At 43.6% G+C, this 53,890-nt stretch overlaps 1 protein-coding gene across 1 annotated transcript; it reads left to right on the top strand.

The window, feature by feature from the left end:
• The first annotated feature begins 29,283 nt into the window (after window positions 1–29,283).
• Window positions 29,284–52,718, top strand: LOC129167891 (ectonucleotide pyrophosphatase/phosphodiesterase family member 7-like). The gene is made up of 7 exons (XM_054752571.1): window positions 29,284–29,560; window positions 31,204–31,349; window positions 39,666–40,298; window positions 46,482–46,728; window positions 47,157–47,280; window positions 48,865–48,917; window positions 52,372–52,718. Exons 1-7 carry the CDS (start codon window positions 29,284–29,286, stop codon window positions 52,716–52,718), a joined length of 1,827 nt encoding a protein of 608 aa, XP_054608546.1.
• Window positions 52,719–53,890: the final 1,172 nt, after the last annotated feature.

Here is a 53,890-nt window from a genome sequence, read left to right as displayed (position 1 = left end):
CGGTGTGTCCAGTTGTCCCGGCTCCTGCTGCATGCCCAGCTGTGGAAGAGAGAGCGAGAGTGAGAGTACAGGACGCAGCAGCAGATGACCGTAACATGATGTCCATTATTGCCATGTCAAATAACAACACTAACAACAATAAATACACAAATGTTTTTAAGTCATAACGGCATGGTGTTTTCATGCAATGCTAAATCTTTATTGGCTTGCTTGGCATGTTTATTAATAACATATAACATATGATTTCATTTCACCAATTAAAATGTGCGTCACCTTTTGCCATGTCATCAAAAAGTGCGTAGGCCAGCTACAAAGGTGCCGTGGGGGTGCGCACATTCTCACGTCACACGTTTTTATAGATCATATTTTGCGTGAAAAACGGCGTACACAATTTTTTGGCCCTGTTTTGTGCATACGCAAGCTTTATAGATGAGGCCACTGTTCTTGATGTAAAACAACAATGCCTCATCAAGAATTATTGCAGCAGTAGCAACGTAATAAGAAATGGCATAACCCTTTTCTGCAGATACTGTACCTTTTGACTGTTCTGATGGTTCTCGATGCTGTGAATTTGAGTCTAAAATCTCAATCTGTTGTTCTGTTTGTAGTTCTGTATGTAAGAATCCAAGGCCTCATCAAGAATTACAGCAGCCGTAGCAACATCAGTGACAAGAAAAAGGTGCAATACCTTCTGTCTGAGCGGCTCTTTTCTTGAGTGGTTGACGTTTTGAAAAGTAGAATAGGGCCCTCTTCTGTCCTGCTGCGGGTCCAGCACTTTCTTTAGAGAATAGCCTTAAAACCTTCCGGATTCAAATTGCCATTTTGGTTTAATTAATCTACTGTGAATTATTTTACTTTTACCGTAACTACATCATTTGAAGATTTAGGACCACCACTGGAAATACAAGTTGGGCTTTTTGAGTCTCACTTTAATATTATTTTGTATATGTACTAGCTGTACTATTGTACAATTTGTCAATGACTTATTCAATCAGTCAAAAACAAATTAATCTACACATCATCATCCACGGTCATCGTTTTCCACAGTATTGTGGAGTGTCATTGACTTATAGAATATGTAACTTAAACTTACGATGTCACTAGCTTTCAAACAACATGCAGTGTTGAAGTCGTCTTATCAGTAGTTCAAGTAGTAAGCTGATACTCACATGTGGTCTGTGTCGGAAGAAGATGATTTTCCATCGGAAAAAATATGCAAAATAAGAAGCATGTTGCAGTATTGACTGCTTCATTTGGTTGAAACATAGCTTAAATGTCCCTGCGGTTTCCGCTCCATCCTCGTAAGCTAGCTGACATGTGTAACTACCGTATTTTCACGACCATAAGGCGCACTTAAAAGTCTTAAATTTTGTCCAAAATATAATGCGGAGCACCGTATGTGTGTACCGAGTTCCAAAATCTGTTGCTGTGTGACTTATGAGTGCTCCACTCGACTGACTGGGAGCCTGCCGACACGCTGCTTGTATAGAGGAAAGGGACGTGGACGTGACTGAGGCACGCCCCAGTAGTTATATAAGTATATTTTATGAAATGGCGCCATCTATCCATCCGGGCAAGAACTACCGTGGCGCAGCAACATCCAGCTGATTACAAGGAAAGGTGGCCATTTTCCGCTCCTACTGCAGTAAAAACATTGCAGACAACTACTACCCAACTACATCACCAACATGGACGACGTGCCGCTCACTTTCCACATCACACACAACAGGGCACGAGAAGTGTTGTGCTTGGTTGCCATGGTAATGGACAGAAACTGCTACCTATGGTGGTTTTTAAGAGGAAGAAAAGTTTCCATCTGGACGAATGAAAGGGGCTGGAAGAACGACGAGAAAATGATGTGACGTGTACGGAAAGAGACCGGATGTTTTTTTCACACGCGTCACAAGTGCAGCAAATGAACTTGGAGCTTAACATCATTCCGGGAGGCTTGACGAAGAAACTCCAACCGCTGGACATCGGTGTAAACACGGCGTTTAAAGTGAAGCTGCGAGTGTCGTGGGAGCGATAGATGACAGCTAGCGAACACAGCTTCACTAACACTGGGAGGCAGCGCCGTGCGAGTTTCGCCACTATTTGTGAATGGATGTAAACACGGCATTTAAAGTGAAGTTGCGAGCGGCGTGGGAGCGATGAATGACAGCTAGCGAACACAGCTTCACTAATGGATTGTTGATGCTTGGGCTAACGTGTATGATGCACTGTTGTTCGAGCTTTCACAAAAGCCAGCATCATTTCTGAGGCACCACACGGCAACGAGACTGACTGACAATGACAACAGGTGTTTGATGGAGAACTTGCCCCGCTGTTCAGTTGAGATACAAAAGATGAGGACTTTGATGGATTTGTGGATGAGGATTAATAAAAAATAACGTGAGTACATTGTTAAATACTTCAATCAAGTACAACCAAACTCAGTTTTGCTCTCGCTGGCTTTTTAAAAACCTACAATAGCATGCATGCTAGCATATTGTAGCGTCGCTGGGAGCACTTCCTGTTCCCCAGCGTGCTTTGCGGTAGTATTTTGGTGCAAATGCTCTTAAAGTTACATGTTTGAGCTACATAGCTGTTGTTCTGCAAAAGTAGCGGTAGTGTCTTGTCTGTTTTTGTGTTGCTGTGTGATGTTTTTAGTTGTGCACCATGACTGTGACTGTTGTGTTGAGTGATGACCATCCTGATTTCAAGTTGGTTTAATTAAACTGAATGCGAGGTCTGCTCTAAAATGATCTAAAGAAATAAAGTGTTGTCGCTTCCTCACTGACTTCTGAGCGACACCATACCGTGCATACCGCCGCCCTATAATACGGTGCGCCTTGTGTATGTGTTAAATACAAAAATAGCATCTGTAACTGAGACTGTGCCTTTTAATACGGTGCACTTTATGGTCGTGAAAATACGGTAGCTCAAAGACAACTCCTCATGGTGGGTATGATTTGACAAGAACAGGCCGTTTTTGCTGTAGTTCATCCAATCAAATGTAGCTAAGACAAGTGTTTTGCTGAATTTATAGAAATGTGTGAGAAATGGGAGGTGTGGCGTGAGTGCATGTAAAAAGCGTCATTTGTGTGACTGCCCTGGATTCTTTGAGACTCCTTGTGTGTGTGTGTGGGTGTGTGTGTGTGTGTGTGTGTGTGTGTGTGTGTGTGTCAGCGCAATGGACATGTACACATCTTCAAGACAGCCATGCGTGACAGCCGCGAATGCCAGTCATCTTATTCGTCCAGAACTGAAGTGCCTTACAATTTTTATGCAGTTTCATTTTTAACTGTGAAAATTTGACATTTTTTTGTTCAATCTGTTCTGCTTTATTTTTTGGGTTGAAAAGAATGTCATCTTGAGGCCGTTGGAAACAGTCCATTTTTAAATGTGCAAATGTCAAAAGCAAGTCAGAGACCAGCATGTCATATTGGTTTGATAAATCAAAATACTAATGAGACAAACTCTGAGCCATTCCAACGGTACACGTATCATTCCTGTGCCGCTAAAACTCACTGAACGCAAATATTATTGATACATCTTTGTTTTTCTTGCTGTGTTGTGGTCTCTTTCTTTGCTCCCTCATCCATCTCATCCAGCCCCCACAGTAAAGGGTCATGGGATTTTGTGGGTGGCATCTGTAAATATAATACCATCTCCCTTGGCATACAATGTAGGCATACAAACACACACACACACATTATATCCTAACACACACACACACACGCAGAATATGCATATGCCCCCACACACAAACAAGTACATACTCTTATCTGGCTCAAGGGCCCCAACAAAAAGAGACAGTTTAACAAGTACAATACTTTGTTAAAGCAAGTTAAAACAAACAAGACCCAATTAGACCTAATTAAACTATCCATCCATCTTCTATGCCGCTTATCCTTACTAGGGTCGCAGGTATGCTGGAGCCTATCCCAGCTGACCTCAGGCGAAGGCAGGGTACACCCTGGACTGGTCGGCAGCCAATCACAGGGCACATATAGACAAACAACCAATTACACTCACATTCATACATATGGACAATTTAGAGTCACCAGTTAACCTAACATACATGTTTTTGGAATGTGGGAGGAAACTGGAGTACCCGGAGAAAGCCCACACACGCACAGGAAAACATGCAAACTCCACACAGAGATGCCCAATTGAGGTTCGAACCCAGATCTTCCCGATCTCCTGACAGTGTGGCCAACATGCTAACCACTAGGTCACCCACCGTGCAGCCCTAATTAAACCAAACTAAATTATAGAAAAGAGGTAAAAGAATTTTTACCTATTTGGAGATTTTGGACACAGCTGCACCTTACAAGTGCACTTCCTCTAAACCCAAACCCGACTCCTGGCCGAATGATGACACACGTGCTCTCAGGCAGCGCTGCAGGCAGGCTGAGCCCAGATGGAAGAAGGACAGACTACATGTGTCATTGGGCATTTTGAGGGACAGTCTAATGGACTATCAGAGGGCTGTAAAAGACACCAATCCTGGATATCTGTCTGATATTATTGTGAACAGTAGTAACTGTCCTCGGGTTTTATTTAGGACAATTACTGTAACTCTGTACTAAACCCCCTACTGCACTGTCGCAGGTCTCAAGTACTACTTATGACAATTTTCTCAAGTTTTTTGTTCATAAGGTGGCAGCTGTCAAACAGAACGTTTTGTCCAGTAGGAGTGTATGTATCAGTTGACACACCCCTGAATGCTCGGTTGTGTTTGAGAGGTTTGAGCAGGTCTCTCTGACAGAACTCACTGAAATTGTTAACAAGATGTCTAATTCTTATTGTTGTTTGGATGTTATTCCTCCTAAGGTGCTGAAGGATGTTTTTAACACTTTTGGGCCGTGTCGTCTGTATTTTATTAACAGTTGTCTTAGTTCAGGGGTGGTTCCAATTGTTTTTAAACATGCAATGGCCAGACCACTTATTAAAAAACCTAGCCGTGATCCAACTGTTTTATCTGATTTTATACCTGTTTCTAACATTTTTCATTTTTATCCAAGGTTTTAGAAAAGATTGTTTTTATTCAGTTGCAGTCATTTTTACAAAACAATATTATTTTATAAACTTTTCAGTCTGGTTTTAGATTGCGACACAGCACTACTTAAAGTTCAGAATGACATTCTTTCATCACTCGACTCCAATTTGACACTCTGGACCACTCTATACTTACAGCGTTTGGCTCAGACCGTTGGCCTTCGTGTGTCTGTTTATCAGTGTTCAAGTCATATTTGACTGACAGGACTTTTGCTGTAACAATTAATGGTTTTGTGTCTTCCACTGCTCCACTGTCCTCTGGTGTGCCACAGGGATCCATTCTTGGACCAGTACTGTTTCTTTATATTTGTTGCCCCCCACTTCAGTTATTATAGTGCAATCTTTTCTTTCATTTTTATGCCAACAGCTTCCAACTCTACTTACCAGTTGTTACAAGCAATTCTAACTCACTGGATCCCATTTTTAACTGCGTTGGGGACATCAAGAAATGGCTCTCACATGATTTGTTTACATTTAAATGAGTCCAAAACTGAATGCATTGTATTTGGATCAAATTTGCTCACTGGTGCCCCCATTCTAAATCTGTGATTAATAATCTGGGTGTGAAGTTTGACAGCTACCTGAATTTTGACAAACAGATTGGTTCAGTCGTTGGAGATAGTTCTTTCCAGCTCTGCTGTCTGGGTAAAGTTTTGGAACGTCTTACCTACTGGATTATGGACCATCACAGACTTACATTTGTTTAAGGCAAAACTTAAGACTCATTTGTTCCGAACTGCATTTGACACATAAGAGCATTGTGACACTTTTATTTATTTTGTATTCTTTTGATACATTTTATTTATTGTTTTATTATATTCCTCTTGTGTTATTTTGCAGTTTTTCTTGCACTTTTGTTCAGCTACAACTGATGTAAGGGGCTATATAAATAAAGTTTGATTGATTGATTGATGTGTGTGTTGAAGGGTATAGAATATAAGGTTAAAGAAACAGAGTCAAACCAAGGTAAATGGAGAGAAGGACCTACAGGATGTCGTCAGTCTGGAAGAAGGAGTGAGTGATTAGTTTGTCTTAAATAACCCCAGAAGTCATGGGTGCCACCAGTGCTCCAGGTCACCTAATCAGTTAACTGCAAACTAAAAGAGACAAGTAAGAAAGAGCATCCAATGGTGTCCAGGACATTTGTGACTAAAGCCTTGTTTACACACACATTTTGTCCCCGCAGTGGTGCGCAATTTTGCATGCCAATGCCAATTGCATGCCAATTGCGTGGTGGGAAGTATGTGTGAACTGTGAGGGGCTGCATACTAGTGTGCAAAGAAAATTTTGAAATGTTCAAAATTTGTGGAACACATAATTTACGTGAACCAGTTCTGAACGCAGCCAGAATGCACTGCAACCTATGCCTAAATAATGCGGGCAGTGCGCATCAAAGCGTGTCTCAGTGTGTCTCATTCACATGAATGGCTTAACTTTTCCACCACCTTTTCAAGCAAGTCGGGGAGAATTATCAAGTAATTTCCGGAGCCTCTTGGATCTTCCTTGTGAATGTCCCTGCCTCTTTTTTTTCTTTTTTATGCCTCTTTCCTGCTCTTTGCGCATTCTGTTTCTGCAGCTGCGAGATAATAAAGACCTTCTTTTCTGCATGAGCTTCTTCTGTAGAGTCCAACAATTTGTAGGTCCCTTACAAACAGAGGAATTAATGAAGGTAGGGGAGATGTTGCATAGACACGGCGGGACCAAATACTGCCACGACTGCTTGACGGATGGGGGAAGTGGTGGTGACATTTGTGAACAATGCGCGTCGCGCCCATTATTGTCGTACACTAGACGTTGTGCGGAAGCATGGTCATTTCGTGCCAATACACACACATACATACAGTATATATGTATATACAGTACACTGTATATATGCTCTGATTGAGCGGCCACCAATCAATATCGGCCGATTTCCATAAAAAAAACATGTGAACGGTGTATGCAGATAAACGCCTTTCAAAGCCACTCAAAAACCAATCAGCATGCGGCAGAAAATCCTACATGTCTGCTGTGTCACGTAGGGTTGCCAACAAAAGAAAGCCTCTCATTTTGAGCTTGACACAGGCTACGCCAATCAATGTCAGTGTGTTTGATCACTCCCTTATCAAACCTTTTTCCATTCGACTATTCTTGCATCTTTGTTTACACGCTTTGTACTTTGGCAGCTAGCGTTATTCGACTAGCTTCTGGTCTTCGGACTCCAAATGTGACTTTTTACCACAGTGACATTTTATTTTTAAAACAAACAAATAATGCGGTTAGTTCGGAGCTCATTTGTGTCCCACAGGGAAACCACAGGTGTATACGTTCATGGGGTACATACTAACTTTGGTAATGGTAATGTAATGGTTTAACTCATCTCGAAAATGCACACAAATTACAGTGGCGCTCGTCACATCACGCAATTCACAATTCTGCATGTCCAAGAAGGAGTAGGAAGAAGTAAAGCTTATTCAAATCGTACCCCTCAGAAGTTTCACATCAGTTGCAATACAATTGTTCAATGTACAACCAACTTTATCATGGTAAGAAATTGATAATAGCTGATGAAATAGTTGTCAGAGACCCAGTTTGATGGTGAGTGAGTACAGACATTGTACATACCGAAAATGAAGAGTTTGAAGTCAATGCAAGACTGGTTAGACATACTGTAGCATTGTATGTGCACAGTGGTTCAGGTGTCTTCTTCCTTGTACTTTATAAACATCAACTGCTTGTACTGTTTCTTGAAATCGCTCATTTTAGTGCATTGTTTGAGTTCCTTACTTAATCCGTTCCACAACTTTATTCCACACACAGAAAAACTGAACGTTTTTAGTGTTGTCTGTGCATATAAGTGTTTTAGGTTTAATTTGTCCCTAAGATCATATTTCTCCATCTGTTGAGAAGAATCGTTTTACGTTTTTGGGTAACATGTTTTTGTTTGCTTTATGCATCATTTTAGCTGTTTGATAGTTTACCAGCTCAGCAAATTTTAATACCATCTGTTTAGTATAGTTAATTCCTCTGTGAGTTCCTGTGTGCTATCTCCACAGCAGAATGCGGTTGCATCGTCTGCAAATAATACCAATTTCAAGTCCTTTGCGACTTTACAGATGTCGTTTATATATAGATTAAACAGTTTTGGTCCCAGTATTGACCCTTGGGGTACACCGCACGATACCTTCAAGCTCGCAGATGTATATTCTCCTAACTTCACATATTGCCTCCTGTCACTTGACTTTTTCAAGTCTCCCAGAACAACTTTACTCTATTTTTGTTATTACACTATTTGTTTCTTGTCTTCAAAACATTATTTGTTCGTGGTTGTTTAATGACCATAAACACATAGTGTGTCCAGCCTTATGATGGTGATACTATCACAGGGGTTTCCTATCTCACTAGATGATTTTGAGTAGCTCACCAAAGGGTCAAAGAATATTTGCTTCAACTCTTAGTAGTATTTTATTAGAACTGTTCAATTCAGACTTTATGCCTTTTATATAATGACAAATGAGCACAAAATAGCATAAAGACAATGTTTGAGTGGAGATGTGCTTGTTAAATAAAGGAGTGTACAATTGAAATGTTGCCAGTCATAAATAAAACACAAATAGTGATAAAAGTTGGACACTCCTGCAACCTGGACACTGAGTTTACAGTATACTGTTTTAAGTCGAGCAGGACAGATTTCTAATAAAGATATTAATTTGTATTATTTGATTTTGTTAATTTTGTTATCTTGAGCTAAAAAACTATTATTGAACATTTTATTTTCCATATATTCTTATCACTCCAACACATGCATCAAATTAAATTCAGGTTTGTGTCAAATAGTACTAAAATTGTTTCACACAAATGAAGGCAAAAAAAGACAATCCGTCCAAAAGTTGATTTTTTAATAATTGGAATTGTCTAATGGCGCGTCTGGCCAATACCACTCATCAGAAATTTAAAAAAAATTATATATATATATATATACTCTTCAATTTGAGAGTCCAGGGCTAACAAAAAACAATCCCCATAAAAACTGGAGACGGAACAAAAAAACAATCCTCCAGAACCAGGATGTAAAACAATACCAAAAAGGGAAACACAAAGGCTCACCAGAAAACAGGCAGCGTGAGCACACCTCTCTATGATAACTACACAGGCCACACTAGGTAATAAACATGCAAATACACACCAAATGGCTGAGCACACAGCAAACAGCACAAATAACATGCAGAACTTTTGGTTTGGTCTCTCACACGCACACGCACACACACACGCACACGCACACACACACGCATACACAGCAATGGTTGAGAGAGCAGGTCAGAGGGAAGAAAGCTGCTTGCTGTCTGTCTCGTTTCTGCCAGATCCACCTGATTGTCAATCACCCACACCTGGGATGCACCTCCCAGGCATGTCACCACTATGCAAAGGGGAGAAAAAAAAACACACACACACACTACAGGACCTAACAGGGAGGTACAGAGCTAATGTGACCGTTTACAGCTGTCGCTACGACCAAAAACCTCCACAAGCTCACTTCGAAGTAGACAGCTTTCCCACCAAAATGATTTGTTCTCGGTCTGGCATCCAACATGTTGCTTCAGTCTATGTTTACTACGACACCGGAAGCTAAAGAGCTGTTGTTGTGCCAAGAAAACACTGCCCCTAGAGTTTCATGAAGAATTGCATGTCCGTTAGCCAACTAACATCATAACACCACACAGGTGTTGGCCGTTAGCTCACACGGCATTGGTTAGCTAACGCAGCGCATGTGTTAGCTAACACAGATGGGGAAAAAAATATATATATATTCATTTATTTATTTAATAATACATATAATTATATTTCAATCAAGTATTTTAAAACAACTTGCTAACATAGTTTCACATAAGTCTTTTGAAGCCACTTGCTATTTTTAATTCCAAATTACACCAGGAGCCTCGAGTTATTTTACATTGACTTCTACAACAATATAAAACTTGAAAGACTGTCGTGCCGACTATATCCCGAACATTCCCAGAGGAAAAGAACATTCAAAAAAACATCTCAAAAATATTTTAAATACTTCTTCTAGACAACTTTGAGATCTGTGTGACACTGAACTGAGACGAAGGTTTATTTCTCCTGTCTCATTTTTTTTCTCGCAGGATCACATCGTTGTCAACCTTTGAAGAAAAAGAGATTTGCTGTTTGAATCAATCTTTTGTAAGGCCAGGCCACCTTAGAGCACCACCAAATTTGAATATGAAATTATAAATAAATATAATCCCGAGGCAGTTGTCCTATACATATAGAAACCTTGGAAGTTGACAGGAAGGCAGTGTGCCATAATGCATACATAGCAGTCTGAACTGTCAGTATGCAGAGAGAGAGAGAGAGAGAGCGAGTGAGAGGCAGCGAGCAAGATGGACAGGTTAATAAATGGACAGAGACAAATACAGATTGATGATCTACTGACCATGACTGACATGGAGAGAGGTAGCCCAACCATGTAGGGTTCTAGGACTTGTCAAGGGTAACAAACCTCTCTACCAAACATCAAGTATGGAGAGTATTTGGTAGTCATCTGCTTATTGGTTCTGAGATCAAACATCACTGCATCCAGATAGTCATCCCAAGTATCTGGATGTTCACCGACAACTTTGCCCAAGGACCTGAGAAAATAGGTGATTTTAAACCACTGATATTCATCACTGAGACAAAAATAGAAAAGTGAAAAAATATATTTTTCCATGTAACTTGGAAAGCGACACCCTAAAACACGTACGTACATCCATTCATCTTCTCCTGAGGTCAGGTCGTGGCGGCAGCAGCTTAAGCACGGAAGCCTAGACTTCCCTTCCCTCTTCCTTTTTGAAGAAAACCAAAATGAAGACTTTGGAGTGGCCTAGTCAGTCCTGACCTGAATCCTATTGAGATGCTGTGGCATGACTTTAAAAAGGCGGTTCATTATGGAAAACCCTCCAATGTGGCTGAATGACAACAATTCTGCAAAGATGAGTGGGCCAAAATTCCTCTATAGCGCTGTAAGAGACTCATTGCAAGTTAGCGCAGTTCATAGAGGGCCATGTAGGTTTGATTTGTTTTCTCTTTCATTTAAAAACTGAATTTTGTGTTCAATTGTGTTGTCATTGACTAAAACATTTCAGTGTGACAAACATGCACAAAAAGAACTCAAGTCGGGGGCAAACACTTTTTCACATCTCTGTAGATGCAGACACATAGAGACACAACTGATCCACATAGGGGAGCGGTACCACCCCTGCAAGGGTAGGATACGAGATCAGGATAGTACAGAAACCTTACAAATAAGGTGGAGTTGAAAACAGAGCACCACCCAACTCTTTTTCTCCTCCCAACCTGCCACACCTTGGACGTGTTGGACTTTGAACAGATGGGCATTTTTTGTTGAAGAGCTGCAGTTTTCTTTTCTCCTTTTTGTAAAATAAATTTCTTGTACAGCCTAAAAAGTGGCTCTGGTGGTGTCTTGGGACTTGAGGGAGTTGGTCTTCAACTTCATGTTGAGCCCTGGTGTTTCCCCAGCTGGAACGTAACAGGGACTTACTAGTTTGAGGCTTCTTCCTTCTTCTATGGGATGTACTGAAGTACAGCACTGGGCTTTATAACATCTTGTGACAATAGCTTCACTAAAGATTGAAAATATAGAAGAGTGTCCAACTGATCTCTTCTCTGGATAACGGAACTCGTCTGTTTCATATTGAAAATCATGGTTTTTATATGAAAAAATGTGTTTAAAAAATACGCTAAAAAAGAAAAAACAGGTGCTACATGATACTACTGGGTAGAACTTCAAATATAAAGGGATTTGGAGGATCTAGATCACATGACCTGGAAGATAATGAAAAAATCCTCATTTTCTATATTCAAAATGAAAATGTCAAAAAATCCGTGAGTTAGCCCGCATGACAGTGTGTTTAGTTTCCCCCTTAGTTACCGGTTTCCATGCCTTTTTATTTTGTATTACTTCCATTTTTGCTCCGTCCTGGCTTGTCCTTGTTTTACCTTTCTGTTCTCACGCACCTTCTGCCAATTTGGGGTTGAAAAATTGATATAAAATCCAATTAATAATAAGATTAGAAAATAATGGACGTGTGAATACTTTTAGGGAAGGGCTAATTGTCTGACACGATAGATGTTGGTCTTTTGATTTTGAAAATGTTACATTTTTAACAAACTCTCAACACAATAACTTATTGAGTCCCCAAGTGTAAACCTCAAGCGTTCACTTCAGGCATGTGTGGCATAAGTTATACATTTTTCACCTGTTAAAACATATATTAAGCTTTTGAAAGAAAGAGGGTGAGAACGGAAAATAATAGTTTGTGTGTAGATGCAGAGGAGAGCAAAAGAAATGAACAAGATGAATTTCAGTACTACTACAGTAATTTCAGTACTACTAAGTCAATTCCAAGTGAATGGGTTAACTTGATCTGATCATATTTACTGTGGAGCAATGAAGTGTGCGTGAGATAAATCAAGACTTCTTCACATCACATCTTAATTGCTGATTTTTAAAACAACACATATTACAAACCCATACAGCAATTCTATACAGTCATATGTCCATTCTCGGCGGGTTCATTTCACCTGGGGATTAGCGGTGATTACAAGCTCAGTGGAGCAGGGTGCTGCAGTAGAATGGCCAAAGGAAAGATCGATTTCTCTTTTAACCCACTTAATTTCACGCGGGCTATTTAAACTGGCAGGGCAGAGAGACATTAGATTGCATTAGCTGGGTATGGATTTTTGCCTTGTGAGATGAGCGAGAACAAAAGGGAGGGAGGTTACAAGGCCTGATGCCGTTTAGACTCTCCACACACGTACCCACGTAATCAGAAAGCATTATCTTCTATGGATTATTCAGTATTTTCCCAGATAATGTTGTTTTCATCTCTACTAAAAGTCTTAACTGGTTATTGATACTCACTAACGGAGGGGAATGTGATGACGGGGGAGCACAGCAGGGGCAATGTCACTTTTCCTGCTCTACATATACACAATTATGAATACAGATATCAGGTTATGAAGACAGGAAATTGATAAGTTCCATATTATGTGAATACGGTGCATGTGTTCAGGGAGAGAAAAAACGCTGGACAATTTTAGCTTACAGTGCAGTGGTGCCTTGGTTAGTGTCATTAATCCAAAATGGGCTCTAACCAAGGTAAGTTTTCCCATAGAAAATAATGTAAATCCAATTAATCTGTTCCAGCGCCAAGGGTCCATTGTTTGGCCACTTGATTTCTTACATGTGTGTGCTTTACAGGCTCCTGTAGTAAAGTGTGAACTCAGTATCGCAAGATTTATTCTTGGGGATGTGATCCAAGATGGCTGCGTAAACAAACCAAGCACAAATACAACCGTTTGTTACCAACACAAACCAAGGCAAAATCTTTGCATAAATTTAGAATGTTAGCCAAAAAAAATGTATTATAGCCTAAGGCACACCTGTGCAACAATCATACTGTCCAATCAGCACCTTGATATGTCACACCTGTGAGGTGGATGGATTATCTCGGCAAAAGAGAAGCGCTCACTCACACAGATTAAGACAGATTTGTGAACAATATTTGAGAGAAATAAGCCTTTTGTACACATACAAAAAAGTTTTAGATGTTTGAACACAACAGTGTTTGCTCCTATTCTTCTGCACAGACCTGTCTATTGTTAAATAAAGTTAAAATACAGTACATGAGCTCATGTTGACACATATACACAAGTCTTCATCCTGGCCGGAGTTTTCCACAAGCTGCTTTTTTATTAACAAAATCTACGTTTGCATGTGGATAAAAGGACAAAATGCACAGAGAAGCACGACTTTGTGTAAACATACACCCAAGTTACTTGTTTTGCCTGAATGGAATTGATGGTTTTACGCTTCAAGTTGTAATGGTTTAGTTTATTTCCAAACAAAGAACATCACATTTGCACATGTCTGAAAATAGTCTATGTACCATTTTCTAATAGTAAAAAAAAAGGATAAATGGATGTGAAATAGTTTTCAGTAGGGTTGTCATGAGACAAGACAAGATTTTAACATTACTTTTAAGAGAAGTACAATGAAAAATATGGCAATACAGTATATTGCAATCTACTAATATAAATTCTGTGTTGCACTCTTCTGCACTCTGTCTGTATGCTAGCAGCTCTGCCTATGACTGATAAAAGGGCTCATGCCGTTGTTCTATGGAACAAACGTGCCAAGGTGCTAAAACCAATGCACACAGTGAATCCTCTTTCTGCCTGTTTGGAGACTTATTACCTACTTAAGGGGATTATTATTACCTAACAAGTGAATCATCTCACCGCTTTTACTGTAATTGATAAGAACAATAAGCAACATTTAATATAGTTTAACGTTTTAACACTCATATCTTTGTGATGAAAACCAAGGACACTAGACTTAAACAGGACTGCTGACTCCAACGCAAATAAATAGAACAGAGTGAAGCAGAAAGTCCACCATGATGGTGAGCAAGAGAGGTGGGTGGGGCTAGGCGGACAACATTGTACAATTGGCCATTGAATTTGTTTTTGTTTTTTAAACCCTTTTCCCGCAGATGCCGTCTGATGGTTATTGCGCTGCAGTCGGCACCAGTCAAAGACCGCCTGTGTCTTGATGGACAGCCAGTCGATTTTTTTGGGTACTACCACTTGACTTTTTTGTTCCAAAGGATCGTTCAAAAATGTAGAATGACTATCTTACTGCGCGCAACCTCAGCAGCAATGGCTCGCTGCGAGAGGCCTTACTTATGCAGCTCGACAACGTTCAAAAAGAGAAAGCTTCTTAGCTTTAGCCATCAGGAGGGCATGACAGTGTGAATGCCTGACAGAAAATGAACATTTTTAGCAGATTTTGGCTTTTATAGCCTGTGGTCTTAAAATTTTGATCTTGTGATTAACAACCTATTTCAGTTTAATTGTTGTTTTCAATAAATTACTTTTTCAAAGTGCTTTTTGTGTCACTCCCCCTTCTTGTTTTTGCATATTGTAGCTCTACTTAAAACCTCATTAAGATCCAAATGTGCAAAATGCAAATTCTAGCAATTTTTCAACTGTCTTAAGATTTTGATCAGGAGTGTATGTATATGTGTGTATATGTATGTATGTATGGATAATCCATCTATGCAGTATAACCAATTATACTGCAGAAATTACACCTACAAGTATTCAATAAAAAACTGAGCAGTAGTATTAAATAAACTTTTTTGTCAGGCTCTGAGGAGTGGTGTGATTGGGACACAGGACGAGTCCAACAGTTCAAGAAGAACTGGACCAACAAATCTGGGCATGAGTTTCTTAGATTCCACTGCCAGGGGAAGGTCCCGGGAAGACAACCACACCTTCTGTCCCGGTTTATAGTCCGGGGCAGCAGTTTGATGGCAATTGGCTAGCTTCTGATTGCGCCGTGCAGTGTGGGTCAGGGCAGCCTGCGTGTTGCGCCAAACACGGTGGACACGGTGGCGATGGATGCACCGAAGGAACGGTGCATCCAGGTTCCTTGGAGGGAAAAACTGAGGGTGAAAGCCATAGACCACATGAAAAGGGGACATGCCTGTGGAGGAACACACCAGAGTGTTATGAGCATATTTCACCCACGGAAGGAAGAGGGACCAAGAAGTGGGGTCTTGGTGACACACACACCGAAGGAAGGCCTCCAGGTCTTGGTAGACGCATTCTGTCTGTCCATTGGATTGGGGGTGGTACCCCGAAGAGAGACTGGCCGTGGCCCCCAAAGTCTTGCAGAATGCCTTCCAGGTGGAGGAGAAAAATTGCGGGCCCCTGTGAGATACCACGTCACAGGGGATGCCATGGGGGCGGACCACATGCTGGACTAGGAGCTTGGCGGTCTGAAGGGCAAATGGGAGCTTGCGGAGAGGAATGAAGTGTGTAAATTTGGAAAACCTGTCCACAATGGAAAGTACGGCCGTGAAGCTTCTCGAGGCAGGGAGTCCCGTCCAATAAAATATCTGACCAAGGGCAGAACGGGATGGGGAGTGGCCACAGAAAACCAGCCGGGGGCCCTGTGGGAGGACTTGCCTCTGGCACAAACGGAACAGGCCACCACGAAGATCTTGGAATCCGCGTGAAGAGTGGGCCACCAAAGACGTTCGGAAATCAGGAAAGCAGTCCGCCTAGCTCCGGGGTGACAGGCGACCTTGGAGCCGTGGGCCCGCGTCAATACCTCAGAACGGAGGGCATGTGGAACGAATAATTGCCCACCTCTGGATGTCGCCAGGGAACCAGGCATGAGGAAGGATGGTCCGGGGCAGGGGTCCTCCACAGGTGGTGCAAACATCCGGGACAGCGCATCCGGCTTCCCATTGCGAGACCCAGGGCGGTAAGTGAGGGTGAAATTGAACCTTGTCAGCGACAGCGACCACAATGCCTGGCGAAGGTTGAGGCGTTGGGCGGTGTAGAAAGTGAAAGGATGGGATGCTCCTTCCAACCAGTGCCTCCAGTCCTGAAGGGCCAGAACTACCACCAACAGCTCCCTATTGCCAACATCATAATTGCGCTCAGCGGCCGACAGACGCCTGGAGAAAAAGGCGCAGGGGTGCAGCCTCTGGTCGGAGCTGGAGCACTGGGAGAGCACGGCCCAGACTCTTGTGTCAGACACGTCAACCTCGACAACAAAAGGGAGATGAGAACCGGGGGGAGGATAAAAAACTCCTAAGGCGCCGCAAGGCCAGGTCAGCCTCGGGCGTCCAGAAAAATGTAACTTTAGAGGATGTGAGCTTGTTCAGAAGTTTGGCAACTTTACTAAAATTACGAATAGCGCCAGTAAAAGTTAGCAAACCCAGGGAACCTCTGCAAAAGTTTCCTGGATGTAGGAGTGGGCCATTCGACCACTGCTTGGACCTTAGCAGGGTCTGGTCTGATTGGCCCCTTCTCCACCATAAAGCCCAAAAGGGTACTGTCAGGGAAATCGTTACAAATAACAAAGACAAGTACTGGACTGTATAACTACTCAGAGGAACATGTTTGCTCCTCCAGACTGTCAAAGTTCCGCCGTCCGCGCCCACTTTTTATTAAGTAGGAAGTAAAGTCACACAAAGAAATGGAAAATTACTGGAACAGGGTGAGGAGGGGGTCAGCTACGTGAGTAAGGTGAGGAGGGTGAGGAGGGGGTCAGCTACTGGAGTAAGATGAGGAGGGGGTGCTGACCCATAACCTATGACCTTGGCCATGTGCACAGCACATGGGCCAGCACATCTTATCACAAGGGAACTGCTTTGGTGTTTTAGCACATTTTCATAACTGCACAAGATAGCTCTAACAAAGACTTCTTTCACAGGTACCGAAGAAGCATGAAAAGAACATTTTTGAGCTTTAACAAACAACTGGTTCTCTAATAATCTTTGAAGCACGAGCTGAACGTGAAGACGGTGAAGATGTAAGGCAGGCGAAAAAATGAGAATGTCATCCAAGTGGACAAAAACAAACCAACCTAAAATCCGCAAAGAACATCATTGATAAGACACTGAAATACAGCAGGCACATTAGTGAGGCCAAAAGGCATGACGCAGTACTCAAAATGGCCTAGGGATGAGCTAAAAGCCGTTTTCCAGTCGTCTCCCTCTCACACTCTAATGAGGTGATACGCGCTGCGAAAGTCCAATTTGGTGACTATATCCGTGCCATGCAGAGAAGTGAATGTCACGTCGAGGACAGGGAGGGGATATTTATTGCGAATGGTAATCATATTGAGCGTGCGAAAGTCAATACATCCATCTTTCTTCTTAACAAAGAAAAAAACCCTCTGCCAAAGGGGATGAAGAAGGTCTAATGTGTCCTGCTGCCAGAGAGGAGGAAATGTACTCCTTGAGGGATCTCTGTTCGGATTGCAAAATGTTGTACAGCGCACCCGGTAACAGGTCAATGGCACAATCATACGGGTGCTGGGGGGGAAGTGTCATATTGCGATCTTTACGGAAGACCTCACTAAGGGAGTGATATTCCTTGGGCACCAGCGAGAGGTTGGGCGGAACGGGTGAGGAAGGCTTGGAGAGAGAGACAGGAGGAGAGGCGGAGCGCAGGCAGTGTGAATGGCAAAATGTGCTCCAATTAGTGAACTTGAGTGTGGGACAGTCAATGCCTAGGCTGTGGCGTTGAAGCTAGGGGAGACCTAATACGACGGGAGCAGAACGTGAAGAGAGACAGAGAGAGAGAAGTGGTGCGTGTCTGGTGCATATTAGCGAGGAGGCGTCCGTCAAGAGAACGGACATTTTTACACTTGTCAACAGGCTCAACAGTGATTCTAAATTGCTCCACAAGCCTCCTGTCAATTAAATTGTCGTCAGCACCAGAGTCCACCAGAGCACAAATGAGGTGACCTCCTCCCTCCCTTCAGAACAACATAGCCTCGATTTGGAGACGTCCCACGGTAAACTTGATGGCAGGGCGGGGAGGTGAAGTCTGTCCGTCCGAAGTGGAGCTCCTGGCTGGATACGATCACCGTGGCCGTGGACGGTTGGAGCAGCGGGAGATGGAGCAGTCCGCCGCTCCACAGTACCAGCACAGTCGAAGAAACATACAACGCCTCCTCTCCGTGGCCGACAGCCGGTTGGCTCCCAGCTGCATAGGCACCACCTCCTCCACAAACTTTGTCAAGGGTCCAGACGAGTGAGGGGAAGGAGGCGGCAGAAGCAGAAGCATCTCCTGGCGGCGTGGTGAAGATGGCGCAGTCAAGAGAAGAGGAAACGCCCCCCGCTGCCGGGTGCACTCCCGCATGCAATTATCCAGTCGGATGGAGAGGGAGATGAGCTCCTTGAGCGTGCTGGTCTCATCACGAGCGGCCAGTTTGTCTTGCATACGGGAGCTGAGGCTGGCCAAGAACACGCATCGCAGGGCTTTCACACCCGAGCCGCTTTCCACTACCAGGATGCAGAAAGATATGGAGTGGTTCGCCATTGAACCCGAGCCCTGGCGCAAGGACAAGAGACTGGTAAGGAGTTCCGGCTTACTCTCACACAACACCATAGCCCACTTGGCGGGCCGACCTGACAGAAAGCCCACAATATATGCCACCTTGGCAGAGTCTGAAGAAAAGTTCTGAGGCTGCTGGTTAAAGACCAAAAGGCAGTGGAGCAGAAAGAGTCTGCACCCACCAAAGTCCCCTGCATACCTGCTTGTTTGCGGTCAATTGGGTTCCTGTGGAAGTAGTTGGAAGACGGAAAAGTTGGCGAGCCTGAAGGCAGCGGGGAAGGCGCCTCTGGTGCAGCCGCAAATGTCGGCCCTGTCACGCGGGCATGCATGTCCCTTACCAGTAGGGAGGTCCTCCAAGGTCTGCTTGTGGCGACTGAGCACTTGGCCCTGTGTCTTGAGGGCAAACTGAAAATGCTCCTATTCTGCGGGATCCATAATCTGGCTGGATTATTCTGTTAGGCTCTGAGGAGTGGTGTAATTGGGTCCCAGGATGCAGACACAGGACGAGTCCAACAGTTCAAGAATAATTTAATGAAAAACATAGGTAAGGCAAAAACAGGAACTCAGGGTGACAGTGCAGAACTAAGAAGGGCACCGTGGGGAAAACAAGAGCTGCAAACAAAAAGATAACTGGAACTACCCAGTGAGCTGGACGGATTACTGGACTGCAGGGCGGCCTAGCTGGTTGGAATGGCGAGGCGAGCTGCAGCAGAAGGACACATGGTAACACATGGTAACACATGGTGTGGACACATGGAGAATAATCCAGCACTGGTTGGCTGCAGGTGAGGAGACTAAAAAGGTACTAATGAGAAACAGCTGCCCATCTCAGAAGGTGTCAGTATTTGAACAAGCCAACAGAGGAGGAGTGAGCAAACATCAAACATAAATGGAAAAAGCACAAACTACAACAGGCGACTGAGCAGTGTCACCGAAGAAAGAGCGTGACATTTTTTTTTCTTTATTTTAATTTCTTTCCTTGGTGTTACCAATGCTTAACAAGTAACATACAAAATAATAAATCATAAAAATTCTAATTAATAAAATAATTTCCTAAAAATAGATACAAATTTATTTTTAAAAATAAAAAAAAATGTTTTCTTCCTTACAGTGTTACTAAGGCTGAACAAGCAACATTATTATTATATATTTTTCAGTATGTATATATATATATATATATATATATACACTGCTCAAAAAAATTAAAGGAACACTTGGAAAACACATCAGATCTAAAAAATCAAAGAGGGAAATCAAAGACACCACAAAAATGAAAGTGAAAAAATGATTTGCAGTGATGCCCTGGTGATGCAGTGATGCCCTGATCCAGATCTGGGAGGAGATCCCACAGGACACCATCCGTGGTCTCATTAGGAGCATGCCCCGACGTTGTCAGGCATGCGTACAAGCACGTGGGGGCCACACAAACTACTGAGAATCATTTTGAGTTGCTACAATGACATTTTAGCTAAATGGACCAGTCTGCGGGCCGCACGGTGGTCTAGTGGTTAGCACGTTGGCCAATACAGGAACAGCCTGGAGATCGGGAAGACCTGGGTTCGATTCTCCCCTGTGTGGAGTTTGCGCGTGGGTTTTCTCCCACATTCCATTGAGGTTAGTTGGCGACTCTAAGTTGTCCATAGGTATGAATGTGAGTGTGAATGGTTGTTTGTCTATATGTGCCCTGCGATTGGCTGGCGACTAGTCCAGGGTGTCGCCCGAAGTCAGCATGCCCCCGTGACCCTAATGAGGATGAAGCGGTATAGAAAATGGATGGATTTTTTCACTTTCATTTTGGGGGTGTCTTTGATTTCCCCCCTCTATAGGGTGATCATTTTCATTTCTATCAAATTATGTGGCATCATTTTGTTACTAATACATCACCCACTTATTATCAGGAAAGATATTCAAGATCATTTTTCCCCCAGTTTAGATCTGATGTGTTTTCCAAGTGTTCCCTTAGTTTTTTTTTTTAGCAGTATATATATATATATATAATAACAAAATAAGATAATATAATTAAATAATAAATAAAATACACATTTTAATAAATACATTTCTAAACCAAAAATGACTGCAATTTTCTTACATACAACTACTGCATGAACTTGATGCATGAACACAATGAACTCATGAAATCTTTCAAATAAAACATTATGGAAACATCAACATGAAAGTGCAAGTATTTGAAGCTCAAATGTTAACGTAAACAACATAAGTAAGAACTGTGAAATTAATGACATAGTTCTATGTATGTGAATTTTCTGCACTTCCTTTTGACTGTAAGTTCACAAAGTTCTCTGTTCTTAAATTTCTTAAATTTATTTCAGTAATTGTTAATACATTTGATAGCCTATAGCCTAAATAATCATCATCACTGACTTGTCATTAATTCAACTAATCACCTATAGAAACAAATTAGGTTAAAGCTGTATTGGGAAAACACTTTTAAGTCCACTGTCCACTGTCCTGTTTATTTACAACAACCAGTGTTATAAATATACAACATTTTTATGACACATACCTGTCTTTGTTTTTGGGGGAACTTGAAAAATGACAAATCTGGTCTTCTGGACCATCTGTTAGAGTAATTAATGGCTGAGCAGTGTGCTGAAGACATGTTTACAATGCAATATTTCTGGATTCTGCTCACCATCATGGCGGCTAAACCCGCGCAGCGCATACAACGGAAGTGGCGGAATCGGCAGTTCCGTTTAAGTCTAGTGTCCTTGATGTAAAGCGTCACTTGGAGCTGCATCTCGAGAACCTCCATGGCTGACGCTGACAGTGCTGCTGCTGGAACCAAGAGCATCTGGCTCTTGCTGTCTTGTTGTTGTTTTGTTTATTGGCAGATTTTTCGTATTTTCAAAACAACAACGCTGTGTATGGAATGGATGCTATGCTACTGTGGCGCCATTTAGTGGTTCACGGTCAAATTACACCTTGAAACTTTTTTTTTACCTCTACTTGGAAGGGAAATGCTTAGTATTCATGAAAAAGCATTATAAGATATCAGGATCATAGTATATTGAAAAATAGGTGTGAAATGGGAGCGAATAAATTAGTGTGTAGTTAATTTATATCTCCTGTTTGGAATAACTTTGCAAATGCATGATGCAATTTTAAAAATCATCAGCTTGTTCAAAAATAAAATAATTGTGTAATAAATTCACCAATATAAAATTCACAACAAATTGTCTTTCATTCATTCATTCATTCATGCAAATTGCCACCATAATTGCAGAAAAACCAAAAAGCAAGGTTTACAGTAGCTGCTTAAGTGCATCTATTCCGCACAATTTGAATTCATTATCTGAATAACTCCATTGCTTTATGAAAGTAGAGGTCCAGTGCTTTTCTTGTGATAAGCATGTCATTAACATAATTTTTGTGACTGTGTCATAGCTGCTCCAAGAAACAAGACTTTGATACAAAGCAGAGTGGGGGTTTGTTTACATGGGGTGTCTTAGAATAGTCGACTATTGAATGATTCGATTCGGAGGGGTCTGATTCGACTATCAACCGCTTATCCTAATTGGTACGGCTGTTATGCTGGAGCCTATTCCAAGCTGTGAGGTGGGGTACACCCTGGACTGGTTGCCAGCCAGTAGCAGGGCACATATAGACAATCCTTCACACTCACATTCATACCTATGGACAATTTAGGGTCGCCAATTAACCTAGCATTCATGGGAGGAAAACTGAGTACCCGGAGAAAACCCACGTACGCACGGGGAGAACATGCAAACTTCACACAGAGATTTGAACTCAAGTCTTCCCGATCTCCTGACTGTGTGGCCAACATGCTAACCACTGGGCCACCACAATTATTGGTGTGTTTCATGCTCCCTTTCAGTTGTTACATTTTTAAGAGTTGTTATGATCATTTTCATTAGTAAATATACACTCCTGATCAAAATTTACTTTAGCACTGTTGGATCTTAAAGAGGTTCTAAGTAGAGCTTCAAAATGCAAAAAGAAGAAATGGGAGTGAAACAAAACATTTATTGAGTATGCAATTTACTGCAAACAAGCATTAAAGTGAAATACACTGTCCATTAGCTGACCAAAAGTGCAAGACCACAGCCTTTAAAAGCCAAAATTTTGGCAAAAATGTGGATTCTGTTGTGGACTCGAATCCCAAGACTCGAGAGCAGGATTGTTAAAAAGGACTATTTATTACAAGGCAGGAGTAATAAATGGCAAAAGTAAAAAATACAAACACAGGAAATCACCCGGAATGCACACGGGGCAAAATAGATAACTAAACTAAGAGAGCTGCTGAAAATGGACGGTTGGCAACAATCTGGCGCCGAATGGATGTCTGCTTGTGGCTAAAGAAGGGTGCCAGATGAGCTGCAGGTGCGTCAATTAGAGCCCCAGGAGGTGAAGAGGGTGTGCTGCAACAAAAGAACAGAAGAGGGCAGCAGAGCAGCAAGCTAATCCTTACAGTATCCCCTCCTCATATAATGCATCCCCTGACGGCAAACCTGGCTTATTGGGGTGGGATGAGTGGAATTCCCTGATGAGGGATGGGTCAAGGATGCAGGAGCGGGCAACCCAGGAGCGCTCCTCGGGTCCATATCCCTCCCAGTCCACCAGGTACTGCACCCCCCTCCCTCTCTTTCTCACATCTAAGATGGCTCTCACCGTATAAGCTGGCTGACCATAGATGATGCGCGGCGGAGGAGGAGCCTCGGCCGGAGGACACAGCTGGCTGGTGTTTACTGGCTTGAGATGAGACAAGTGGAAGACGGGATGTATCCTCAGTGATGGAGGGAGCTTCAGCCTGACGGAGGACTTGTTAATGATCAAGTCCACTACATATGGTCCCATGAATCTTGGAGCCATTTTTCTGGATGTCCCAGCCAGAGGTAGGGCCCGGGATGATAGCCAGACCTCCCGGCCCGGACGGTAAGCAGGTGCCGGGATGCGGTGTCGGTCTGCCATCTGTTTGTTGCACTCCGCTGTGTGGGAAAGGGCAGCGCGGGTCTCTCGCCAGATGCGTTGAGCCCGCCGGAGGTGAACTGCGGGAATGGTGACCTCGGCCTCCTGGGAGGGGAACAGTGGCGGTTGGTAGCCAAAGGCAGACTTGAAGGGGGACATACCTGTGGCCGAGCTGACAAGGGTGTTGTGGGCATACTCGACCCAGGGGAGGTGTGCCGACCAGGAGGAGGGATGCCGGTGGCACACGCAACGAAGTGCTGCCTCCATGTCTTGGTTTGCCGCTCTGTCTGGCCATTGGACTGCGGGTGGTACCCTGATGTAAGGCTGACCCTGCCACCCAGAGCCCTGCAGAAGCTCCTCCAAACACGGGAGGAAAACTGGGGGCCCCTGTCAGATACAATGTCCACTGGGATGCCATGGAGGCGGAACACATGCCTGACGAGGAGGCGGGCGGTCTCAAGGGAGGAGGGCAGCTTCGGTAGGGCGACAAGGTGGATTATTTTAGAGAACCGATCAACGATGTTTAGGACGGTGTTACCAGAAGAGGGAGGTAACCCCGTAACGAAGTCCAAGGCGATGTGGAGGTTGGTGGGAGGACTTGTTCCTGGCACAGACAGAGCAGGCTGCAACGTACTCCTTCACACTCGCGGACATGGATGGCCACCAGAACCTCTGAGCCACCAGGAATAGAGTGCGTCAGGCTCCTGGGTGGCAGGACACCTTGGCAGCATGGGCCCATTGCAAAACTTCAGATCGGAGATTAGACAGCACAAAAAGTCTACCTTGTGGACACCCCTTGGGTGGCTCCGTGCCAGCCGTCGCCTTAGTGACGCGTCTCTCCACCTCCCACTGGGCCGCCCCAAACACCCTGGCCACAGGTACGATGGGCTCCGTCCTCTTGTCGAACTCCACCGGGCAGAAGATCTTAGAGAGGGCGTCTAGCTTGGTACTCCGAGATCCGGGCCTGTAGGTTATGGAGAATGTGAATCTAGTGAGGAATAATGACCAGCGTGCTTGTCTGGGGTTAAGTCTTAAGTAAGTATGAAAGTATGAAAGATAAGTTCTTGTGGTCAGTGAAGACCACGAATGGCTGGGTCGCGCCCTCCAGCCAATGCCTCCACTCCCGCAGCGGCAGCACGATGGCCAGCAGCTCTCGATTCCCCACGTCGTAATTGCGTTCGGCTGGTGTGAGGCGACGCGAGAAGAATGCACACGGGTGCAGGCTCTGGTCGACTGGGGATCTCTGGGAGAGGACGGCGCCAACTCCGGCATCTGACGCGTCTACCTCCACTATGAACTGTAGAGAAGGGTCAGGATGTGTTAATACTGGTGGGGATGTGAATAGTGTTTTAAGTTCAACGAACGCCCTCTCCGCTTCCGGGGTCCACACGAACGGTACCTTCACCGATGTAAGCCTCGTCAGAGGTTTTGCTTTGACACTGAAGTCGCGGATGAACCTACGGCAGAAGTTAGCGAACCCTAGGAACCTCTGCAAGTGCTTCCTTGTTATAGGAGAAGGCCAATCGACCACCACCTGTACTTTGGCGGGATCGGCTCGGAGCTTGTCCTTCTCCACTATGAACCCCAAGAAGCTGACGTAGGTGGAGTGGAATTCGCATTTTTCGGCTTTGATGAATAAGTGGTTCTCGAGGAGGTGTTGGAGAACCTGGCGAACGTGTTGAACGTGTTCCTGAAGAGAATGAGAAAAAATGAGTATGTCGTCCAAATATACAAAGCAAAAATGACCAATCATGTGCCTAAGCACATCGGTCATGAGGCATTGAAATACGGCCGGAGCGTTTGTGAGGCGAAATGGCATGACAAGATATTTATAATGGCCTAACGGGGTGTTGAACGCCGTTTTCCACTCATCCCCCTCCCGTATGCGTACCAAGTGGTAGGCATTGCGCAAGTCTAGCTTAGTGAAGTAACTGCTGGCATGTAGAAAGGAGAACGCCGAGTTCATGAGAGGTAAGGGATACTTATTCTTGATAGTAATGTCGTTAAGCGAGGACAGCGGGCGTAGCAATTGCTACCTGAGGAGGTCCATACGGGAGGCCAAAAGACAGTACAGACAGAAGCTGGAGGGCTACTATTCCACCTCAGACCCTCGGCGCATGTGGGCGGGGCTCCAGCACATCACTGACTATCGACAGCAGAGTAGCGTAGCCACGTCCAGCCAAACCACACTTCCAGATGAGCTGAACGAGTTCTTTGCCGCTTTGACACCCAAACTCCTGATGAGCAGAGAGGGTGGCTGAACTTGGGGAGCACACAGGACTCACCTCTCATGGTGACATCAGCTGATGTGCGCAGGTTTCTAAACAAAACAAACCCACGAAAAGTAGCAGGGCCAGACAACATCTCAGGACGTGCACTTCGGGTTTGCTCATCAGAGCTAGCTGATGTGCTTGCTGACATATTTAACCTGTCGCTTGCACAAGCATCTGTACCGACCTGCTTTAAGTCCACCACCATAGTGCCCGTACCCAAGAAGGGCAACGTGACCTGCTTGAATGACTATCGCCCTATAGCACTCACTCCTATTGTTATGAAGTGCTTTGAAAGAATAGTCATGACCCACATCAAAAAGAGCATCCCGGCGGCAACTGTGGACCCTCTACAGTTTGCATATCGCCAGAACCGGTCCACGGATGATGCAGTCAACACTGCCATCCACACAGCCCTTTCTCACCTACAGGGCCAGGACACATACGTCAGAATGCTATTTATAGACTATAGCTCTGCTTTTAATACAGTCTGCCCCCACAAACTCACAAATAAGCTCCTCACACTTGGCCTGTCTCCCTCCCTCTGTAACTGGGTGTTTAACTTTCTCACAGGCAGACTCCAGTCAGTCAGAGTCCACAACCGCACATCCAGCTCAAGAATTGTGAGCACTGGGACCCCACAGGGGTGTGTGCTGAGTCCACTCCTCTACACGCTCTTCACTTACGATTGCGTGGCCTCCCAGAACAACACCAGCATCATTAAATTTGCGGATGACACTACAGTCATCGGACTGATCGCTGGTGGTGTTGAAACATCATACAGAAGAGAGGTGGCGGACCTTATAGCTTGGTGTCGTGATAACAATCTCCTTCTCAATACAGATAAGACTAAAGAGATGATCATCGACCCAAGAACAAGGGAAAAGGAGCCACATAGACCCCTGTTTATTGATGAGACTGAGGTGGAGAGGGTGAAAACCTTCAAGTTCCTTGGCACACACATCAGCGAGGACCTCACCTGGTCTCACAACACCCAACAAATTATGAAGAAGTCCCAAAGGAGACTGTACTTCCTGAGAAGACTGAGGAAATTTGGCATGTCCACCACAATCCTGAGTTGCTTCTACAGATGCACTATCGAAAGTGTCTTTACCGCCTCCATCACTGTTTGGTACGGTAACTGTACAACACGTGATAGGAAGGCACTCCAGCGGGTGATCAAGACCTCACAGAACATTGTTGGGGCAGCCCTCCCCTCACTGCAAGACATTTATACATCTAGAGTCCTACGCAGAACACACAACCTCATCAAGGACAGCACACATCCACAACACTCATTATTCACACTCCTACCGTCAGGCAGACGCTACAGGAGTTTGAAGTCCAGGACCACAAGGCTGGCAAACAGCTTTTACCCACAGGCCATCAGGCTTCTCAACGAAGCACTCGCACACGCCGCACGCAACACACGCACACACTCATAGCACTTTATTTATTTATTTATTTGTATTATTTACTTGTATTAATGTCTCTTCTGTTGTTGTTGCTTAATTTATTGGTATTTATGTTTATGTGTTCATGTTTCTTATGTTCTTATTCTTTCTTGTGTTTTCTTTCTTTTCTTGGGAGAATGAACAGAATAAGATTTTCATTGCATGGTATAACTGCTGTTTTACCATGCACATGACAATAAAACTCTCTTGAATCTTGAACGATCCCTGGGTGATATCGACTCCGCCGACCTGTCCGTGTCTGGTGGCGACTTGGACCGATGCGATGGTCTGTCGGTGCACTGTGGCAGACGGTGATCAGCCCCCCTGCAGTAGAGGCAGAGGTGCAGACGTCGGCGGCGGGATCGCTCCGCAGAGGAGAGGCGTCGTCCCTCGAGCTGCATGGGTTCCTCTGTGGATGTAGCCGAGGAGTCCCGCGTTGTCCTATCGACATTCCGACCATCTCCGTCCTGGTGTGTCGGCCTGATGTGGCGTAGGGGCATATCTCCTGGGCCTCCTTGATACCGCTCCTCCTGGTGCTCGCGGTCCCGTTTCCTCAAACGTTTGTCCAGTTGGACCGTGAGATCAATAAGCTGATGGAGGCTGGACTCTTAGTTCCCTCTGTTACTGCTTAAGTGCTTGTGTGTGACCGTCTTTGAAAGTCTTCTTCTTCAGGTTCAGAAGGTCTTTGATGTCACTTTATCATGGGGTTGTTGTTAGCACAGCAGCGTACAGTCCTTACTGGCACAACAACATCCATGCAGAAGTTCATGTAGTCGGTGGTGCAGGTGACCATTTCTTCTATATTGTCACTGTGGGGGCCTTGCAATGCATCCCAGTCGGTGGTCTCGAAACAGTGTAACAGCCTACTCAGCCTCATGGGACCACTTCCTGAATGAGCGTGTGGTTATGGGTAACTTCCTCACTTTTGGTGTATAGTGAGGTTTGAGTAGGGTCAGGTTGTGGTCTGCCTTCCCCAGTGCAGGTAGTGGGGCAGCACTGTATGCATCGTTGATATTTGCATACATAAGGTCTATAGGACTGTTGCCCCTGGTGTTACAGTCCACATACTGGTAGAAGGCAGCCAGTGTTCTTTCAAGTGTCAAAGTTCCCTGTTTGTCTTGAATCAAGTACAATCAGATGGGCATTACAAAGTGAAAATGTTATTTCGTACCCTCTGCAGTGTATCCTGTTATTTTCAAGAGAGCAGCACAACAGACCATGTCATTACATGATATATTTCACAAAACCATGATTCAGGTTCATCTGTCCACGGTGTTCTATTCGTCATACTTAAGATGTTTATCTTAGCCAAGGCAGAGATTTTGATTATGCCAGTGATAACCCTTGATGCACTGACTCATTCTTCTGCCACATCTTGAATTACTGGACCTTCAAAACACAGGGTTGTAAAATCCTTTTACGAGATAAGATAAGATGGTGCATCTATCTGTCTGTCTGTGGGTGTAGTGCAGATTAAGTGTGGTGATAGTCTGCCTTTTTTTGGTCATATTTGTTTTAGGTTTGTGTGTGCAGTATAAGTCATAGTCAATTTGCACACTAAAAACCGGTAAGCCACTCTTGAGACTTTTCAACCTGCACTCACATGTTTTATCATTACAATGTGTACGTCTCCATTTTCAGACATGCATTTGCTCTGCATGGTTGTCTTTGGACTGATGGTCAGCGCTCCTTGTGCTGCAGCCCCATCAGGAGATTATGTTTCTGGGCTGCAGTCTGTTTTCAGTGGGTCAGCCAGGAACAAACTGCTACTCATCTCTTTCGACGGGTTCCGCTGGGATTACGATCAAGACGTGGACACCCCTAATCTGGATAAAATGGCCAAGGATGGAGTGAAGGCAGAGTATGTCACCCCACCGTTCCTCACTATCACCAGCCCCACGCACTTCACCCTGATCACAGGTAACATACAGAAAATTTTATTTATAGAACATATTTTAATGTAAACAACAACCTCACTTGATACTGTATACCATGTCTGTGTTATGATGACCAGTTATATTTTTATTGTGAATAATTTAAGAGCTGATATTATTATTGTGTTAATTTTGTAATTTTTGTAAATGAATAACACATTTTCTGAGTACTCTACTGAGTCCGTTGCATGTTTTTACTCCACACTCCCTTGTTGAATTTTATATTTTCTTTATAAATTAGAAGGGACATAAATGCACACCACGTGTGCACATAATAGCTAACCTTATTAGCTAAACTTTGCCAACTCGGTGACAGTTATAATAACTAATGCAAGTGTGTGTATGTTACACGGGGCATAACTTCCATGTCACATAACAGTTGCAAGCGTTCCCTTTTAACTTGCTGAATAGTTTGCAGTTGATGGTCCAAGCATTAATTGATACAGAAGGTTGGCCATCTGTTGCAGCAACATCCAGGCCATGTTTTTCTCCCCTTCTGTTCTCGATAAGACCTGGGTTGAATATGGAGCCCCGTCACAATCTTATCATTTATGCATGTGCTTTGCTCCAACTCATCCACTCCACTCTTCATTTGCAATAAGATCTGTTCCTTCCCTGTATTTTCCTTCTTGACAGCTGACATTTTTTCTTCTAAATTTGGCCGCACGGTGGCCGAGTGGTTAGCATGTTGGCCACACAGTCTGGAGATCGGGAAGATGTGTGTCTCCATTGGGCATCTCTGTGTGGAGTTTGCATGTTCTACCTGTGTGTGTGTGGGTTTTCTCCGGGTACTCCGGTTTCCTCCCACATTCCAAAAACATGCATGTTAGGTTAATTGGTGACTCTACATTGTCCAAAGCTGTGAATGTGAGTGTGAATGATTGTTTGTCTATATGTGCCCTGCGATTGGCTGGCGACCAGTCCAAGGTGTACCCCGCCTCTCGCCCGAAGTCAGCGGGGATAGGCTCCAGCATACTAGTGAGTCCTCATGAGGATAAGTGGTAGAGAAGATGGATGGTTTGTTTTGGTTTGATGTCGTCTTATATTACGCAAATATCCCTTTTCATTGCTCTGATATCTACTTCCAGTGGTCTGAGGTCTCCTTTTGCTCCTTTAATCACTCCTTCTGTGTTCCTGGAAGGTCTTTTTGTACTCCTGCATCCATTATTTTGTACACCTCTGCTTCTTGGGACTTTTTTGTGTCTTCTTCCTCATCTTTCTTGTTTCTTCAAAGGCATTCTGTTGCTGGGTGATTGCTTTCTCAGTACGTCACACCAGATAATGTTTAAGTCAAGGTTGTCCGCAAGCAATCCCATATTCATGACCAAGATTTGTGTCAGGAAAACCACCAAACTAGTCCAGCACTCCAATAACAGTGTGGGAGCTCAGTTGACCAAAGACAAAGAGCTAATGCACATCTCGAAAGCTAAAAAGGCTTTGCTCATTTTCTATAACGCACACTGCGGGGCAAATTAGAAGTGGTCGTGTAGACAAAACCGCTCTTATGACTGGTTGTGTTTATTTAAGTGGAAATGTACGTCCGACCATATGTCAACACAGTTCATAGCATACATTTTGCAAGTCCATCCTGTGTTCGCATATTTTTTCTGACTGCATCTTTCCCATCAGGGCGTTATGTGGAGAATCATGGAGTGATACACAACATGTGGTTCAACACATCCACCCAGGAGAAGAAGCAGTACTACATGACCCAATTTGTTGATTCCTACTGGGACAACGGCAGCTTGCCCCTATGGATAACAGCACAGAGACAGGTGCATGGGAACATTTTTTGGCCAAACGCTACTATTGTAATCTAGTAATCTAAAGTAAGGAGGCATGGATAATTTATTGCGGTTAATTGGTTCCAGATCCGACCATGATAAGTGAATTTCCGCGAAGTAGGATTCCTTACTTATAAATCAAATATTTTCATGTGTGTTCCCTTGTGGCGGGCCGACAGGGAGTGACGTTGAGGGTTCAGAGTTACGTTTTAGCTTGGTCTGGGTTACACAACAGTCGTCCATGTTTTTCTTAGGGCAGGGTTTCCCCTAGGATTTTCTGAAGCTGTGGTGATGGGCTGCATGGGAGGTGTCATGCCACTGCTGCGTCTGTAATTATTTTTTTATTATGACAAATAACAGTTTTTATGACTTATTAACTGATTTACATTTTTTCAACAACCAGCGGAACGTGAAATGACAACATCGCAAAACTGTTAATTTAATGGCAAAGTTGCTGAGAGCACTTAAAGTGAGAATCTTGAGCCTCCTTTTGTTACCTGACCTATTTAGTCCAATAGTACTATGTGACTAATACAAAAGTACAATATTTTGTACTATTTAAAACAGGCATCAAATTAAGGTTAAATTTAGGTTTGTTTCAAAGTAATACGAATACATGGGTAATGAATTGTTCAATAATATATTTATATAGTTCAATATAACACAATTAACAAAATAACAATTTAAATATTTTTGTTATAGAAATCTGTCTAATCTGTATAAACAGTATATAGTCAACAAATACGCGTAAATTATAGCACAGGCGTATCCAACTTGCAGCACTATTAAAATTACTTTGACAGAAAGAAAGGAGAGGTGAGCTATTTGTGTTTTATGTGACTTCCAACATTTAAATTGTACTTTTTACAAAGCACACCTCCACTCAATGTGCTCATTTTTCATTAAATACAGGCGTCATGTTTGAATAGAACACTTCTAAAAATACTAAGAGGTGAAGCAAATATTCTTTGTTGAACTACTCAATATCATCTGGTGAGCTATTGCTAGCATATGAGCTACTGAGAACCCTGTCATAGCGTCACTATCTTAAAGCTACGTATTTGTTATATAACTTTATATAACTTAGACACACAACTAGTGGTTTGAAGACAAGTCATGGGTATTATGATGATGACAAGAGAGCAAGATTGTTAAGTGACACTTTAAAAAAGTAAGTTGGCATGAACATGATAGCAACTTGTAGCACGTCCGTGGGCCAAAACAGAGCTACAGCTGCCGCCAGAGAGGCAGTGAGAAAAATGTGTAAACAAAGATCTTAGAAAGTGGAATGAGATTGAAACGTGAGCAAAAACACGCGCTGGTTTAGTCTGTGAGAAGCTATCGTCAATTGACTACACATTTTACGGTAATTTTTCATTCTCACGATAATAAGCGCAGTTCATACAATATATTACTTAACATTGTTTTCAAGTTAAAAAAAAGGGTGTGAGTGAAGCCCCGCAACTCGAGCCGCAAAGTGGTAGTAACTGTATGGGTAGTTAGATATAAAAAGTGAGCTGGAGCCTACCATAGCTGAATGTGCCAGTTTTGTGGACCAGTAAATCGCTATAATTTTTAGCATCACATATTTGTTTGTCCACGTACTGTATATGCCAGTGAAGTGCGGTGAGGTTCATGGTTGATGATGCAATTGTTTTCAAATACTTTTCATTCCCATTTATTTATTTATTATGGTAATGGTTTTATTATCATTTATTTTGAACATGCATGCAAGTTACATTAGAATGCATCACAGAGTACAATTCACAGTTGAACCTGTCCAAAAAGGAGTAGGAAGAAGCAAAGCTTATTTAATCCTGCCCCTCTCTGTGTCACATCAATTGCAATACATTTGTTCACTTCCTGTATTGCAAATGTACACTCTGCCAATTTCAAAATACAGTGGAAAATGATAGTATAACAATATGTTATTATACTGTCGGAATCAAGGTTTACAATCACTCTAAATAAATGATTTAACAGTCATAATAAATAATAAATATATAATTATGTATTTGATAAAGAAATATGCAATTTCACCTATTATTAGTTAAGAAAATCTTAAAAACAGTGGTATCATGAGACAATCAGTTCACGAGATGAGACAATACACAAGGTTGGGTCGACGAGACAAGATTTTAACTTTACATATAAGAAAAGTACAATGACAAAACATTAAAAATATATAGCAATATGTTGCAATCTACTAAGATAATTTCTACGTTATACTCTTCCGCACTTTGTGTGTATGCTACTGGCCCCGCCTCACCCACAGAGGCAAAGAGAGTGTATGACTGACAAAGGGCTCACTCCTGTTACGTGCAGTCAGGCAGAGATCCCAATATGCAGAGCCAGACACAATCCAGGTAAAAATAATATCTTTAATATAGTTGAACAGGAACCAAGTAACAAACAAATAGCAAAAACTTCTGAGTCCAAACTGAGGTAGAACGGTGCAACTAAGGTAGTAAAACAAAAAGGCACCGTGGAAAAAGGAAACAACTCACTGATGAGCAGACGGCGTCACAGGAGGCAAGGAGCACGTGGAACAGACTTTGAAAGGACACAGCAATCTTAAGGCAAAGAGCACAGGAGCAAACAAACTGGTGTATCACAGGCAGCATGCAAACCAGTAGTACAATCCCACGTCCTCCTCCTCGTGGCGCCGCCCACTCAAGGAGTGAAGGGATCTACAGAGAAGCACACAGGTCAAAAGGTGACAACACCAAAATGAAACAAACCTAACAGTACCCCCCCCTCAACGGACGCCTCCTGGCGGCCTACCAGGCTTGTCAGGGAACCGTTTGTGAAAGTCAGAAATTAGAGAGGGGTCAAGAATAAGTTTACCGCCAATCCATGAACGTTCCTCCGGACCGTATCCCTCCCACTCTACAAGGTATTGGAAACCCCTACCCCTTCTCCGAGAGTTAAGGATCTTGTTAACGGAATAAGCGGGATGGCCGTCGACCAACCTAGGAGGAGGAGGTGACCTGACTGGAGGGCTGAGAGGACTAGTAGAGACTGGCTTGAGACGGGAGACATTGAAAACAGGATGGATATTAAGAGATGTAGGGAGCTGGAGCTTGACTGCGTTAGGGTTGATGACTCGTTCCACCGTGAATGGGCCGATGTATCTCGGGGCCAGTTTCTTGGAAGTATCTGCCAGAGGGATGTCCTTAGATGACAACCAGACCTTCTCACCGGGTCTATAACTTGGAGCTGGGTTGCGGTGGCGATTCGCGACACGTTGGTTCCGCTCTGAAGTGCGTCTTAGGGCTGCTCTGGTGTTGCGCCAGGCACGGCGGACACGGCGTAGGTGCTGGAGCACAGAGGGAACGGCCACATTAGATTCCAGGGATGGAAAAGCTGGGGGCTGGTAGCCGTACACAGAATAGAATGGGGAAACACCTGTAGCAGAACTGACCAAGGAATTGTGAGCATATTCCACCCAGGGAAGATGTTTAGCCCATGAAGCAGGTTGTTGGTGGCAGATGCAGCGCAGTACTGTCTCCAGGTCTTGATTGGTTCTCTCTGTCTGTCCATTTGATTGCGGATGATAGCCCGAAGACATGCTAGTGGTTGCCCCTAGGGCTTCACAAAAACACTTCCACACGGCAGAGGTAAACTGAGGCCCCCTGTCGGAAACAATGTCCAAAGGTATGCCATGGGGGCGGAAAACATGGAGGATTAGAAGTTTGGCCGTGTCCAATGCAGATGGGAGTTTGGGGAGGGGAACGAAATGGGCCATCTTGGAGAAACGGTCAACTATAGTAAAAATCACAGAGTTGTTGTCAGAGGGAGGCAGTCCACAAACAAAATCTACTGAAATGTGTGACCAAGGGCGGAGGGGTAATGGGAGTGGGCGGAGAAGTCCAGCCGGAGCCTGGTGGGAAGCCTTGCTGCGTGCACACACTGAGCAGGCCGCCACAAACTGCTTGGTGTCCGCTCGACAGGATGGCCACCAAAAACGTTGACCAAGCAGGAACAGGGTGCGGTGGAAGCCTGGATGGCAAGCAATCCTGGAACTGTGTGCCCAGGTCAGGACCTCGGAGCGCAGTGTAGGGGTGACGTATAGCAGGCCAGGTGGACACTTCGCTGGGGGGGTAATGTCCTTGAGGGCATCTGTCACTCGGCTCTCAACCTCCCATTGGAGAGCGCCCAGGATCCGGGTCTGTGGAAGGATGGGTTCAGCCTCGGGGACCTCTGAAGAAGGGGAAAAGAGTCTGGAGAGGGCATCCGGTTTACTGTTACGAGAGCCAGGGCGGTATGTAATGGTGAAATTGAACCTAGCTAGAAATAGGGACCACCGTGCCTGGCGAGGGTTAAGTCGTCGTGCGGAGCGGAGGTAAGCTAGGTTTTTGTGGTCAGTAAATACAATGAAAGGGTGGGTGGAGCCCTCCAACCAATGTCTCCACTCCTGTAAGGCTAAGACGACGGCCAACAGTTCCCTATTGCCTATGTCATAATTACTTTCGGCAGGTGAGAGACGGCGTGAAAAGAAGGCACAGGGGCGGAGTTTACGGTCAGTGGGACAACGTTGTGAGAGCACGGCCCCGACCCCAGAATCTGAGGCATCAACTTCCACAATAAACTGGCGAGAGGGGTCAGGATGGGTGAGGACGTTGGAACTTATAAACAAGGATTTAAGCTTTATAAACGCCGCTTCTGCCTCTGGGGTCCAGACAAATGAGACTTTAACGGATGTAAGCTTAGTGAGAGGTTCTGCGACTCGACTAAAGTTGCAAATAAACCTACGGTAAAAATTGGCGAAGCCCAGGAACCTCTGCAGCTGCTTCCTTGTTATAGGAGTGGGCCAATCGACCACGGCTTGTATCTTAGCCGGATCAGCCTTGAGTTGCCCTTTCTCCACAATGAACCCCAGAAAAGACGTCGACTCGGAGTGAAAATCACACTTCTCCGCCTTCACAAATAACCGGTTTTCCAGGAGTCGCTGAAGTACTAGCCTAACGTGATGTATGTGTTCATGAAGGGAAGGGGAAAAAATCAGGATGTCGTCCAAGTACACGAATACAAAGCGACCTAGCATGTCACGTAGCACATCATTGATCAGATTCTGAAACACTCCGGGGGCGTTAGTGAGGCCAAACGGCATAACCAGGTACTCAAAATGCCCCATAGGGGTGTTGAATGCCGTTTTCCACTCGTCCCCCTCTCTAATTCTGACTAAGTGGTACGCGTTCCGAAGGTCCAATTTAGAAAAAATGACAGAGGAGTGAAGTGAGGAGAACGCGGAGTCGATAAGAGGAAGTGGGTATTTATTCTTGATGGTTATGTCATTTAGCGCCCGATAATCAATGCATGGTCTTAATGAACCATCCTTTTTGTCCACAAAGAAAAACCCGGCACCTAGAGGTGAGGAGGAAGGGCGAATGTGTCCGGCTGCAAGGGAGGTGGAGATGTAATTTTCAAGGGCTGCGCGTTCAGGATTGGAGATGTTAAACAGTCGGGAGGTGGGTAACTTAGCTCCTGGTAGGAGGTCAACGGCACAGTCATAAGGTCGATGGGGTGGGAGCTCCATAGCCCTGTCCTTACTGAATACCTCCTTGAGGTCATGATATTCTTTTGGAACTTGAGAAAGGTCAATCTGTTCAGTGGGTGAAAAGTGAGCAAAGGGTGCATGAACGGACGCGGAACGGAGGCAGTGGGAATGGCAGTACTGGCTCCAATTGGTAATAGCAAGTCTAGACCAATCAATACAAGGGTTGTGAATCTTGAGCCAAGTGAGGCCTAGGACTAGAGGTGCCGAACGAGAAGGTACTACAAAGAATCTCAGCTTCTCAAAATGATTACCGGATACTCTTAGGGTAAGTGTCTCGGTTTGGTGAGTAACGTGAGCCAAAACGCGCCCGTCGAGCGAACGAACCACTTTGGCCTCCTTAAGACAGAACACAGGGATGTTATGCAGGTTAACAAAGTTGTAATCCAAAAAACAGTCATCTGCCCCAGAGTCAACAAGTGCACAGATATTAAGGCAGTTCTCCTCCCAGGCGAGTGTACCTTTCAGTTGAAGGCGCCCTGGCGACGCCTCGACGGTAGACTGGCCCACGGTGAATGCTCCTCCAGTGGAGGTCGGACGTCCTGCCGGTCGAGCAGGACACTTGGAGATGACATGATCAGCACGGCCGCAGTATAGACAGAGATGCAGGCGCAGCCGGCGTGTCCGCTCGGCCGGAGTAAGACGACCACCTCCAAGTTGCATGGGTTCCTCACTGGGTGCTGGACCAAGGACTGCTGTGCTGGGAACCACATCTGGAGGGGATGGTTGCAGGATGGAGGTGGAAGAAGAAGACTGGGTGCACGTAGGGTTTCGTTGCTCTGCCTTGCGCTCATTGATGCGGTCGTCCAGCTTAATGGCGAGGGAAATGAGCTGCTCCAGTGACTCAGTCTCATCTCTCGTTACGAGCTCATCCTTTATATTAGAGTTCAAGCTGGCTAGAAAAATATCACGGAGGGCTGTAGTGTTCCAGCCACTCTCCGCTGCGAGAATGCGAAAGTTTATTGAGTGGTCTGCCACGGACGCCTTGTGTTGGCGTAGAGCCATCAGACGGCTGGCTGCCTGGCGCCTTCTTAAGGGGTGGTCAAACACCTTGCGGAACTCAGAAATGAAGCCAGATAAAGAGTCCCGTAGCTCCGGACGATTCTCTAATATAGCCAGTGCCCACTCAGCAGCTCTCTCCGACAGGAGACTGGCCATAAAGGCTACTCTTGCTCGGCAGGTGGGGTAGGTGATGGGTTGCTGGTCAAATACCAGTTGGCATTGGTGTATGAATTGTTTGCATTTTCCACGGTCACCAGCGTACCTTGAAGGGTGAGGAATTACTGGTTCCTTTAATCCACTGGCAGAGGAATGAGGAACAGATGGCAGCAGCTGGGGAGGAGTGACTATGCCATCAGCTGGAACCGACAAGGTGGAGCTCGTTCCCTCGCTGACGAGCCGGTCCAAGTTGCTGGAGATGGACTGGAGAAGCGTGGACATATCCCTGATAGCCAAATGATGTTCGCTAATCATACCTCCATGTGCCCTGAGTGCAGCATGCACCGGGTCAGACTCTGCGGGATCTGTTTGCATTGTGGGATTGTTCTGTTACGTGCAGTCAGGCAGAGATCCCAATATGCAGAGCCAGACACAATCCAGGTAAAAATAATATCTTTAATATAGTTGAACAGGAACCAAGTAACAAACAAATAGCAAAAACTTCTGAGTCCAAACTGAGGTAGAACGGTGCAACTAAGGTAGTAAAACAAAAAGGCACCGTGGAAAAAGGAAACAACTCACTGATGAGCAGACGGCGTCACAGGAGGCAAGGAGCACGTGGAACAGACTTTGAAAGGACACAGCAATCTTAAGGCAAAGAGCACAGGAGCAAACAAACTGGTGTATCACAGGTAGCATGCAAACCAGTAGTACAATCCCACGTCCTCCTCCTGCAGCCATGTGGCTTAAGAGCCCTTGATGACCAAGTGGCTACAGGTGTGCCTCGTGGCGCCGCCCACTCAAGGAGTGAAGGGATCTACAGAGAAGCACACAGGTCAAAAGGTGACAACACCAAAATGAAACAAACCTAACACACTCCGTTCAGGCCGCTGTTCTAAGGAACAAATGTACCAAGGTACTGAAACCAATGCACAGAGTGAACTGTCTTCCTGTCTGTGTGGAGGCAAGAGACGAAGAAAGCAGACATGCATGCACATGGCAATATTCATTTATTGTGTGATTAATTTGTTTATGTATTATTGTCCCAGGCCTTGTGCCACGAGACAATTTTTTTTCTGAACGAGAAATCCTGCCATGTTTTAATCTTGCGGGATCTTGTTACACCCTGCGTGAAAAACCATTGGAATCATACCAAAACTACATTTATAGGACAGTTCAATGGACAAATATGAATTATTTTATGTTATCATTATTCATCATCCCCTCACTGCATGTCACTGGTATATACAGACACAAACAAAGCAAATGTCAATAAGGAAGGGGTGAAATGACTGAAGTCTGGTATACAGGGCTATCGTAGATGGCTTGGTGCCTTAAAGCCTTTACCCGTCCCCCCTTGGAATAATGCCATGACACCTTCAATAGCTTCTATTGTTGTTCTTTCTAAGATTTCATGTTTCTCTTTGTTGAATTTACACTGTGCCTCACTGGTATGTTGTCACACTATTTATGCTAGACCCTATACCAAATAATTCAGCAGTGGCTTTCTCCAGGGCGTCTTTGTCCATTTTTGTTCATTCCGCAGTGGAGCTTGACTCTCCAATCCTCAATTTTGTTTTATCCTCTTATAGGGTCTAAAGGCAGGCTCTCTCCATTTTCCTGGCACAGCTGCTACCTACAAAAAAGAGATAGTGAAAGTGAGGGAGGTGGAACCTCGTTTCTATGACTATTCAAACGAGTCAGAATGGAGACGTAACATCGACAAGGTGATTGGAGAGTGGTTCCACCAACAGGACCTGGACTTTGTCACTTTGTACTTTGGGGAACCAGATAAGGTTGGCCACAAGTATGGACCAGATTCCGAAGAACGCCGGAAGATGGTGCAGCAAGTGGACCGTACTGTGGGCTACATCCGGGACGAGATCTATTACCATGGCCTGGCTGACCGACTCAACATCATCATTACTGCTGACCACGGGATGACGAAAGTCTTTCGGGGGGAACAAGTTCAGGAAATCATCTTGTCGCAGATCCCAGGTTTTAGCTTCAAGGATATCAAGTTCCATCTGGTAGATTATGGCCCTACTGGAATGCTGCTTCCTAAAGAAGGGAAGTTGGAGACGGTCTATCAAGCTCTAAAGGGAGGCCACCCTCGTCTTCATGTGTATAAAAAAGAGGAAATGCCAGAAAGACTGCACTACAGTAACCACCCACGACTTCTTCCCATCATCCTCTTCGCTGATCCTGGATATGTCATCAATGGGGTGAGAAACTGCAATATTTTAGGTTTTTTTATATCACAGTAAAGTGGATGTCCATAGGAAAGTGTTGAATATTTGATTTGATTTATTTGAACAGTTGGACATTTCATTTCACTTCATTATACATCACGTATCACAATCCATAATTCGACACTTCACCCATCAATTGCTAATACTTTACATTTCACATCAATTGCTAATACATTTGCTCATTTGTTCATAAAGAAATATAACAATGTATTACAATGAAGTTTAGGTTTGTAGATCTGTATGGATAAATTGCATCCATTGTAGTTGTCATATGGCTCAGCATAGTATTTCCCAGTGACTCAAGATTCTTCTTTCTTATATTTTGCAAACATCACCTGCTTGTACTGTTTCTTAAAATGGCTAATTTTAGTGTATTGTTTGAGTTCTTTACTCAATCCATTCCATAATTTGATTCCACATACTGATATGATGAAGGTTTTTCGCGTTGTGCGGGCAAATCTGTGTTTTAAGTTTAATTTTTCCCCAAGGTCATATTACTCTTCACCTGATGAGAAAAAGTATATTGTATATTGTTCTTGGGTAACAGGTTATTTTTTGCTTTAATTTTTTGCATAATTTTAGCTGTTTGAAAGTTTACCAGGTAGACACATTTAATAGTTGTGATTTTAAGAATGTGCCCCGCGATTGGCTGGCGACCAGTCCAGGGTGTACCCCGCCTCTCGCCCAAAGTCAGCTGGGATAGGCTCCAGCATACCCCCGCGACCCTAATGAGCATAAGCGGCATAGAAAAAGGATGGATTTTAGGAATAAAGGGTTTGTATGCATTATGGATTATCCTAACTGATCTTTTTTGTTGTACTATTAGTGAGTGAAGTCTGCTTTTATAGTTATTATCCTGTGTCTCCGGACAATAAGTTAGATATGGTAAGACTACAGAACAAGAGAGAGAATAGAGTGATTTTTGGTCCAGTACGAATTTTGCTTTAGTCCATATTGAGGTATTTATTGCCACTTTATATTGTATATTTTTAATATCATCACTGACCCAAAGATGGCACTCCACCCTATTCCGAGTGAGAACCATAGACTCGGACTTGGAGGTGCTGATTCTCATCCCAGCCGCTTCACACTCATCTGTGAACCGATCCATTGAGAGTTGCAGGTCACGGCTCGATGAAGCCAGCAGGACCACATCATCTGCAAAAAGCAGAGATCCAATCCTGCAGCCCCCAAACTGGATCACCTCAACACCCTGATTGCCCCTAGAAATTCTGTCCGAAAAAGTAATGACAAAGGGCAGCCCTTGTGGAGTCCAACCCTCACTGGAAAACGGTCCGACTTATTGCCGGCAATGCGAACAAAACTCTGACACCGGTCATACAGGGAACGCACCGCCTGAATTAGGTGGTCCAGTACGCCATATTCCTGGAGCACTCCCCACAGAATTCCTTGAGGAACACGGTCAAATGCCTTCTCCATGTCCACAAAACACATGTAGACTGGTTGGGCAAACTCCCATGCCCCCTCAAGGACCCTGCCGAGAGTGTAGAGCTGGTCCACAGTTTCACGACCAAGACGACCATGGGCCAAAAAGGCCCGATAGGACTCCTTTTTCAGCTTGACGGCATCCCTTACCACTGGTGTCCAACAATGGATTCTGGGATTACCGCTACGACTGGCACCAACCACCTTACGGCCACAGCTCCGATCAGCTGCCTCGACAACGAGCTCAGGCTCCTTCCCCACCAGAGAGGTGACATTCCACGTGCCAAGAGGTAGCTTCAGCAATCGATAGTCAGACCGCCAAGGCCCCGCCTTTGGCCGCCACCCAGCTCACTCTGCACCGGACCCCTTTGGTCCCTCCCACAAGTGGTGAGCTCATGGGAGGAGGAACCCATGTTACCTCTTTGGGCTATTCCCATGAGTGCAGGCCCGGCCACCAGATGCTCGCCATTGTGCCCCACCTCCAGGCCTGGCTCCAGAGGGGGGCCCCGGTGACCCGTGTCCAGGCGAGGGAAATCTTGGTCCAAAGTTGTGTCTCATCATTGGGGTCTGTTGAGCCACTCTTTGTCTGGTCCCTCTCCTAGGACCTGTTTGTCATGGGTGACCCTACCTGGGGCGTAAAAGCCCCCCACAACTTAGCTCCTAGGATCATTGGGACACACAAACTCCTTCACCATGATAAGGTGGTGGCTCAGGAAGGAGGCACATCATAGAGCTTCAAATACAGTAAATATTTTGAAAGTGCTCGTATGCTTCATCTACGTCTTTTTCACAATAGACACATTCCCAACTTTGTTCTTGCAGATCTTTCTTAAAAGGTTAATACTTTCCTCCGTTCGTAGTCTTTGAAATGTCTTTTTGTTTTGCACCTTTCTCCTCCAGTAGTTTTCATTGTAAATTACAAACACTGGAAGATGATCACTGATGTCAGTAATTAGTAGGCCATTCGTTGTGTTGTCATCAAAATCATTAGTGAATACATTATCAATTTGCGTAGCACAATAATCTGTTATTCTACTTGGTCTGGTGATTTTCGGATATAGACTCAAACTGTACATTGTATCTATGAAGCCATTGACTGTCTTATTCTTATTTGGATTCAGATGATCGATATTGAAGTCCCCACATATGAAGATTATTTTTGGGCTCATGTCTGTGAAGGTTGCTGTGATCCAGTTCTTGAACATTTCAATACTTGACTTACAGTAGGTGTCCTATATAAACAGCAATAATACATTTTTACTTTTTTCTTTACAGATCTCAATAGTTATACATTCCAAGATATTATGAATTGCCAATGACATGCTCTTTACTACCTTGTAGTTCAGATGTTTGTCCACGAACACTCCTCTTCCACTTTTGTTATTCATGTTTATATAGTTCATTTCGTATCCTTCCAGCTCATAATCTATGCCTTTCTTAGCATCAATCCAAGTTTCTGAGATTGCAATTACATTGAAGGGTTTCTTGGATTGACTCAGCTATTGTCGTATATTAACTCTTTCAATGCCAAAGACGTCTATTGACGTCTTTTGCTTTTTTTCACAGGAGCAAAAGATCACAGTCTTATTCATCTTGTGTGTGAATTTCTGACTTGTAGGCAATGTATTTCTGTCACAGTAAGGGGCAACAGTTCTCTTTTCCTCCAACCGGCACCGACAGATTGTCTAAGAAAAGATGGATTGTGGGTTGAGAGAGGAAAATGGCGAAACACATGCAAAAATCGAGCGGAGACAAAAAATACAGGCAGCTAACACTGTCACAGAGCTTGTCTGGCGGTGGATCTGCCTTTAGTAGTGCCGCGGTCGCGAAAGATAGAATTGACATGGGTGATGTAGGTGACGTAGAGACAAATGCAGTTGACAATGGCAGCCAAAGCAACAAGCTAGTGGTTAGCGTTGCTGAGCCATGTGGTGCGACACCGGAGCCAGAAGCAGTTCAGTGTCGGGTCACTCAGAACCCGACTGTGATTCTTCTGACGAGTGGCTGCCATCTGCTTCGATCAGCAGCAGGGATTCATCCCCATATCCAGCAGACCCCACCGTCACACTGCTTGAATTTGCTTCTCTGTTTTTTGGTCAAAATCAGGTGTTTTTGCTTAAACTACCCTATGGTCTACCGCCAATATCTAATGACCCAAAAAGGCCAGAAACAAACTTTTTTTTCTAATGAAAGAAGAGAGTCTAAAATTTCTTTGGATAGTTTCATTGTTTATGTAGTCCTAAAACTCTATAAACTCTAAAACTCTGTGGGTTTTGAAAGTTCAGCAAAAATGCCCTAAAACTCTGGCAGTATGGAGCTCTCTGCTCTGAACATGGCTGGCAGTCAATGGGTTAATGTACAGTAGTTTGCATACATGCTTTATCTTTTAATATGAATAACCGACAACCTGCTGTCTGGTATAATGTTATTGTCGTATTGTTCTTCTGGATAATATGGGCGCTCAAGTCTAATATGTGCAAAGAAGTTTGTATCTGGATCTAAATCTTTAGCCAAGATGTGTGTAGTCAGGCCAATTGTTGTTTATTTGTCAAGGGTTAGTTTTAGTTAGGCTCAATATATTTGATATTTTATATGTTTGACTGTTTACTGATCTCTCATGGGTTGGTGCCTCTGGTACCTTTGCAGTTCTGTAAGGTCTCCAATGATTATTATTTTGGCCACTTCTGGACATCCATTCAATTTAATGAAAATTATACAGTTATTTGTCCATGTTGATTGTATCAAACCCTGTTGTTCTCCATATGTTTACATTAAAAACAAGGATCCCAGTGTTGAGCTAGCAGTAATGGTTTCGTTTATTAGAATGTGCTTAACAGGACTTGCCTCGGACTTTACTTCAGTGACTTGAAAATACTTGAGATTTTCAGTGACTGTTGAGTAAAATGTGTCCTCATAGAAAGTATTCAACTAACGATCATGATTGTCATTCCCAACAAGACAACACATTTTCCCACAGAATCTGTCTCCATGAATGCATCTATTAACGTCCAGTCAGGTTTACAAGCAAACAACGGTGTGGGTTAAATTTCTGTGAGCGCCAAACTGCAGGAGAGGGGCAGTGATGAACAAGATGTGTCAACATGCTAGAGGATAATTTCATTTGCATTTGCAAATTATGAGGGAATGGCGTCTGCAAAACCTGCAGCACAAGAATAACAGAAGCGACATCTTTGAACTTGCTCGGCACCTATAGTTGTACAAAGAACGGTAAATTGGGCTGATACTGTAGTGAACTAATGCTTTGGGTAACTCGAGCTTATGTACATGTTCCCTTTTAAAATCGGTGTGGCTAGAAACTGTGACACTGACACTAAGTTCGCTAAGGTGAATTGTAAAGTTCAAAGATGACGTACGTAACGTGCTGTGAGTGTGTGTGTTAATTTTGGCTTCTGAACAAACTAATGTACTTATTGTTTATATAAGAAGCTAATGTAAGTTCAGCAGAGGTTATTTTAATTGTATTATTTAAAAGAACAGAAAGTGGTGCACTTTCATGTTAAAATGAAACTGGTAAGCTAAATATACATAAAAAAACAAGCAAAATAGTTCCTAAAACAGTGATAATAGCAGTACGTTATAATTATTGATTATTTTACTATCCAAAGTCTGTGTAATGTTAAATTACCTACGATGTAGTAAGCTTTATCATTTTTACTCTCCTTGGTGTAGCTTTTGTGTCTTTTAATGTATTTTTTAATCAGTAACTGGTTGCTTACACAGTATTTTGCCCATCACTGTACGTGTTATATTACCAAAATAATAAACTTTATTTTACAAATAGTACTTTTGTAAGGACTCGAAAATTTCAAGCCTATGACTTGGACTTCATTCGACTTGTTTTGACTTGAATTGGACTCGGGCCACCTCTTCCAGTTCCACCGGGGGGACACCGAGGCATTCCCAGACCATCTGCGAGATATATACATCCCTCCAGCGTGTCCTAAGACTACCCTAAGGCCTCCTCCCAGCTGGGCCTGCCTGGATAACCTCTCGATGTGAAGGTGCAGCGACTCCCTTCTGAGCACCTCTCGGACTAGACCTATCCTATCCTAGACCAGCCACCCGACGGGGGTAACTCATTAATCATCGCTTGCATCTGCGAGTTTGCTCTTTCGCTAGCTACCCAAAGCTCGTGACCATAGGTGAGGGTGGGAACGCTTTTGCCTTCTGGCTCATCTCTCTCCTCACCGTGATGGTCCAGTACAGGGACTACACTGATTCGCTGTACTTCAACTCCTCCACCTGGGGCAAGACCCCACTCCCAACCCGTAGGGTGCAATCCATCCTTTTCCAACCATGGCCATAACCTCAGATTTGGAGATGCTGAGTTGTGCTGAACTCATCGCAGAGGATTCACACTCAGCTGCTAACCGATACAGTAAAGGCTGAAGGTCACAGTCTGATGAGGCTATCAGAACCACATCATCTAAGGGCCCAAACTGGACACCCTCAACGACGTAGCCTTTCACCCACTTCAAAATTATCATTGTGACATATACTGTTCTAATTAACTGATTCAAATTAATTGTGTCCAGATCCATGAATACTACAGCTGCACATTGTTTGGACAAAATCTGTGGGAATATACTGTATATAAAGTATTTGTATGGGTTTGTTGCTTCAAATACTGTTTAGCTTTAGCATTGCCCTTAATTATTGTTCTTTTCTCTGTTTTCTCCCCAAATCTAGTTTTTTCCTGTGCAGTTTCACAAAGGAGAGCACGGCTTTGACAATCAAGTGTTAGACATGAAGCCCTTCTTTAGGGCAGTGGGGCCTGACTTCAAGAAAAACCTGGTGGTTGAACCCTTTGAGACAGTCAATGTGTACGCACTGATGTGCCATCTATTGGGCATCAATCCAGAGGTCAACGATGGGCACCTAGACAACACAAAACACATGCTGGTCCCCAAGAAAAACACAGGAGGAGACAATAACAGTAAGAAATCCCACATGCCAGAATGCAATACATCGATGCTCTTAATGTTACCTACCTGCATTCAAATGAGGACTATTGAGGATTTTGCCAAGCTGCACTTTAGTATGGTTTTCACTTTCATGACCCAATGTTTTGGCACTGGATCGTGTTTACCCCCTAACGTAAATCAATGAGAGGTTGCACTTTAATAGCGCTGTAATAGCGCTGACCCTAATGAGTCGCACATTTTGTTTGATTTAATCTGGATTTGATTTGTTGTGTGGTGCCTAAAGTGGGTTGTTTCTCACTGACATAATTACGGTGGCAAGGGGGCAACAATACTGGCAGCACAGTTTTTATCTGTGTCTAGATAAGAGTGTTACCGAGTGGTAGTCTGGCAAATTCATACCATTTATAATCGCCTCATACTTGTTTCCGTCTATACGCAGGTCAAAAACTTCAGACCCGGTCACAAATAGTGATCGGTTTGGCAGCAGTGACTGGGTTTCTGGCACTGTTCTTTGTAGCATTGACCTCCCACACTTTGTGGAAAAGGCGGTCAGCAGAAAAGAGGTAATTGGCTAGAAGCACAAACCAAATTCATATCCATCTTTTGTTTGTCAGATTTCATGTACAGTGGTGTGAAAAAGTGTTTATTTTGTTTTTGCACGTTTGTCTCACTTAATTAAATGTTTCAGATCATCAAACAAATTTAAATATTAGTCAATGACAACACAACTGAACACAAAATGCAGTTGTGAAACGAAACTTATTAAGGCAGAAAAAACCCCTACATGGCCCTGTGTAAATCAGTGATCCCCCTTTGTTAAAACATAACTGTGGTTAATCACACCTGAGTTCAAGTGGAAAAGGTTATCAAGCCATTTCCAAAGCATTGGGACTCCAGCGAACCACAGTGAGAGCCATTATCCTCAAATGGCGAACATATGAAACAGTGGTGAATCTTCCCAGGAATGGCCGGCCAACCAAAATTACCCCAAGAGCGCAGCGACGACTCATCCAAGAGACCCTACAACAACATCCAAAGACATGCAGGCTTTATTTGCCTCAGTTAAGGTCAGTGTTCATGACTCCACCGTAAGAAAGACACTTGGTAAAAACGACCTGCATGGCAGAGCTCCAAGACGAAAACCACTGCTGAACAAAAAGAACATTAAGACTCATCTCAATTTTGCCAGAAAACATTATTGACGCTCCCCAAGACCTTTGGGAAAATACTCTGGTCTGACGAGACAAAAGTTGAACTTTTTGGAAGGTGTGTGTCCCATTACATCTGCCGTAAAAGAAACGCCGCATTTCAGAAAAAAATCATACTACCAACAGTAATATATGGTGGTGGTAGTGTGATGGACTGGGGCTGTTTTGCTGCTCTGGAAGACTTGATATAAATGGAACCATGAATTCAGTCTCCCACAAAATCCTGAAGGAGAATGTCCGGCAATTTATTCGTGACCTCAAGCTGAAACCAACTTGGGTTCTGCAGCAGGACAATGATCCAAAACACACCAGCAAGTCCACCTCTGAATGGCTGAAGAAAAACAAAATTGACCTGAATCCTATTGTGATGCTGTGGCATGGCCTTAAAAAAGTGGTTCATGCTGGAATTACAACAATTCTGCAAAGATGAGTGGGCCAAAATTCCTCCACAGCGCTGTAAGAGACTCATTGCAAGTTATCACAAATGCGTGATTGCCCATATTAGGTTTAAGGAGCAATCACTTTTTCACGCAGGGTCATGTAGGTTTGGATCTTTTTTCTCCCTTAAAAAAAAGTTTCATTTAAAAACTGCATTTTGTGTTCTGTTGTGTTGTCACTGACTAATATTTAAATTTGTTTGATGATCTGAAACATTTAAGTGTGACAAACATGCAAAAAATTAAGAAATTGGGAAGACGGCACACACTTTTTCACAGCATTGTATTTATGTAAATAATTAGATACAGTAACTATTATCTGTACATTTTTAGTGCACTCGTCGGGTTTATCAATTTGGCACCCAGTAAATACCAGCATCGGACTTTGTATCTTCCATATATGTTTTGTGCACACTCAAACAAAAGGTGGAGACAAATCACTTGAAATTTGAGAACATTATCCCCATTCTAACTTTCTCTGTACTGTTTTGTCTTCTTTCAGGTTTAAACTAGACTACACCGCTGACAAGGAGACCGCACACGACAAGCAAACCAGTTTTTGAGGGCTCGCGCACACATTTCCCTTGATTGCAAATCGGAACATTCTTTACATCGCATCAATTACATTGCAAATGCGTGGTATCATAACTAATTCTTACCATTGAATTGTTTTGTTGGTTTGTTTGTCTGTTATGTCTCAGTTCAATGTTTTTCAAAAATCGAATCACAAATGAAGTTCTTTATGTATCAGACATGCAGTGGGACCTCGGTCAGCTTGTTTTCGAAAATTTCCACCACAATTTTGCTTCGGCTCTCCAGTTAGCGTACAATATGGCGCACATCTTGTTGTGTTGTTAATAAGCTGCGTTAGTTCAACTGTGTTCTTAATTTATTATTTTTTTAATCACAAAATGTCCTTCCTTGTTAGCATCCTATTAGATAGCTAAAAAGATGACGACGTGACTGTTCCCAAAGACACAATGTGGCAGCGAGATCAACCCATATCAACAATCACGTCTTTAATGAGGGTAAAAGTAACCTTACATGTTAATTTTTCCCTTTCATTCATCATTTATATGCATTTCGAATCGTTTCCTGCTTGGAAAACTATAAAAATGTGTTTTGTGTTAATATTTTTGGCCTTCTGGGACAGATTAATTGGATTTGCCTTATGAAAATTTTATTCGGTTAGCATCCGTTTCGGTTTGAGTCTGACCTTCAGGAACAAATTAATGACGCTAACCAAGGTTCGACTGCACGGTGTGTCACATGCATCTGAAGACAGCTGTTTAGTGACATTTCAGCAAGTCACATATGATCAATATTTCCTATATTCTGCTTCAGTGTGATGTCATTGATTTCCTTATATTGTTTAACCACTTGACCAATTACCTCGATGAACCTTACCAAGCATAACAAAACAGTCCTGGAATAAATCCTATCTCCATTTAGATTACAAAGTCCAGTCTTTATTGAATCCATGTGACAAATGTTTTCTTTTTTTATGGGCACGAGCTGTTTACAACACAATGACAGCAACTTCAAGACATGCACTCACTGACATTTGTCTAATGTAGAATTACTTCTGCATTAGGGATACCGATAACTTTTTAAAATTTAGATTTAATTCTATTTTATTACACACCTGGAGGTAATAATTCAATAACTCAAAGTTGGATTTGACAAACTGTACCTGTAGATATGTCCTTAACTAGATAGATAGATGTTTATTGCCATTGCACACAATATACAATGAAACTTGGTTCGGTGGCTCGAAGTTGCTAACCCACGTACAGCACAGTATGGGTAATCTCATGGCAAAGAACCTCATTGGAGCATTTTTTTTGTTTATATACATGTAATTATGGTTATCTGAGCTGTTTTTTAAAGTTATCGGATTTATGAGGATGACATCATAATTCCTCGTATCGGGCCGATAATTATCGGTCCGATATTTATCGTGCACCCCTATTCTGCGTGGATTGGACTGGCCCCGGGACTAATTTTTTTATCGCCACACACACATATATGTACGTATATATACAAAGTAGTGTTAAAATGTGTTTGCCCCCTTCCTGATTTTTTCTTTTTTTGCATTTGTCACGCTTAACTGTTGCAGGTCATCAAACTAATTTAAATATTAGTAAATGACAACACAACTGAACACAAAATGCAGTGTTTAACTGAAACCTTTTATCATGAAGGGAGAAAAAAATCCAAACCTACATGTCCCTGTGTGAAAAAGTGATTGTCCCCTGAACCTAATAACTGGTTGGGCCACCCTCAGCAGTAACAACTGCAATCAAGCGTTTGCGATAACGTGCAGTGAGTGCTGGTGTGTTTTGGATCATTGTCCTCCTGCAGAACCCAAGTTGGTTTCAGTTTGGGGTCACAAACAGATGGCCGGACATTCTTCATCAGGTTTTTTGGTAGACAGCAGAGTTCATGGTTCCATTTATCAAAGCTAGGCTTCCAGGTCCTGAAGCAGCAAAACAGCCCCAGACCATCACACTACTACCACCACCACATTTTGATGTTCTTATGATGTTCTTTGTCTGAAATGCCACGTTACTCTTATACCAGCGTATTTTCTCAAAGGTCTTGGGGATAATCAAGATGTTTTCTGGAAAAATTGAGACGACCTCAATGTTCTTTTTGCTCAGCAGTGGTTTTTGTCTTGGAACTCTGCCATGCAGGCTGTTTTTGCCCAGTGTCTTTCTTATGGTGGATTTATGAACACAGACCTTAACTGACCTAACAAGACCTTCAATGAGTCGTCGCTGCGTTCTCGGGGTCATTTTGGTTGACCGGCCACTCCTGGCAAGGTTCACCACTGTTCCATGTTTTCGCCATTTGTGGATAATGGCTCCGTCTGTGGTTCGCTGAAGTCCCAAAGCTGTGGAAATGGCTTTATAACCTATGCCAGACTGATAGATCTCAATTACTTTTGTTGTCATTTGTTCCTGAATTTTTTTAGATCTCTGCATGATGTCTAGCTTTCGAGGATTTTTGTGACAGTAAACAGGCAGTAAGCAGGCCTGGGTGTGGCTAGAGAAATTGAACTCAGGTGTGATAAACCACAGTTAAGTTGTCATGAACAGCTAAGCCGGAGTTCGGTTCCCAATGCTGTAGTACAGGTAAATACCCGCTGCTGGAATAGCCGAGCAGGGAGAATACTTACAATACTTACAATACTAACAAGGAGGACCAGTCGGGATACGCTAAAGGCGAGGAAGGTACAAGGGATGCTGAAGAGCAACAAGGTACGATCTGGCAACTAATGAGTCCTGTTCTCACGCTGTTCTCACATAAGGCTGATACTCAGGTGTGTTTCAATAAATGTCTTCCAGACGTGTGGACAGAAAGTGATGTCGGGGATTCAGAATTTAGTTTTAGCTGGAGTACAGCCACAACGGCTGTGTTACTCTTATAATTATGATGATTATTATTGCTATTGTACTGTTGTGAGATAATTTAAACCTGGGATAATTGTTGTTGACAGCAATCAAATCTGGTGCGTGTGTTACTAGTGACACCTAGTGGCCAGTGTTGACTACAGTTCATCAGCATCTTTTCATCCCTTAAACTGTATTTGTATTTTAGCCCAGTTAGCCATTTTTATGCTTGAAAATGCATAAATTAAGCCAAGAGCAGATACAAATTTGCTTAATATGTTTTTTTTTTTTTTTTCTAATAATAGGCTGTAGTCAACCACGAAACAGCGGCCATTTATTAATTAACTTTTGAAAAACCGTGATAGAGTGACTGCACAATGTTCAACTGTAGGTGTGTACACACACACACTTTTCCGGCTGATGTGATTCTGTAATCTCGTGGGAGTGTACGTGACGCGCGGAAAACAGACAAGCGGAACATAGCACTCTCTTAACTATTAAAACATCCGCAAAGTATTTTGAGGCAAAACCAACATTTCAAACACCCTAAACCTCTACCAAACCAAACTGTGACGATCTGGAGGAGCACATCGACGTGTGCTTTGATCGCGTAGTCTTGGGCAAGTCACCCAAGACGCCGAATTCCAAGCGGAGCCACCCGGAGGACTCGCCTGGAGAGATATTGCTACCAGGCACTGACATCAGAGACATCCTCGATTCCATCAATAAGAGGCTGATTTGCTTGGACGGCCGCCTCGCTCTCGTCAAGGTGCTCCATAAAGAATTCCAGGCCATCCGTGAATCTCTGGACTTCAGCCAAATACAGATTGTCTCCTTGTTCAGGGATAACACAGCCCTCCGTGATTTGGTGAAGTCCCTCATCGACAGAGTTTCACAACTCTTCCAAGAAAATAATAAAGAATTCTGGAGAAATCTGAGGAAGAACCGGAAGAATCTGTGAGCGCCTTCATGTTCAAACTCCCAGCGGACGTCATATAAAACATCACTTTTCACCCCATCCACCGCCTGGGAGCCATAAAGCCAGAGAACCAAAGACCGAGACGCATCGCGGCAAAATTCGAACATTTTAAACAGAAGGAACAGGTGACCAGCGGAGACCGAGACCTGAAGGGGACGGACTTAACGCATTTCATACAGAAATCCTTGACAGACGCCGACGCCTGTTCCCTGTTCGGAAGAAGTTAATTGAAGAGGGGTGCCGAGCTGGATAAACCCTAAATAAACTCTTTGTCAATGGACAACTATACCACACCATGGTTGTACTAATCATCCTATATGGTAATTGATCATCTATATTAACAGGTAACATTTTTCATTCTCATATCACATGCCTGCGGTTTGTATATTACAGCGCGCACGCCTGTAGGTATTGTCTGCACTCTGCTCCTACTTTACCCCCCATTTGTCCCTCTTTTACATGTCACATTTCCTACTGTATGCACAGTCCCTCTTTTCTTTTTTTTTCTTTTTCTCCCTCTGTCTCACTCTTTCTTTGTCTTTTTTTCCCCTTCTCCATGTATCACATATCCTCTTGTTTGCCAGCGGTCTGTCTTCTTCATCAGCATGTCTCCACATGAGATCACACACACTCAAAGTCAAAAACCAGACAAGTATACACACACACGCACACGCTTTCATACACATATGGCTCATATGTCTGCTATACTGTAGATATCGACATCACCCCCACTTACAAGTAGGCTTATCTCACACATGCACAAACCAATCTTTAGTTAGTTTAGTTAATTCAGGATGACCATGTTACAGTTTGCTTATGCACAATTTAAGCTTATATTTAAATGTATATATTCACATGACTTTTACTTAAGCTTTGCTTCTTCCTACTCCTTTTTGGACATGCAAAATTGTGAATTGTACTATGTGATGTGCTACAGTTTGACTCATATGCATGTTCAGGATGAATTAAACCATTAAACCATTCAACTTACAGGTACACATACTTTACATTTCTACTTGTCTGGACACATGTCACCAAAAGGTAGTCTACGATGACCTCACTACAATTTGTCACTTGGAATGTCAGGGCAGTTGGGTCTACAGAAAAAAGACAAAACATTTTTAACCATTTGAAGAACATCCAAGCAGACATTG

Source organism: Dunckerocampus dactyliophorus, chromosome 2 (genome assembly GCF_027744805.1).
Source record: "Dunckerocampus dactyliophorus isolate RoL2022-P2 chromosome 2, RoL_Ddac_1.1, whole genome shotgun sequence".
In the NCBI taxonomy this organism is placed as follows: domain Eukaryota; kingdom Metazoa; phylum Chordata; class Actinopteri; order Syngnathiformes; family Syngnathidae; genus Dunckerocampus; species Dunckerocampus dactyliophorus.
The sequence above is the reverse complement of the archived record's forward strand: the minus strand, read 5'-3'. Positions and strand labels throughout refer to the sequence as shown.

Bases quoted from the DNA above. Each gene is read 5' to 3' on its own strand.
- LOC129167891 (XM_054752571.1), top strand. From the start codon at position 29,284: ATGCATTTGCTCTGCATGGTTGTCTTTGGACTGATGGTCAGCGCTCCT. The intron at 31,350-39,665 runs GTGCATGGGAAC...ATCCTCTTATAG, and splicing joins GGATAACAGCACAGAGACAG to GGTCTAAAGGCAGGCTCTCT. The intron at 48,918-52,371 runs GTTTTTGAGGGC...TTGATCGCGTAG, and splicing joins CGCACACGACAAGCAAACCA to TCTTGGGCAAGTCACCCAAG.